Raw genomic sequence first — 72089 nt, forward strand, 5'->3', positions numbered from 1 at the left:
GGTCGGGATCGCGCGATGGTTTGTACCTACCAACCCTTCCCCTAGGAGTATGCGTTGAATGCTTTGTTTCTATTACTAATAAAACTTTTGCAACAAGTATATGAGTTCTTCATGACTAATGTTGAGTCCATGGTTTAGATGCACTTTTACCTTCCACCATCACTATCTTCTTAGTGTCGTGCAACTTTCGCCGGTGCACAAAACCCACCATTAGCCTCCCTCAAAACAGCCACCATACCTACCTACTATGGCTTTTTCAAAGTCATTCCGAGATATATTGCCATGCAACTACCACCATGACATGTGCCACCACGTCTACATTGCCATTGCATGATCGTAAGATAGCTAGCATGATGTTTCCATTAATGTCTATGCCATGCTAGATCATTGCCACGGTACACTACCGAAGGCATTCCATATAGAGTCATTGTTGCTCTAAGTTTTGAGTTGAAAGTGTGATGATCATCATTAATGGAGCATTGTCCCATGTGAGGAAATAAAAGAGGCCAAAGATGCCCACCAAAATAAAAAAATAAAAAAAAGAGGCCAAAGAGTCCACCAAAAAAATAAAAAATAAAAAATGAGAGAAAAAGAGAGAAGGGACAATGCTACCACTTTTCCACACTTGTGCATATTAAGCACCATGATCTTCATGATTGAGAGTCTCTCGTTTTGTCACCACCATATAGCTAGTGGGAAATTTTCATTATATAACTTGGCTCATATATTCCAATGATAGGCTTCCTCAAAATTGCCTTAGGTCTTCGTGAGCAAGCAAGTTGGATGCACACCCACTAGTTTTCTTTAAGAGCTTTCACATACTCGTAGCTCTAGTGCATCATTTGTATGGCAATCCCTACTCAATCACATTGATATCTATTTATGAGCATCTCCATAGCTCATTGATATGCCTAGTTAATGTGACTATCTTCTTCTTGTTTGTCTTGCAACCTCCACCACACTCTACACCACTTATAGTGCTAAAACCATGGCTCGCGCTCATGTATTGCGTGAGAGTTGAAAAGGTTTGAGAAAGTAAAGGTGTGAAACAATTACTTGGCCAATACCGGGGTTGTGCATGATTTAAATTCATTGTGCAATGATGATAGAGCATGGCCAGACTATATGCTTTTGTAGGGATAACTTTCTTTTGGCCTTGTTATTTTGAAAGTTCATGATTACCTTGCTAGTTTGCTTGAATTATTATTGTTTCCACGTCAATAGCAAACTATTGTTTTGAATCTAATGGACCTGAACATTCACGTCAGATAAGAGGAGTTACAAAGAACATCTATGCTAGGTAGCATGAAAGCATCAAAAATTCATTCTTTATCACTTCCCTACTCGAGGACGAGCAGGAGTTAAGCTTGGGGATGCTTGATACGTCTCAAACGTATCGATAATTTTTGATGGTTTCACGTTGTTATCTTGTCATCTTTGGATGTTTTATGTACCTTTTATATCTTTTTGGGACTAACTTATTAATTCAGTGCCAAGTGCCAATTCCTGTTTTTTCTGTGTTTTTGGCTCTTTTCAGATCTGATTTTGGAACGGAGTCCAAACGGAATAAAATCCCTGAAATGATTTTTTCCCGAATGGAAGAAGATCAGGAGGCCTGTGGGCCAAGCGAGGAGGGCTCCAGGGAGCCCACAAGCCCCCACTCGCCACCAGGGGGAGGCGGTGGTGGCAGGGCTTGTGGCCTCCCTGAGCGCGCCCTGACCTAGATCTTTGGCCTATATATTCCCTAAAATACAACAAAAAATCAGGGGATCCTCGAAAATACTTTTCCGCCGCCGCAAGCTTCCGTTTCCGCGAGATCTCATCTGGAGACCCTTCCCGGCGCCCTGCCGGAGGGGACTTTGGAGTTGGAGGGCTTCTTCATCATCATCATCGCCCCTCCAATGACTCGTGAGTAGTTCACTTCAGACCTACGGGTCCGTAGTTAGTAGCTAGATGGCTTCTTCTCTCTCTTGGATCTTCAATACAAAGTTCTCCATGATCTTCATGGAGATCTATCCGATGTAATCTTCTTTGGCGGTGTGTTTGTCGAGATCCGATGAATTGTGGATTTGTGATCAGATTATCTATGATATATATTTGAGTCTTTGCTGATTTCTTATATGCATGATTTGATATCCTTGTAAGTCTCTCCAAGTCTTGGGTTTTGTTTGGGCAACTAGATCTATGATTCTTGCAATGGGAGAAGTGCTTGGTTTTTGGTTCTTACCATGTGGTGACCTTTTCTAGTGACAGTAGGGGCAGCAAGGCACACATTGAGTAGTTGCCATCAAGGGTAACAAGATGGGCTCTGTCGTTGATATGAGATTGTCCATCTACATCATGTCATCTTGCTTAAGGTGTTACTCTGTTCTTTTGGACTTAATACACTAGATGCATGCTGGATAGCGGTCGACGTGTGGAGTAATAGTAGTAGATGCAGAAAGTATCGGTCTACTTGTTTTGGACGTGATGCCTATAGATATAATCATTGCCATAGATATCGTCACGACTTTGCACGGTTCTATCAATTGCTCGACAGTAATTTGTTCACCCGCCGTCTACTTGCTTTCATGATAGAAGCCACTAGTAAACACTACGGCCCCCGGGTCTATTCACATCTATCGTTTACACCTCCGCTTTTACTTTGCTTTGTTACTTTGTTGCTTTTAGTTCTCACTTGGCGAACAATCTATAAGGGATTGACAACCCCTTCATAGCGTTGGGAGCAGGTTCTTTGTGTTTGTGCAGGCTCTTGTGATACTCCTCCACTAGATCGATACCTTGGTTCTCAAACTGAGGGAAATAGTTACCATCGCTGCGCTACATCACCCTTTCCTCTTCGAGGGAACACCAACGCAAGGCTCCAAGGCCATTGGGGAAATCCTTTGCATATTTTCCTAGGAAGTCCCTTAAGGCGTAGCCGTAGCAGAAGGATTCCTGGTGCCATCGATACACCTATTTCTGGCGCCATTTGAAGGTCTTTTGTTGCAGTAGCACAACTGACATCAACATGCACGACATGATGCACAACCTAATATGATGCATGTCCATTTCAATTATGCAAGGCATGGCATGGCAGCTCACAACAATCAAACACTACACAATGAAACTCCACATACGAATTATTTAGTTCACTCCCGTTTAGGTACATGACAATATTAAATGTTGTTTAAACATGGCAAGAGGTGAGGCATGTGATTCTACACGTCATTCTAGTCTGTTTACACATATAGCTCATTTATGGGAGACACGGTAAATAGGTACGTGCAACACAAGATATTATGCCATGAATGCAACATGCATGCAATTTTTATGAGAACACTGGCAAGAAGGATATGAAGCATGTGTCGCCATGACGAAAGAAAGGAGACCATGGCGGCAAAACGGAAACAATGCCACGGCAATGTTTCGGTCCCGATAACTTGATGAGGTATCGGTGGCAACGAATTGTGAGCGTGTGCGTGTCATGCCAAAGAATGATGGGGTGATCCCGGTTACTGGGTTCCCATGTGTCGGGGGCACGACAAAAGAGGGACAACATGCAACAAGCAAGGCATCTACGAAGCGGACAACATCACCTCTCATACAACGATGCATTCATCCACGGGTATCGTCTCGCAGGTTATACCTTTGAAGCGTGAGTTCGGGGTGGACCGAGTCGTTTTGGTGTAGATGTACATGGGTTGTTGTGGACGTCGTGGAGGTAGTGGTACACGTGTCGAAGATGAACTTGATGAACCCGAGGTCTTCGGGGCGACGGTAGATGTACACGATTACATAGTCGAACATGACGGGTCATCGATGTCGTGGAACTTGGCGCTTGCAGACGAATCCAGGTCGCATGTGTCCTCAACAACATAGCACGGAGGCCTCGCAAAGCCTTGGGTGGTCGGGTCCGAAGCTACAGGGGATGGCCAAACAAGGCGTGCAAGGGCAAAATGCGGCCATGGCACGGAGGAGCTACGGGCGACGGCTCTCTACAGCGGAGCGGCGAGGCGAGCTCCGGCCTCTGGAGGTGGAGCAGGCGATGGGCATGGGGGTCAGGCGCCATGGGAGCTCCTGGCTCCTGTATGGCGGCACGAGCAGGGCGACGGGGCTGCACGAGGAGGAGGCTCGGTGGGCTCACAAGCAGGAGGAGGGAGGCAGCAATGCGGTGCGGCTCACAAGCAGGAGGAGGGAGGAAGCAACGCGGTGCAGGAGGCGAGGACCGGTGGGAGGGGAACAACACAGTGCAGCGGGGAGGAGGTCGTCGACACATCCGGGCAGGCTCCATGGACGGCGGCACGCGTGAGCGGCTCCGGCGTGGGGCCACGGTGGTTGCAGTGCTACGGGCGACGGAAGATGGTCATATGAGGAGCAGAGGAGGCTAGCGCTCGCGTCTCACTCTGGTGCATGTGTGTGTGTGCAAGAGGCGGCGTGGGTCGAGAAGAGGGTGAGGGGATCGAGAAGGGGATCGAGGATGTTGGTTGCATGGGTTTCTCGGCAGGTGGCGGCGTGGTCGGGAGGAGAGACAGGGATCGATCCAAGGTTCTCTGTGTCGATCTAGGGGCGGCTCGGCTGCGGGCCAGCGAGGAGGCCCAATTGGCCGGGTGGGCTCCATCTCTCTCACCGCTTTCCAATAGCAGGAAAAAAATACGAAGAAAGAAGAGAGAGAGAAAAAAAATGATAGAGAAGGAATTTGAGCATGGGGTTAATTTTGCAAGCGTTTTATGGTTAATTCCAATTGATGGAATATTCATTATAGCTCCCTAAAATATTGGGCAAATATGTTATAAAGAGAAATCATCGTATGAATTCCCTCAATTTAAATGGACCAAAGATCCATAAAATTTATTTATTTGAATTGAAGAAAATTTAATGACATCATGGCATGATGACATGATGAATGCAACAAACAAATAATTCACACAGCGACAACGGAATAAAAAAAGGGAATCTTCTGGAGCGTCGGTCTCGGGCTGTTACAACTCTCCTACACTAACAAGAGATCTCGCCCCGAGATCTAAGAAAGAAATGGGGAAAGGATGAGAAATAGAAAGAGGTAAAACTCAGTCGCTTCTTTGACAAATGAGTGAAACCAACGATCCTTGAAGGTTGCAAAGAGATGAAGAATGATATGAGAAACAAGCAAGAATTCACACAAAATTCCGGCAACACTTCGGTAGGAAATTGAGGACAAAATGTGATAAGATGGAAAGATCTTGACAAGATTCATAATAAACCCAACTAAATTGATAAGCAAGGAAAGAACATGAAGGAAGACTCAACACTCTGGGTAAATGAATAAGAAAGGAAAGAACACGATCTTGGCAAAACTAGATAATGGATAAAAGAGAGCAACACCACAACAACTCCGGAACAAGAGAATAGAAACTAGATCATTGGGAAGTTAGAATGAAGAAGAAAATGACAAGTACTACCATAGTTGAATTTGGCAAGCATCCTTGCAGGAAGAATTGAACGGAGATTTTGGAAAACCAACAACGGAAAGAACAAGCTTGTAGTGGACTTATGAAAACCATCTCAACAATGAGGTGACAACCAGCCACAGTTGGAAAACAATTGATTCATTGGGAGAAACAAGATATGAAAACTTCTTACACCAAGAGGAAACATTGCAAACTTGGATTAATGGCGACACCATAATAGCAACAATCCTTAGACAAAGATTTAGGTGAAGTCTAAACCAAGATAGCTCAATGAAGAAATCATGGGTTGAAATATCTCATGATTCAAGGAATTGGTGGGTTAAATTATCCCATTCTTGAAACAAATTCTCTTCGAGACTCCTCCACTAACAAGAATGCTATAACACCACCTCAATGGATAAAGGAGGGAGAATTGCACTTAGAATGCAAAACATAGGATATTTGAGCCTCTCCACCAAGAAGAACACTTCGAGAAAGAATTGAAACCTTGATGAATCACCATGAAGAACCACTTGGATAACACTGGGATGAAAGGATGATATAAAGAGTTGAATGTTGAAAAGAATAAGATTGAAGCCTTCTGAATATTTAGCTGAAGCTTCGCGAAGAGATAATGGAGAAAAACTTGGAACTCCGGAAGGAAATGAAGCACCTGGGATGAAGAATTTATTTCATGAACCACTCCGGGAGAAGAATTGAAATTACCTTGATGAAATAAGAATAAGAATTATGTTATGCATATCCTTCACCAAGTTAAATTGATGACAAGCATAGGATTTAGCATAGCACTTATTCTTCTCGAAAAGATTGGAGATAGAGAGAAAGAGCGCAAACTTGAAGAAGTCTTGAAAGAACCGCCGGTAAGAATTCACAAATGAATGGGAATACCATGAATGAATGAAGGTACATGAGAACGAAGAGATCATGATCCACCTGAAGAATTTAGAAATATGGGGATATTAGAAATGGATGGAATACATGGGAAGAAATGAATGGAATACATGAGAACAAAGAGATCTTGAGCCGCCTAACAGAAAACTTCGATGAGGCACCAGAATAATGGAGAGACGAACGAAGAGACAACAATTGAGAAGAATTTGAGAATGAAAGCTGTAAACTGAGAACGAAGAAATCTTCTGAAATGATAGCCTTCGGAGGATCAAGAAATGAAAACAACTCTGAAATGCACCGGTTAGACATGGAAGGAATTACTCATGATTGGAAACAATTGAGAAGATAACACGAAGCTGAGATGACAATCTTCAAAAGAATGGACAAGATTTAAGAGAAACACTCCTTCGGTCTTCTGAGCTGAGAATGATGGCAAGAAACAACACCATGAGTTACTCAGACACTCTGGAAAATAGAAGAAAGAAAGGTTGAGCCAATGATAAAAATAAATTTGAAATGATCTTGAAGAAGGAATATGACCGATGGAATCCATACTTACGTCACCTTTGAAAAGATTTAGAGATCTTCCAAAAAGATTATAAGAGCCACGTAAGATCCTGGAGAAGAACCTGTGGGTTATGGGCCCACTCAAAAGAAACCACCATTGGAACAATGGATTGGAAAGAGAGATATTGCACCGGCATAAAGAAAACTTGATGAGGTTGGGAACCTCGAAATAATTGAAACGGATTGAAAACAAGAAACTCCTGAGATATCTTCAACACTCCGGGTAGAAAAGAGAGAGATAAATAAACAAGAGAGACTTGGATGAGAATCACCAACATTGGACATAATTTAAAGGATGAAAAGGATATGATGAACACCTATAACTTGAATTGAATCCATGGGAGAGATAACAAGAATAAAGAAATATGAACACAAAACTCCTAAGAATCTTTAAAATGAATCACCGGGAACAAAGAAAAGAAAAGATAGAGGAAGCAATAATGAAATGAAATACACTTGGATGATAATTAAATCATGAAGAAAAAGGGGTGGGAGGGCGGGAAAAACAAAGAAAACTTGGGATAGACAAGACAACTCCAGAAAAAAATGAAAGGTTGATCTTGCAGACATTGAAAAGGATTGAATTGATTTGAAGAGAAGCACACCAATTGAAAATGAATTGACATGATGACTCTAGTTTGAAAAGAATTGAAAAGACAACTTGATTGAGCAACAGAATTAGCATTCCCATATAAATATCATAACACCACTTAGAAAAGATATGAAATCACCATTTGACATCGAAGCAACTCGAATTACCATATTCCAACCAAACAATGGACAAGGCTTGCAAATTAACCATAACAAACATATGACAGAGATTTCGCTCGATATTTTCGTGGATAGGATCGCACGGGCTCGATCGTACATTGGATTGTCATATTGAAATGACGCTCAAGTATGCTCCCTAGGCATAGCGAACTACAAGGCTTGTCGAAGCATACTTATGACATATATCGAGACTGTCCTCTGTAAAAACGACCGGGAACAAACAAATCAACTAAATGTCAAACCCCAACCTCACATCATGCATCTGTTGGAAGATTGTCCTATAGGTAACTGCTTGAATTCCCACCTAAGAACTCCCAAAAATTTCTGGTCATGCAATCGGGTCTACGGATATAAGGAGTAAAATCCATCACTCAACTCCTAGCAATAACACTAACCCGTCCAGTGTATCACATCCGTCAGCACATAACCAAAGATCTCGGAAACTCATCTATCTGTGACCCTCGAAAACACAACGATACTAAGTATGGCAGTACATCTGAACTCTCTCCACCAGTAGTGGGGATGCTAGACTCCTCTCGCCACTACTAGTATTGAAGCAATTTCTAAAATCCTCCGTCCTGAGATACTAAGAAATATGAATCATAATGATGTGCTCAAGAATCCGGTGGAGCTCAACTCCCCGGAAGAAATCAAGTCAGACAGGAGGCACCAAGACAGAACTCCGTCACATCGACATCATATAGATTCCAAAATACCCGCGTGATCCTAAAAAAAATGAGTGAGAAGAGGGGTAGAATTAAAATTATTACGTCAAGATTCCTCACCAGCGCATAGAAGAGGAGAAAAAAGAATCCTATTCTCCGATATATAACTAGACTCAAAGTAGTTTTTTAGACTGGACCCACATATCAATACTAGTCTTTTCTGCGCTCCCGGGATCAACTTCTCGGCCGGTCACCCATCCTAGAACTACTCCAAACCGAGCATGCTTAACCTAGGAGTTCTGTTCGAATGGGCTCCTAAAAAAGAAGGAATTCCTTATTGATATGAGTAGTCTATCATCCCCAATAAGCCACGCTATCACACCTTGTGTCGCGCTTTTTTGTTGGGTCAGCTACTGCTGTTGTACTTCCCATTGTTCTTGTAATTCCCCTCTTCTTGTTGCAGCTATAATGGGCTCAAGCATATGAGTTGCATCACTTAGTATTTTGTAGGCAACATCATTTCTACAAGCTTGGGAGGCCAACCATGTGAACTTCCTACACAATGAGTTGTGCTTGAGTGTATTGTTTGAAGGGAGTGCGAAATCCAGGAAATGAGAACTACTACCTATTTGTGTTGTTGCTCATTCTGACCATCGTTCTAGCAAGTAGCGTTGCGGTATAGCTTGTACATTGTGGTGGACCAGGACTCTAATGATGTGGGGACACATGATGCCATTCATTTCAAAACAATTACAGCTGAACTCAAATATCTCTTGTGCCATCTCAACATTTACTATAATTATCTTCGGGTCTTCATAGTAATTTGAAAATAGCTCAAATTTCATGCCTCCAATGACAAGAGAAGGAACTTGGTTAAGTACAAAGTATGTGGATGTAGTCACTTCCGCTTGAAACTTGCAAAACACACTTTGAGTGTAGAAACCAACTGCTTAGCATTCAATGTTCTACCGTGAGTAAAGCGGGGTTGTGGTTGTTGCACCAATGGAAGCTTGATTGTCCTCACGGTCTAGCATAGTCTCCTGCAGCATCTCATACTGTTGCACAAACCTCCACACCAAATCTTGAGGATTTACAAATGTCTTGAAGTAGGAATTGAGCCCTCTGGACTCCCAGTAGTGCTTGTAAAGGGGAAGGAGCACTTCCAGAAGAAAGCTGGAGCCCAGGTGTGACACGCGCACTACGTGTTGCAAAGATGTATGTTCTCAACCAATTCAAAGCAATGTATCATATGCTCCCAATTCTCCTCAAATTCATCAACCATCTCAGAATTCTTGATGCGCCTATAGAAAGTCTGCTCAAAAACCTCATCTATGCTCATTATTCTGCCCAGCTTCTCACTCGCTTTTCTCTGGGAATGCCATTTGTAGCATCTATGCACCGTGTTGGGCAAGACTTGAGATATGGCAGTTTCCATGGCCTTATCTTGGTCTGTCATAATGTTCAATGGGTGTTCACTGTTCATCGCAAGCAAAATGTTGTGAAAGTTTCAATCTGTTCATTTGGCAGCAATGCTCAACCGAGAAGCACTGTTTGCAAATGGTTGTTCACTCCAACAATCGGAGCAAATGGCATATTGTATCTATTTGTACAAAATGACGTATCAAAGAAAATATAATCTCTATACTTAGGGTACAATGCCCTTGTCCTCTCATCCACCCAAAATAGTCCTATAACAGAGTTTGTATCCTTATCAACAATTTTTTTCATAGTAGAATTGAGGGTTCTCAGCTACCTGCCTCTTAAAATACTCAACTGTCAAATCCATTTCTTGGAGATTTAGGTTTTAGCACAGCTTTGACCGGACATTTGAAACATCCCTCTTGGCATATGGTAGTATCTTGCGGTCTACGCCATGCACCCTTCCAAGCATCCCCATGCACGATGAAGTTGAGAAGTTTACATCATGCATGGTCATTATGAGATCCATATCTTCTTCAGGAATGTTGCGGTGTGAGCGATAGTACCGTACAAGCTCTAGTTGTGGCATTAGGGGGTGTGTATGCTCCGCAAAAAAATGTGATACAAGCCACTTGTTTCCCGTGATTCCAACTATCATGTTAGCTTTGCGGTCAAGTTGCAGCAGCCGATTCTTTTGATGCTTGTTTGTAACATCCATTTTGAACCAACTATCTTTGCTAGACGAGGGTACACCCATTGACAGACCTTCTGAAGCACTGCTACTCTCACCTTTGCTTCATGGCTTCCCTAAGTGGACACACTAAAAAACCCTCTTGATAAGTGTCGTAGGACCTTTCTTTTGGTTGTTTTTAGAAGCGCCTATGTGTATTCCAAATCCAGTCTTGAAGGCATATTCATTGTAGAATGTTCTAGCATCATCAACAAAGTCAAATTGCATGCCAACATAGGGTAAAAGTGGCTGCGATGAAATCTATTCATCCTCTTCATCACCATCATACATTGCAGAGGTTGAGTTGTGTCCAGCATGTGAATTCATTCATGCATTTGTTGCAAAGTCATGTTCCGCATAGCTTTGTTGAGCTGCAGTTCCATCATGAGCATCCTACGAAAAAGCATTAAAAGTACATCCATACATCACGGATTTTTGTAACAATATGCAAATGCTCCATAATATAATTATCTAATTATTTGTTACATGCCATTAACAGTTTGAAACATGCCATTATCAGTTTTTCAAATGTTTTTTAAATGACACTTATCCTGGAATCATTAAGAAGAAAAGAGTTGCTTGGTTAATTAGGGAAAACCGAGCGAAAACTAGATTGCCTAGTTAATTATGGAAAACTAGGCAAAAACTGTTACAATCGTTGAGCGTCACACATAAAAGAGCCCATGCACACCACTCCAAAGAGGGACTTGACGAGACAGCACGCACGCATCATCGTCACCACTCCTCCCCTAGAGGTGTCATCGCCATCCCTACACTCTGAGCAAACGACTCGACTCCATGATACATCCATTTTGCATCATGCTTTCATGTTGATATATATTGCTTTTTGGGCTGTTATTTCACTTCACGGTACCATACTTATGCCTTTTCTCTCTTATTTTGCAAGGTTTACATGAAGAGGGAGAATGCCGGCAGCTGGAATTCTGGCCTGAAATTGGAGCAAGTTTGAGATACCTATTCTGCGCAACTCCAAACGCCGTAAAAATCAACAAGGATTTTTTTCGTGATTTATAAAAAATACTACGCAGAAGAAGTGCTAGAGGGGCGCCAGCAGGTGGCCACAAGCCTGTTAGGCGCGGCCACCCCCCTGGCCGCGCCTAGGGGCTTGTGGGCACCTAGCTGGACCTTTGGCCCCCCTCTCCTGCTATATGAAGGGTTTCGTCCGGAAAAAATCAGCAGGAGGCTTTTTCGAGAATTTGCTGCCGCCACAAGGCAGAACTTGAGCAGAACCAATCTAGAGCTCTGGCAGGACGATCCTGCCAGGGAAACTTCCCTCTCGGAGGGGGAAATCGTCGCCATCGTCATCACCAACACTCCTCTCATCGGAGGGGACTCGTTGATACGTCTCCAACGTATCTATAATTTTTGATGGTTTCATGCTATTATCTTGTCCAACTTTGGATGTTTCGTATGCCTTTTATATCTTTTTTGGGACTAACTTATTAACTCAGTGCCAAGTGCTAGTTCCTATTTTTTCTGTGTTTTTGACCCTTTTCAAAGGAATATTTGAAACGGAGTCCAAACGGAATAAAATCCCCGAAAAGATTTTTTTCGAAACAGAAGAAGATCGGGAGACTTGACAACCAAGGCAGGGGGTCCCTAGGGACCCATCAAGCCCCCTAGCCCCGGCCACGGGGGAGGCCAGGCATCCCTGGCTTGTGGGCCCCCTGGACCTCCTCTGCCCTAGGTTTTGCGCATATATATTCCCTAAAATCCCAGAAAAAATCAAGAGATCATCGAAATTACTTTTCCGCCGCTGCAAGCTTCTGTCTCCGCAAGATCCCATCTAGGGCACGTTCTGGTGCCCTGCCGGAGGGGGATTCGGATACGGAGGGCTTCTTCATCAACACCATGACCTCTCCGATGATGCGTGAGTAGTTCACCATAGACCTACGGGTCCATAGCTAGTAGCTAGATGGCTTCTTCTCTCTCTTGGATCTTCAATACAAAGTTCTCCATGATTTTCATGGAGATCTATCTGATGTAATCTTCTTTTGCGGTGTGCTTGTCGAGATCCGATGAATTGTGGATTTATGATCAGATTATCTATGAATCTTATTTGAGTTTCTTCTAATCTCTCTTATGCATGATTTCATATCCTTGTAATTCTCTTCAAGTTGTGGGTTTTGTTTGGCCAACTAGATTTATGATTCTTTCAATGGGAGAAGTGCTTGGTTTTGGGTTCATACCGTGTGGTGACCTCACCCAGTGACAGAAGGGGTAGCGAGGCACGCATGGTGTTGTTACCATCAAGGGTAAAAAGATGGGGTTTTCATCATTGGTTTGAGATTATCCGTCTACATCATGTCATCTTGCTTAAGGCGTTACTCTGTTTGTCATGAACTCAATACACTAGATGCATGCTGGATAGCGGTCGATGTGTGGAGTAATAGTAGTAGATGCAGAAAGTATCGGTCTACTTGTCTCGGACGTGATGCTTATATGTATGATCATTGCCTTAGATATCGTCATGACTTTGCGCGGTTCTATCAATTGCTCGACAGTAATTTGTTGACCCACCATAATACTTGCTATTTTGAGAGAAGCCTCTAGTGAACACTATGGCCCCTGGGTCTACTCCACACCATATTTTCAGCCTTACACTTTTACTTCGTTGCACTTTCCGCCTTCAGATCTCACTTTGCAATCAATCTTGAAGGGATTGACAACCCCTTTATAGAGTTGGGTGCAAGCTCTTTGTGTTTGTGGAGGTACTCTGGACTTGACGAGATTCTCCTATGGATTGATACCTTGGTTCTCAAACTGAGGGAAATACTTACCGCTCATGTGTTGCATCGCCCTTTCCTCTTCAAGGGAAAAACCAACGCAAGCTCAAGAGATGATAGAAGGATTTCTGGCACCATTGTCGGGGAAGAACTTTTGTTGTCGTAGCAGAAGAATTTGTGGTGCCCTTTCCGGGGAGGATCAAGTCAGGAACTCATCCAAGTAAGTGTCGCAAACTCATCTCTTGCATTTACTTTTTTGCCTCTCGTTTTCCTCTCCCCCACTTCTGAAAAACAAAAATTTACAAAAAAATTATTTTCTTTTTTCGTTTGCCCTTTTCTCTCGCTTGTTTTCTGTTCGTCTGTGTGGGATAGTCTACCTCTCCTCATGGCTAGATCCACCACTTCGAACGATACTCCCGAGAGCGAAGTTCTCAATTTCAAACAAATTGAGGAAGAAAACTTAAAGGACGCTTGGTATAGGATTTGCAATGCTCAAAGTAGATCTACTCATAAGCAATCCACTACCATCCTGCTTCGCAGTTTTTATGTGGGTGTTTCTCCTTGGAATAGGTATATTCTTGACACCATCGTAGGTGGAAATTTCTTGGGTAGCCATACCGTTGATTCTAACAGAGCTGTAATAAATTTGGTAGGCTCACCCCCACTCATGGTTAATGGAACTACCTTAACTCTGGAACATGTGATGCGTAGGCTGGATGTCATTGAAAATAAAGTTGCTACAATCGAGCTTATTGAGAATTTGGATAAAAAGATCCACAATCAAATCAATCAGTACGGATCCAAGGTAGGAATAGTTTTCAAAAAAATTAAAGGAGAAGGAACCCACAGCTAACGAAAAACTAGGTCATGATTCCGCTAGGATTGGCAAACTAGAGGATGTTATAACCAACTTGGGTTCCGCTTTTGCCGCTGTGCAGAATACTCCAATTTTTGCCCACAATAAGGTCACCAAGTCTGTTTTTGTTCCCAAAAATAGTGGTGAATCATCTAGCAAGAAAGATGGAAACCTTAAGATGATAAGTGATCACGCTACTTATGGTTTGAGCACCAAAGACGACGATACGTGATTCTATCGCTTTTATGCCTAGCTGAGGGCGTTAAACAATAGCGCTTGTTCGAAGGCAACCCAATGAATTTATCTTTTTATTTCTGTTTTGTTGCGTCCACACCATCATAATTCTGTTGTGATTGTGTTTTTGTGTTTCTTTTTGTGTTTGAGCCAAGCAAAACCTTTATGACTAGTCTTGGTGATGGTTGTTTAATCCTGCTAGAAAAAGACAGAAACATTTCGCTCACGAGATGATTTTTCATTTTTATTCAGAAAGAGCTTTTGAGTTGATTCTTATTTCTGCTGGTTGATATGCCTTTTTCCCAGGCAGCCGTAAGTTTTCAGAATTTTTGAGGTACCAAAAGTATACAAAGTATACAGATTGCTACAGGCTGGTCTGTTTTTGACAGATTCTGTTTTTGTTGAGTTGGTTGCTTGTTTTGATGAAACTATGGATAGTATCGGGGGGTACTAGCCATGGAAAAGTGATAATACAGTATCGCAACACCAATATGAATAGAAATCAAGATTGCTACAGTACCTAAAGTGGTGGTAGTTTGTTTTCTTGTGCTAATGTTATCATGAGTTTCTGTTTAAGTTTTGTGTTGTGAAGTTTTCAAATTTTGGGTGATGTTCTCATGGAAAAAGAGATAAGGAGTGGAAAGAGCTCAACCTTGGGGATGCCCAAGGCATCCCCAGCCAAATTCAAGGACACCAAAAAGCCTAAGCTTGGGGATGCCCAGGGAAGGCATCCCCTGTTTCGTCTTCAATCCATCGGTAACATTACTTGGAGCTATATTTTTATTCACCACATGATATGTGTTTTGCTTGGTGTCTTGTATCTTAGGAGTCTTTTATTTTTGTTGTGTCACAATCATCCTTGTTGTACACCTTTAGAGAGAGACATGCATTCATCGTGATTTTGCTAGAATGCTCATCGTGCTTCACTTATATCTTTTGAGCTAGATAATTTTGCTCTATGTGCTTCACTTAGACCTTTTAGAGCACGGCGGTGCGTGAATTGGTAGTTCGCTTATGCTATGAAAGTAGTCCCAAAGGTGATAGGTACCCAAAGAGGATACAAAAACCTCCATCTTCATGTGCATTGACTAGAAAGAGAAGTCTTGATTCCTCTCAATTAGTTTTGAGACGTGGACTTGGTAATATTAAGAGCTATGTTTGTAGGGTGTTGTGAATCTAGAAATACTTGTGTTGAAGTTAGTGATTCCCATAGCATGCACGTATGGTGAACCGCTATGTTAGGAAGTCGGAGCATGATTGATCTATTGATTGTCATCCTTTGTGTTGAGGTCGGGATCGCGCGATGGTTAACACCTACCAACCCTTCCCCTAGGAGTATGCGTTTAGCACTTTGTTTCGATTACTAATAAAAACTTTTGCAATAAGTATGTGAGTTCTTCATGACTAATGTGAGTCCATGGTATAGATGCACTTTCACCTTCCACCATTGCTAGCCTCTCTAGTGTCGCGCAATTCTCGCCGGTACACAAACCCACCATATGCCATCCTCAAAACAGCCACCATACCTACCTACTATGGCATTTTCATAGCCATTCCGAGATATATTGCCATGCAATTCCCACCATTCCGTCTCATGAATTGTGTCGTCACTCTCATATTGTCATTGCATGATCGTAAGATAGCTAGCGAGATGTTTCAACGCCATACGCCAAGCTAGATCGTTGCACATCCCGGTACACTGCCGGAGGCATTTCCTATAGAGTCATCATCGTTCTAAGCTTTGAGCTGTGAGTAAAGAAAAGTGTGATGATCATCATTATTAGAGCATTGTCCCATGTGAAGAAATAAAAAAAGAGGCCAAAGAACCCAAATAAAAAAAGGAGGCCCAAGAGCCCAAATAAAAAAAGAGAGAAAAAGAGAGAAGGGACAATGCTACTATCTTTTTCCACACTTGTGCTTCATAATAGCACCATGTTCTTCATGATTGAGAGCCTCTCGTTTCGTCACCACCATATGCTAGTGGGAATCTTTATTATATAACTTGGCTTGTATATTCCAATGATGGGCTTCCTCAAAATTTCCCTAGGTCTTCGTGAGCAAGCAAGTTGGATGCACACCCACTAGTTCTCCTTTTGAGATTTCACATACTTATAGCTCTAGTGCATCCCTTGTATGGCAATCCCTACTCATTCACATTGATATCTATTAATGGGCATCTCCATTTCCCTTTGATACGCCGAGTCAATGTGACCATCTCCTCCTTTTTGTCTCACAACCACCACCACACTCTATTCCACCTATAGTGCTATATCCATGGCTCATGCTCATGTATCGCGTGATAGTTATAAAAAGTTTGAGAAAGTAAGAGTGCGAAAACAATTACTTGGCCAATATCGGGGTTGTGCATGATTTACATTAGTTGTGTGAGGATGATGGAGCATAGCCTGACTATATGATTATGTAGGGATAACTTTCTTTGGCCTTGTTATTTTGAAAGTTCATGATCACTTTGCTAGCATGCTTGAAGTATTATTGTTTTCATGTCAATAGCAAACTATTGTTTTGAATCTTACAGATCTGAACATTCATGTCACATGAAAGAAGTTGCAAAGAACAACTATGCTAGGTAGCATTCCACATCAAAAATTCAGTCTTTATCACTTCCCTACTCGAGGACGAGTAGGAGTCATGCTTGGGGATGCATGATACGTCTCCAACGTATCTATAATTTTTGATGGTTTCATGCTATTATCTTGTCAAACTTTGGATGTTTTGTATGCCTTTTATATCTTTTTGGGACTAACTTATTAACTCACTGTCAAGTACCAGTTCCTGTTTTTTCGTGTTTTTGACCCTTTTCAGAGGAAGATTTGAAACGGAGTCCAAACGGAATAAAATCCACAAAAAGATTTTTTTCGAAACAAAAGAAGATCGGGAGACTTGAGAACCAAGGCAGGGGGTCCAGAGGGACCCCACAAGCCCCCTATCCCCAGACAGGGGGGAGGCCGGGCCTCCCTGGCTTGTGGGCCCCCAGGACCTCCTCTGCCCTAGGTTTTGCGCCTATATATTCCCTAAAATCCCAGAAAAAATCAAGAGATCATCGAAATTACTTTTCCGCCGCCGCAAGGTTCTGTCTCCGCAAGATCCCATCTGGGGCACGTTCTGGTGCCCTGCCGGAGGGGGGATTCGGATACGGAGGGCTTCTTCATCAACATCATGACCTCTCCGATGATGCGTGAGTAGTTCACCATAGACCTACGGGTCCATAGCTAGTAGCTAGATGGCTTCTTCTCTCTCTTGGATCTTCAATACAAAGTTCTCCATGATCTTCATGGAGATCAATCCGATGTAATCTTCTTTTGCGGTGTGTTTGTCGAGATCCGATGAATTGTGGATTTATGATCAGATTATCTATGAATCTTATTTGAGTTTCTTCTGATCTCTCTTATGCATGATTTCATATCCTTGTAATTCTCTTCGAGTTGTGGGTTTTGTTTGGCCAACTAGATCTATGATTCTTGCAATGGGAGAAGTGCTTGGTTTTGGGTTCATACCATGCGGTGACCTCACCCAGTGATAGAAGGGGTAGCGAGGCACGCATCGTGTTGTTCCCATCAAGGGTAAAAAGATGGGGTTTTCATCATTGGTTTGAGATTATCCCTCTACATCATGTCATCTTGCTTAAGGCGTTACTCTGTTCGTCATGAACTCAATACACTAGATGCATGCTGGATAGCGGTCGATGTGTGGAGTAATAGTAGTAGATGCAGAAAGTATCGGTCTACTTGTCTCGGACGTGATGCCTATATGTATGATCATTGCCTTAGATATCGTCATGACTTTGCGCGGTTCTATCAATTGCGCGACAGTAATTTGTTCACCCACCGTAATACTTGTTATTTTGAGAGAACCCTCTAGTGAACACTATGGCCCCGGGGTCTACTCCACACCATATTTTCAGCCTTACACTTTTACTTCGTTGCACTTTCCGCCTTCAGATCTCACTTTGCAATCAATATTGAAGGGATTGACAACCCCTTTATAGCGTTGGCTGCAAGCTCTTTGTGTTTGTACAGGTACTCTTGACTTGACGAGATTCTCCTACTGGATTGATACCTTGGTTCTCAAACTGAGGGAAATACTTACTGCTCCTGTGCTACATCGCCCTTTCCTCTTCAAGGGAAAAACCAACACAAGCTCAAGAGACGACAGAAGGATTTCTGACACCATTGCCGGGGAAGAACTTTTGTTGCCGTAGCACTCGTCACAATCAACATCTTCATCAGCACCATCTCATCTCCAAACCCTAGTTCATCACTTGTAACCAATCTCCGTCTCGCGACTCCGATCGGTACTTCTAAGGTTCCTAGTAGTGTTAATTACTCTTTGTAGTTGATGCTAGTTGGATAACTTGGTGGAAGAGTTTATGTTTAGATCCTTGATGCTACTCATTACCTCTCTGGTCATGAATATGATTATGCTTTGTGAGTGGTTACTTTTGTTCCTGAGGACATGGGATAAGTCATGCTAATAGTAGTCATGTGAATTTGGTATTCGTTCGATATTTTGATGTGTTGTATGTTGTTTTTCCTCTAGTGGTGTCATGTGAACGTCGACTACATATCACTTCACCATTATTTGGGCCTAGAGGAAGGCATTGGGAAGTAGTAAGTAGATGATGGGTTGCTAGAGTGACACAAGCTTAAACCTTAGTTTATGTGTTGCTTCGTAAGGGGCTGATTTGGATCCACTAGTTTAATGCTATGGTTATACTTTGTCTTAATTCTTCTTTCGTAGTTGAGGATGCTTGCGAGAGGGGTTAATCATAAGTGGGATGCTTGTCCAAGTAAGGGCAGTACCCAAGCGCTGGTCCACCCACATATCAAACTATCAAAGTAACGAACGAGAATCATATGAACATGATGAAAACTAGCATGACAGAAATTCCCGTGTGTCCTCGGGAGCGTTTTTCCTCCTATAATACTTTGTCCAGGCCTGTCCGTTGCTACAAAAGGGATTGGGACACTTTGCTGCACCGTTGCTACTTTTGTTACTTGTTGCTTGCTACGAATCATCTCACCACACAACTACTTGTTACCGATAATTTCAGTGCGTGAAGATATTACCTTGTTGAAAACCACTTGTCAGATCCTTCTGCTCCTCGTTGGGTTCGACACTCTTACTTATCAAAAGAACTATGATTGATCCCCTATACTTCTGGGTCATCAAGACTCTTTTCTGGCGCCGTTTCCGGGGAGTGAAGCGCCTTTGCTAAGTGGAACTTGGTAAGGAAACATTCATATAGTGTGCTGAAATTTATTGTCACTTGTCACTATGGAAACTAATCCTTTGAGGGGTTGTTCGGGGTATCTTCACCTCGAACGGAAGAACAAAGAGTTGCTCCTCAACCTGATGCACCTACTGAAAATATCTGCTTTCAATTTCCTTCGGGTATGCTTGAGAAACTGCTGGCTAATCCTTTTACACGAGATGGAACATCACATCTAGACTTGCATCTAATCTATGTAGATGAAGTTTGTAGTTTATTTAAGCTTGAAGGTTTGCCCGAGGATGAGGTCAAGTAGAAGGTATTTCCTTTATCTTTGAAGGATAAGGCATTTACATAGTATAGGCTATGTGATGATACTGGATCATGGGACTACAATCGGTTGAAATTGGAATTTCATCAAAAGTTTTATCCTATGCATTTAGTACATCGTGATCGGAATTATATTTATAATTTTTGGCCTCGTGACACAAAAAGCATCGATCAAGCTTGGGGGAGGCTTAAATCAATGTTATATTCATGCCCCAACCATGAGCTCTCGAGAGAAATTATCATTCAGAACTTCTATGCTCGGCTTTCTCATGATGATCGCACCATGCTTGACACTTCTTGTACCGGTTCTTTTATGAAGAGAGATATTGACTTCAGATGGAATTTATTGGAGAGAATTAAATGCAACTCTGAAGATTGGGAGCTTGAAGAAGGTAAGGAGTCAGGTATGAATTTCAAGTTTGATTGCGTTAAATCCTTTGTTGAAACAAATACCTTTTGTGATTTTAGCGCTAAGTATGAACTTGACTCTGAGATAGTAGCTTCATTGTGTGAATCATTTGCTGCTCATATTGATCTCCCCAAAGAGAAGTGGTTTAAATATCATCCTCCCTTAGAAGTCAATGTAGTTAAACCCAATCCAGTTGAAGAGAAAGTCATTGCCTATAATGATCCTATTGTTCCCAGTGCTTACACTGAGAAACCACCTTTTCCTGTTAGGATAAAGGATCATTCTAAAGCTTCAACTGTGATACGTAGAGGCTACATTAGAACACCTATACCCCCTGAGAAAATTAGAGTTGAACCTAGCATTGCTATTATCAAAGATCTCCTGTTCGACGATGTTGAGGGACATAATATTCACTTCTGTGAAGATGCTGCTAGAATTGCTAAACCTCACGCTAGAGACAAACATAGGCATGTTTTTGGCATGCATGTCGTTTCTGTTAAGATAGGAGATCATTGCTACCATGGTTTATATGACGTGGGTGCTAGTGTTAGTGCAATACCTCGATCCTTATATGATGAAATGAAAGACGAGATTGTACCTGTTGAGATAGAGCCTATTGATGTCACTATTCAGCTTGCCAATAGAGATACTATCTGCCCTGTGGGAATTGTTAGGGATGTTGAAGTTTTGTGTGGTAAAACAAAGTATCCTACTGATTTCCTCGTTCTTGCTACCGCACAAGATAGCTTTTGTCCCATCATATTTGGCAGACCCTTCCTCAATATCGTCAATGCTCATATTGACTGTGAGAAGCAAACTGTCACTGTTGGCTTTGAAGGTGTGTCACATGAGTTCAGTTTCTCCAAGTTTGGTAGACAACCTCATGAAAAGGAGTTGCCTAGTAAGGATGAAACTATTGCCCTAGCTTCTATTGTCGTGCCTCCTACTGCTCCCTTAGAGCAATACTTGCTTGAGCATGAAAATGATATGCATATGGATGAAAGGGATGAGATAGATAGAGTTGTTTTAGAACAATATCTCATCCTTAAGAATAACTTGCCTGTTGAACTGCTTAGGGATCCACCCCCACCAAAAGGTGATCCTGTGTTCGAGCTTAAACAGTTGCCTGATACTCTTAAGTATGCTTATCTTGATGAAAAAGAGATATATCCTGTTATTATTAGTGCTAGCCTCTCAGAGCATGAAGAAAAGAAGTTACTAAAAACTCTGAGGAAGCACCGTGCTACTATTGGATATACTCTTGATGATCTTAAGGGCATTAGTCCCACTCTATGCCAGCACAATATTAAAACTGATCCTGATTCCAAACCAGTTGTTGATCACCAAAGGAGATTAAATCCTAAGATGGAAGAGGTAGTAAGAAAAGAAATACTAAAGCTCCTGGAAGCAGGTATTATCTATCATGTTGCTCATAGCGATTGGGTGAGTCCGGTGCATTGCGTCCCTAAGAAGGGAGGCATTACCGTTGTCCCTAATGATAAGGATGAATTGATCCCACAGAGGATTATTACTGGCTATAGGATGGTGATCGATTTTAGGAAATTGAATAAAGCCACTAGGAAAGATCATCACCCTTTACCTTTTATCGACCAAATGCTAGAAAGACTATCTAAACACACACACTTCTGCTTTCTAGACGGTTATTCTGGTTTCTCTCACATACCAGTTGCACAAGCTGATCAGGAGAAAACCACTTTCACCTGCCCTTTCGGTACCTTCGCTTATAGACGTATGCCTTTTGGCTTATGTAATGCACCTGCCACCTTCCAAAGATGTATGATGGCTATATTCTCTGACTTTTGTGAAAAGATTGTTGAGGTTTTCATGGATGACTTCTCCGTTTACGGGTCTTCCTTTGATGATTACCTCAGTAACCTTGATCGAGTCTTGCAGAGATGTAAAGACACCAATCTTGTCTTGAATTGGGAGAAGTGCCACTTTATGGTTAATGAAGGCATCGTCTTAGGACATAAAATTTCTGAAAGAGGTATTGAAGTCGATAAGGCTAAGGTTGATGCGATCGAGAAAATGCCATACCCCATAGATATCAAAGGTATAAGAAGTTTCCTTGGTCATGCTGGTTTCTATATACGGTTCATTAAAGACTTCTCTAAGATTTCTAGGCCTCTTACCAATCTCTTGCAAAAGGATATTCCTTTTGTTTTTGACGATGATTGTGAGGAAGCCTTCGAAATACTTAAGAAGGCTTTGATAACTGCGCCTATTGTTCAACCACCTGATTGGAACTTACCTTTTGAAATCATGTGTGATGCTAGTGATTATGTTGTTGGTGTTGTCCTAGGGAAAAGAGTTGATAAGAAGTTGAATGTTATTCACTATGCTAGTAAAACTCTAGACAGTGCCCAAAGAAACTATGCTACTACGGAGAAGGAATTTTTAGCAGTCGTGTTTGCATGTGAAAAGTTCAGGTCTTACATAGTTGATTCCAAAGTCACTATTCACACTGATCATGCTGCTATTAAGTACCTCATGGAGAAGAAGGACGCTAAACCTAGACTTATCAGATGGGTTCTCTTGCTACAAGAGTTTGATTTGCACATTGTTGACAGGAAGGGTGTTGATAACCCAGTAGCAGATAACTTGTCTAGGTTGGAGAATGTTCTTGATGACCCACAACCTATTGATGATAGCTTTCCTGATGAGCAACTGAATGTCATCAATACTTCACTAGTGCACCGTGGTATGCTGATTATGCAAACTATATCGTTGCTAAATATATACCACCTAGTTTCACATACCAGCAAAAGAAGAAATTCTTCTTTGACTTGAGATATTACTTCTGGGATGATCCTCACCTTTATAAGGAAGGAGTAGATGGTGTTATTAGACGTTGTGTACCTAAACATGAACAGGGACAAATCCTACAGAAGTGTCACTCCGAGGCCTACGGAGGACACCATGCGGGAGATAGAACTGCACACAAGGTATTGCAATCAGGTTTCTATTGGCCCACTCTCTTCAAGGATGCATGTAAGTTTGTTTTGTCTTGTGACGAATGTCAAAGAATAGGTAATATCGGTAAACGTCAGGAAATGCCTATGAACTATTCACTTGTCATTGAACCATTTGATGTTTGGGGCCTTGATTATATGGGACCTTTTCCAAAATCCAACGGGTATACTCATATCCTAGTTGCTGTTGATTACGTCACTAAGTGGGTAGAAGCTATCCCCACTAGTAGTGCTGATCATAACACGTCTATCAGGATGCTTAAAGAAGTTATTTTCCCTAGATTTGGAGTCCCTAGATATCTAATGACCGACGGTAGTTCACATTTCATTCATGGTGCTTTCCGTAAAACGCTTGCTAAGTACGATGTCAACCATAGAATTGCGTCTCCCTATCACCCTTAGTCCAGTGGTCAAGTAGAGCTAAGCAATAGAGAGATTAAACTAATTCTGCAAAAGACTGTCAATAGGTCTAGAAAGAATTGGTCTAAGAAGCTCGATGATGCACTGTGGACTTATAGAACTGCCTATAAGAATCCCATGGGCATGTCTCCGTACAAAATGGTGTACGGTAAAGCATGTCATTTACCTCTTGAGCTAGAGCATAAAGCTTATTGGGCAATCAAAGAGCTCAACTTTGATTTCAAGCTTGCTGGTGAGAAGAGGTTATTTGACATTAGCTCGCTTGATGAATGGAGAACTCAGGTATATGAGAATGCCAAGTTGTTCAAAGAAAAGGTTAAGAGGTGGCATGATAAGAGGATACAAAAGCGTGAGTTCAATGTAGGTGATTATGTCTTGCTATATAATTCTCGTTTAATATTTTTTGCAGGCAAGCTTCTCTCTAAATGGGAAGGTCCCTATATTGTTGAGGAAGTATATTGTTCCGGTGCTATCAAGATCCACAACACGGAAGGTAATTGTCCGAGAGTTGTAAATGGGCAGAGAATCAAGCATTATATGTCAGGTACTCCCATAAATGTTGAAAGCAATATCATCAATACCATAACTCCGTAAGAATATCTAAGGGATATTTATCAGCCTGTTTCAGACTCCAAAAACAAATAGGTATGTGATTCGGTAAGAAAACAGACTCCAAAACTTTTCCAGTAGGAATTTTTCTCCGTTTTGGAATATTTGAAAAAATAGAAAAATTGGAAGTAGTCCGGAAAGCGCGTGAGGAGGCGACAAGCCTGCCAGGCGCGGGCCCACCCCCTGGCCACGCCAGGGGGATTGTGGCCACCTCGTGTGCCTCCCGGACTCCGTTTTCGTGCGGAGTACTCCTTCTGGTCTGAAAAAAATCATTATATATTCTCCCGAAAGGTCTTACCCTCGTATAACGCAGATTTCCTCTGTTTTTGTTTCGAGCCTGTTTTATGCCGCAGATTTAGAGCAAGATGTCATCCCGGGAATCTGTGGGGGAGAACAATCTCCCTCAAGCCTATGGAGAAGTTAATGCTGATCTGAAAAGAATGGAAGCCAAGGAGAGGCTACCTAAAGAAACCAAGGGCAAAAATAAGGAGAGGAATCAGGCGTGGGATGAAGCACAATCTGCTTTCAACAAGGAAGAAGTTGAAGAAGTGGATTTTCTCCAATCCTACCTCCACCTATTGTCTCCATCCTTGATTGAACTCTTGAGGTTTTGTGAAACAACTCGTGCTCGCCATACTTATCTCACTCGTGAAGTTGTTTTGCTGGAGAAACATATCACAGATCTCCAAGGTATAAATCGAAGATTAATGGCCCTCTTGGAATCAAAGATTGCAACAACTCCACCACCATCAACTCCAAATACAACTAAGCATGGGTATGGGAAATCCCCTTGGCTTGTGCCAAGCTTGGGGGAGTTGCCCCTGTATCGTATCACCATCACATCTTTTGCCTTTACCTTTGTTTTAGTTTGTTCCTTTTCAGTTTTCTTTTTGTCTAGTAGAACAAAAGTCTTAGTGTTTTAGTCTTGAGTTTTGCTTTGTCACCCTCGATGTATTCGAGCTCGTGAGCCATATAATAAAGAGTGTCTTAGTTGAAGGACTTTGCCTCATGCCATGATCAAAAGAGTGAGAAAAGAACAAAGCCATGAAAGATCATGTAATGATCTTATGGGAAGTGATGGCTTCACATATAAAAAGAATGTTGATTGAAACTTGTTGAGGGTAGACAAACGTAGACCTTGGTCATTGTTGCAATTAATAGGAAGTGATACAGAAGGAGAGGTTCACATATAAATACATCATCTTTGACACCATCTATGATTGTAAACACTCACTAAACTATTGCATGCCTAGAAGTAGATGTTGGACAAGGAAGACAACATAATGAATTGTGTTTGCTTGGTTCCGAACAATGTTATATGATTAGAGATCCCTTAGCATGTGACGATTGCTTCCACCTCATATTAGCCAAAACTCCCGCACCAAGTAGAGATACTACTTGTGCATCCATAAACGTTCAACCCAGTTTTGGCATGAGAGTCCACCATACCTACCTATGGATTGAATAAGATCCCTCAAGTAAGTTGTCATCGGTGCAAGCAATAAAAATTGCTCCCTAATATGTATGATCTATTAGTGTGTGGAAAATAAGCTTTGTACGAACCTGTGATGAGGAAGACATAAAAGCGACAGACTGCATAATAAAGTTCTTTATCACAGGAGGCAATATAAAGTGATGTTCCTCCACACTAAGAGCATCCAAACCTCAAAAGCGCATGACAACCTCTGCTTCCCTCTGCGAAGGGCCTATCTTGTACCTTTACTTTTTGCCCTTGAAAGAGTCATGGTGATCTTCACCAATTCCTTATTTCGCCTTTTTCTTGGCTAACGTCATATGCTAGGGAAAGATCTATATTCATATGTCAACTTGGAGGTAAGAATTCATGAATTATTATTGTTGACATTACCCTTGAGGTAAGCAGTTGGGAGGCAAAACTATAAGCCCCTATCTTTCTCTGTGTTCAGCTGAAACTTTGATCTCATATGTACCACGTGAGTTGTAGCAATTGTAGAGAATGAAAAGATGATTGAGTATATGGATTTGCTTTACAAGCTCTTACTTGACTCTTTCTGATGTTGTGATAAATTGCAATTGCTTCAATGATTATGGGCTATCGGTTGTTACTTCTCGGTAAGGTTATTGATCCATACTTTACTTTGTGAAGGAATTGTCACTTTAGCATGAGAGATTATATGTTGGTATTGGCGTTCTCATCATGATCATGATGCCTGCATGTTTGTATCTTGTTTTGTCAACACCTCTCTCCCTAAACATGTGGACATATTTATTGAGCTAGGCTTTCGCTTGAGGACAAGCGAGGTCTAAGCTTGGGGGAGTTGATACGTCCATTTTGCATCATGCTTTCATGTTGATATTTATTGCTTTTTGGGCTGTTATTTCACTTCACGGTACCATACTTATGCCTTTTCTCTCTTATTTTGCAAGGTTTACATGAAGAGGGAGAATGCCGGCAGCTGGAATTCTGGCCTGAAATTGGAGCAAGTTTGAGATACCTATTCTGTGCAACTCCAAACGCCGTAAAAATCAACGAGGATTTTTTTCGGGATTTATAAAAAATACTGGGCCGAAGAAGTGCCAGAGGGGCGCCAGCAGGTGGCCACAAGCCTGCTAGACGCGGCCACCCCCCTGGCCGCACCTAGGGGGATTGTGGGCACCCAGCTGGCCCTCTGGCCCCCCTCTTCTGCTATAGAAGGATTTCGTCCAGAAAAAAATCACGAGGAGGCTTTTTCGAGGATTCGCTGCCGCCACGAGGCGGAACTTGAGCATAACCAATCTAGAGCTCCGATAGGACGATCCTGTCGGGGAAACTTCCCTCCCGGAGGGGGAAATCGTCGCCATCGTCATCACCAACACTCCTCTCATCGGAGGGACTCGTCACCATCAACATCTTCATCAGCACCATCTCATCTCCAAACCCTAGTTCATCACTTGTAACCAATCTCCGTCTCGCGACTCCGATTGGTACTTGTAAGGTTGCTAGTAGTGTTAATTACTCTTTGTAGTTGATGCTAGTTGGATTACTTGGTGGAAGAGTTTATGTTCAGATCCTTGATGCTACTCATTACCTCTCTGGTCATGAATATTATTATGCTTTGTGAGTAGTTACTTTTGTTCCTGAGGACATGGGATAAGTCATGCTAATAGTAGTCATGTGAATTTGGTATTCGTTCGATATTTTGATGTGTTGTGTGTTGTTTTTCCTCTAGTGGTGTTATGTGAACATCGACTACATAACACTTCACCTTTATTTGGGCCTAGAGGAAGGCATTGGGAAGTAGTAAGTAGATGATGGGTTGCTAGAGTGACAGAAGCTTAAACCCTAGTTTATGTGTTGCTTCGTAAGGGGCTGATTTGGATCCACTAGTTTAATGCTATGGTTAGACTTTGTCTTAATTCTTATTTCGTAGTTGCGTATGCTTGCGAGAGGGGTTAATCATAAGTGGGATGCTTGTCCAAGTAAGGGCAGTACCCAAGCATCGCTCCACCTATCAAACTATCAAAGTAACGAACGCGGATCATATGAACATGATGAAAACTAGCATGACAGAAATTCTCGTGTGACCTCGGGAGCGTTTTTCCTCCTATAATACTTTGTCCAGGCTTGTCCCTTGCTACAAAAGGGATTGGGCCACTTTGCTGCACCATTGCTACTTTTGTTACTTGTTGCTTGCTACGAATCATCTCACCACATAACTACTTGTTACCGATAATTTCAGTGCCTGCAGATATTACCTGCTGAAAACCACTTGTCAGATCCTTCTGCTCCTCGTTGGGTTCGACACTCTTACTTATCAAAAGGACTACGATTGATCCCCTATACTTGTGGGTCATCACTCCACCGTAGGCAATCATCAAATCAACCCACATTGAAGAGGACATGTGAAGCTGCATCAAGATCTATGCCAAAATCTCAACCACCTGCAGCAAGACGATGCAACTCCAACTTTGAAGAAGAACTTCGTAGAAAAAAACCAGGCACGGCTGGCACCACGGGAGATCGCCAAATGGGTTACCTGCAGCCAATCATCGTATACCACAGGTCCTCGCTGCCATATCTTCGACTCCATAACAACAAACAAACTGAGGCAAAACCATGGACACATCGAAGAAGAGCCGACTATTGCAACCATTGCCGCATCGCCCACATCACTCCCACCATCATCGTTCCCACAAAAGCTTGGATGCCACACCCGCCACCAACCTCCATCCACCTGTCCCACTCGTCGCCGCCTAGCTCCCAAAACAAAGCGCCCAAGAGGGAATACGACATCAAGGCGCCGCCATCATCCGGTCACAGATCAAGGTTTCACCGAGAGATGCCGAAATGGCAGATCCGTGTAGGAGGGGTGGGAGAACAAACCAACGACACCTTCATGAAGTTCAACGACGGCCAAAACCATCGCCATCGCTGGTCAGGGCACAAGTCTAAGACATGGTTTTCACTCAGCTCCACACCACCTCAAGCGCACATCATCCTGCATTGGCATCGGCAAGCCCACCAAACATCACCACCATCGAAGTTGCCCATCAACGAAGAAGCACCAAGAGCCGTCATAGCCAACCGCACCACACGGAGATCACCGATGGCCAGAGACCAGATCTGCATCACACGCCACCGAAGTGCACTTCCTCGTAGTCATGGCCTCCGATACGCGCACCCCAGGGGCGTGCACGCAATGCCAGACCGCGCGGACACACACCGGCCGCGCCCCTCGCGACCGAAGCCGCCACTCAAGCACCAAACAGGCCGCCCAACCCCTCCACCAGCAGACCTCCACCACGCCGTAGCAGGAGCATCGCGATCTCCCCGCACCCTTCCAATGCAGCCGAGCTCCCGAAGCAGAGACGTCGAGAACGTCCTCCTCAGATTTGTCCGGTGCTAGAGAGCACCGGGGCCGCCCCTTCGCGCCTCTGCCCTCCCCTGGTGCAGCATGCTTGCCGCTGGCCTCCCCTGGCGCAAAGCATCCAGCGCGCTTGCCACAACCCCTTCACGCCAAGCCAACCCGCCCGGCCCGCCGCTATCCCTTGGCGCCAACGCACCCCGTGCGCTCGCCGCGCACCTCAACCAGCGCCCGTGCAGTCGCGCCACATAGGACCGCCGCAAGCTTCCCGCGGTTCAGCCCCTCCCTTGAGGCCACCGGAGCCTCACCAGCGAGCGCCGAAGCCACGCCCGCCGGATCCACCAGATCCACGCCAGATCCTCCCGCGCGCCAAACGAATTGATGCCCCGCCGCCACCCTCCCTGGATCTCGACCGGGATTCGCCGGCGGGCTCCTCAGATGGCGGCGAAGTGCGGGGGAGGAGGGGGGTGTGGAGGTGGCGGCAGCGAAGGAGTTCCCCCCCGAGTCACCAGAGAGAGGTGACACGGGGTGGTGCGAGGTTTCATTCTCCCTCTTAGTTTTTCAAAAGTCACTTTCATTATTCGTTACTTAATTTCTAATTCAACATCCTAAAAATCATCTTCAATATGAAAACAATGGTTTCTGATTTTTTTTATTCGTCAGTAGTTCCAACAACAATCCCTCCTTCTATTGCAACCAATTGTCTTCATCGGTAAAACTGGAAACATCAAGTTAGCACACTGTTTAGGTCTCAATGGAGCATAAACTAAACTTTTTAACATCAAGTCACCACACTGTTTAGGCCTCAATGGAATCATCAAGTCCGGATACACATATTCCACATCTTAGTTTCTTGTGTCAATAGAGCATAAACTGAACTTTTTGACAGGAACTTTTTGAATTTTCAAGGCTGAATTTTCTGAACTTTTTTAACACACGCATCTCACACTGCTGTTTTTAAGGCTGAATTTTTTGTAGCGCCCTACTGTTTTTCTTTCTGAACAAAGACTGCCATGTTCAAGTCAAAAAAAAAAATCACAAGTATTGCATCATATTACAGCAGAAGGTTAATTTGCAAAGTGACATCGCAACCCAAGATCAAACTACCATGTTAAGTCAAACAACCAATCACAAGTACTACTTCATATTTACTCTACACCAGAAGGTTAATTTGCAGAGTGACATTGTAACAAAGATCAATTTGCAGAGGAACTCACCTAATTTGCAGAGGATCGATAGTAGAAGGTTAGTTTTCTGGGAAGAACACTGGTGGATTTCTGTAGCTACTCAAAGGAGGTACTACGTAGGTCGTTGGAGTTGGATACATCCACCTGGATGCAACGGATCCATCGAAGCTTCGAGCAAAAGTGGAAGCAAGCATGTCTCTCTAGATGTGTTGTGTCATGGATGGTCCAACCAATCGGGGGCGGCTCGGGTACTACAGAGGCGTTGCGGGCAAGGGAGATCTGGCGACGGAACGACGACGAAGGGTGGCAGACGGGAGGGGTGTGAGGGAGGGGGGAGGGGGGAGTCGTCGTAGGTCGTCGGTCGCCGTCCGAGATCCGCGGGGCTCAGGTGGGAACTGTCTATTTTGTTATTGTTGAATGCATCAAGTCGATCCTTGTAAAAGGCTATCGGTGCGCTGGTGCTCAGGTGAGGCGCTGTCACGACTTAATCGGACGGTGGGGACTGGTCCGATCGAACGGCTGGCGAGGCGGCTTACAGGTGGAACAAATAAGTCGGTTGATTTGTAGTGCCCACCATATTCAAAAATATCTTATATTTGTGAACCTGGAGTAGTTTTATCAGTTTAAGATCGGATTCTCTCGATTCTCACGCGGCTACGTACTGAATCCACACAGGTTTAACATATTTAGAAAACTTTCGAATAGATTTTAGTTGACATTCCAACATATAGAACAGTAGAAAGGCCAGAGCTGCCGACCTTCCACAGTGGTATGAACAAGCATATGCGTCTAAAAGAAAAATTATGTGTCATCGAAAATGCAATGCATGAGATTTTAGGAGACAAGCGTATTAAATCAGTGACACTTATTTGGACCGAAAAGAGTAATAGTCAATAATCACCAGCAAAAAGCAGAACAGAAACCATAGGACTACAGGGATCAGTAATCCAAATCCGGAGTTTGAACAAAACTGAAATTTCTTCCTCAGACCCACCAGGCCACCATCAGTAACAGAGCGATACAGGGAGCTAGAGTACTAGGAATCACCATGGGTTTGCATCTTTTATTGGTCAGATCGACCTGTTCGTATGATTCATCTGAATGGTTAGTTATCTTCGTTTCGACTAAGTACTACTGCTATTTTCTCATACTCAAGAACAGCACAGTCGGTATAGTCTCTCCCTAATCTCTCCCTAATAATAAAGCAAATTGGATTTCTGGTCGTCCGTCATTAAAATTACCCTTAAAATTGACTTAAATTACCCACTATGCCATCCATAAGTGAAAAAACGGCTCCGGTCTTTTCTGTCAAAGTCGTCGTTGCCTAAGGTTATTAAGCTACGAGAACTTAAACGGTCATCATCGTGTTCGCGGTATGATGGCCAGAGCGCTTGTTTTCGTAACCCAGGTTCGATCCCTGGTGGCCACAATTTTTGTCATCCCTATTATTTCCCTTGGTATAGCAGCAAACATGGATTAATGGATCAGCCCATGTTTTATTGTTTCAATTTTTTTCCTTTAAATTAATTCGTGATTTCCAGAAATTCAATTTTTTTAGTTTTAAAAAAGAAATGTTCATGAAATCATAGAACAATAATGCATAAAATGTCTATGAATTTAAAAAATGTTGAGAAAAACTAAAAAAATTACGAATACCCAAATTTGTTCTCCATTTACAAAAGAATTCATCGATTCAAAAAATGTTCACTGAATAAAAAACTGTCTATGCATTTCAGACAAAAGATAAGTATACATCAATCGACAAAACTTGATCGCATGAACACTGATTTTCTCTTTTTATAGCAGCAAACACGAGTTCATGGGCCAGCCCATGTTTTATTATTTAAATTTATTTTGTCCTTCTTTAAATTAATTTATGATTTTTCAAAATTCCAATTTTTTTGAGTTGTGAAAATAATTGTTCATGAAACTATAGAATGTTTGGGAATTGAAACATAGGTTCAAGAAACAATAAAATGTTCACGGCTAAAAAAATGGATGATTTTTAAAAACTGTTCACGTGTTATAAAATGATTCACAATTCAGCAAATATAAAATGTTCATGATTTTTAAAATGACCATTTATTCAAGACATATCAGTGAATTCGAAGGAAATCTCTATGAAGTAAAAAACAACGTTGAGAAAAACTGTACTTCAGAAAAAAGATAGTGAACAAAATTTCATCACATGAACACCACGACCATCATTAACATGGATGGGAAAAAAGATAAGTGACAACATGATGGATCACCATGTTAAGTAGAAAAAATAAAGGATGCTCATATGTCGAGGTATTGAGCCATACTTATTTGGCTATAACGTAATATTTTTGTTTCCCGTTGCAACGCACGGGCGTTTTTGCTAGTAATAATAAAGCAAATTAGGTTTCTGGTCGTCCGTCATATGTTTACCCTTGAAGTTGTGAATAATTACCTACCATGTCACCGGTAAGTGAGAAAAAATGATTCGTTTTCTTTACACAAGTCGCGACAGTTTTCTTCGTTTATTCAGCGGCGATCTCCAAATTTAACACTCGCATGATGGTTGCCGTAGTGGCTACGTGTCGTGGGTATAAGCCTGACAGTAGATATGTAGGGTACGAATGAGATGGGCAGAGTCCTAGCTACAGCGAGGTTGTATGAGTTCAGGCCCCTCTACGGTGGAGGTAATAGCCCTACGTCTCAGTGCTCTTGGAGCTGGTTACCGAGTGTAATATGGAGTACAATGTTTTTCTAACCCTTTCACCAGTGGGGGAGGGCGGCTTATATAGAGTGCGCTGCCCTCCACAACGGTTCTGATTCAAGGGTGGAGTAGTGGCGATTGAATGCATGCGTTACAGGTAACGTATGCTATAAATGCTAGTTAATGCACCCGGAAACGTACGGCAGTTTCCCTCCAGGGAGGTTACGACGAACCGAGTGTATCCAGTCGGTAGGTCCGGTGTCCTCCGAGTCTTAGTCTCCGACTGGATAATTCTGGGCCTGTTACCGACTGGATGATGGGGGCAGCTTAATACAGTCGGGCATACTTAAGGTCCCGTCCCTTGCGTGGGGTAGTCCTTGGGTAGGACCTGTAGGACAGGCCTATGACCCTACCCTAGGACTATGGCCCCATCATTAGTCCCCGAATGGATTGGGGTTGAAACGTCAAAGCAGTGCTCGATGCTCAGATCCGACTGGATTAGGTTCGGCTTAGGCGTTGCTTGCCTCTATCCATTCTATCTCTCTTGGCCGATGATCCGAGTGAATGTGCTCTGCAGAACGGACTGTCGAGAACCGAGTGCCTTCGCGGCATCTATTGACACGACCGGTCAAGTGACAGCGGCGGATTTTCCGGGATCTCAAATTTCAGGTTCCGCGCGCTTAGCGGGGGCGACGTCAGCGCGCTCGAGTAGCGCCTGACTCCTCGATCCTCGCGCCTTCAACTCTTCCGCCGATATCGCCGCGGCTGGTTGGGCGGATAAGATTTCGGGCCCGGTCGCCAGCGACCCAGTCGGTGTTCTATTTAACTCCGGCCGACGAGACCCTTCGGTTACGCTCGCCGAATCCTCTGCTCTCGCTTGTTCCGCCTTCCTCGCCACCTCTTGCGCTCATACACCTTTCTCTTCCCATCCTTCTCGGAAGCTCGCCATCTCCGCCATGACCAAGGGCCAGACCAGCAAGATGGAGGCAAGGAAGAAGAAGGGCAAGGCGGCGGCTGCTCAGCGGCGGCAGCGGCCATTGCCAGCGGGATGGATCCAGGGGGACTTTCTCCCCTCCACAGTGACGGAGGGGGACCTGTTGGAGCTGGTTGAGCACGGCCAGCTCGTGCATAAATCTTGGAGGTTGCCGGCGGACGACGAGATTGAGCCGGCGCCGCAGGAGGGGGAGCGCGTCTTGCTCCTCAGCCACATTCACCGAGGTTTCTCTCTGCCCCCGCACCCTTTCTTCAAGGGCATCATGAATCATTTTGGTGCTCAACTCCATCACTTCCCTCCAAATGCTATCGCCCACCTTTCTGCTTTCATTGTTCTGTGTGAATGCTTTATCGGTTGCCCCCTCATTGGGGTTTATTCAAACACATTTTTTCCGTCCGCTCCCAAACCATAAAACGTCTTAGTCAATCAGATGACAAGACGCATCTCCTCCAGCTTTGTGGGGGGTTAGGGTTTCAGAAGAAGAATCGGAGTATTTACCCTGCTCTACAGTTGAGTGAGTCGGTTAGGAACTGGCAGTCGACGTGGTTTTACTGCCAGGACATAGCCTGTCCGAACGCGTCGACTGGGCTGCCTCCATTCAGTCTAGATCGCCCTGCTCCTCCCAAGCAACTCGCTCTCTCGAAAGCGGAGAAGAGAGACATCCAGCCATTGGTTGAGGCGCTCGCGGATGTTGTCAGGAGGGGGGTCACTGGGATGGACTTGCTGGAAGTCTTCATTGGTCGGCGAATCCAGCCTCTGCAAGCCCGCCACCACGCCATGTGGCACTACGCAGGTCCTGAAGACTCCACTCGGACTAACGTGGAGGGCATTCTCGAGGAGAAGGTGACTTCTAAGGTGCTCCAAATCACGGGTCCGTGTGAGAATCCCAAGGGAGCCCGCCGAGTGGCGCCTTATGGTGCGGACAATCCTCCACCGAATCAGGTGAGCAGTATTATCCGAGTGCGTTGACCTGCTTTAATTTCAGCAACTCATTTGTATCTCCGCGTGATACTTGACGTTTCCAACTGCAGGCGTGGACCAACTAGTTCTCCCTCGTCTCGAGCGGGAAACTGGAGGAGGAAGATGAAGAAGGCAGCCAGGAGGGAAGCGTGGAGAGCGACGAATACATCTTCGACAGCGAAGAGTCTGAGGAGGAAAACAGCGAGGAAGAGGAAAAAGATGAAGAGCCAGACTCGCTGCCTCCGCGGCCAGAGCATCGGAATAAGCGCCGGCAAGAGTCCGCTGTCTCTTCAGTTCCCCCTGCGTCGCCGAGTGTCCCGCCTGCTTCCCCGGCTGCACCAAGTGTTCGAGGTATCAAAAGAGCCAGGGACGCAGCCACTGAACCTGCGGGCCAGTCGTCCAAGGCGCCCAAATCGAGCGGGTCCAAACCTCGGAAGGCCCTGCCGCGGATGAGGATGGCCATCCCCGTTACCTCCACGTAAGCGAATCTAGTTTTCGGTCCTTTCTGTTGATCGAGTGAACTCTTGTTTTACAAGTGGAATGGTCTTCACTCGACAGGGTTGCCACTTATGTAACCTCGCCGGCTCGCCAAGGGGACGACCCCATGGACGCGGACGATGTCGTTTCATCGCAGCCAGGTACGTTGTGGGAGAGTCGGGTATTTTACTCCTGTAGACTGCGCCATCTCTTTCTTCTTCTGAAGCACCGTGTTATTCGGCTTGTCAGGAGGGAGAGCTGACCCGACCGCGGAGCCCGTCGAAGAGCCTGTCCCTGAGGCTGCTTCTCCTGCCGCCGCCCCCGTCACCGACGCTCTACCAAACGAAGCGCCTCCGCCGACTGAACCGGCGCTGACGGGTGAGGAACCTACGGGGGCGAACCTTGGGATGAACCCGGATCTCCCCCCGATTCCCGGTTCGTCGCACGCCGAATTCAACATTCGGTGTGTCCCGGAGGAGCAGGTGGGGGCGGTCAAGGGGACCACGGTTCGGGCGGAGCTGATGGCCGGAGAGGCCAAGAGGGTTTATGACTCCGCTGCTGCTTTATATCAGCGGAGCTTGGAGCTGCGCGATGACATCCGAGTAAGAACCCTAGTAAGTACTTACTTTTCTTCTGTAACCCACTGGGTGTTGTCGTAGTCTGTTGTTTGCAATGGGTTCACTCCGAGTGAACCCAGTGGGTGTAGTCCCCGAGACTTCTGTCGAGTGCTTGCACCGACAGTTGTCTTTATACATTAGGTCTTTATTTTTGTCGTGTCCGTAGACAAGATTTCTGAATGCAAGTACTTACTGCAGTCGGAGCACTCTTGCGGAAGAGTTCCCTAGAGTAAACTGCACACAGGTGGAGTAGCTTTAGCCTCGGAGGCGTAGGTGAAAACGTGCACCTCAATAGGGCAGACCTGCTTGAGGTGCATGCCAGTGGGGTCACTCTTAGTGAACCCACTGGGTGTAGTCCCCGAGATCGCTGTCGACTGCTTGCGTCAGCAGGGGTCTGAAGAACGTAGTGTGTATTGAGAAAGCTGCTGATAACCCTTTGTTTCATTTTGTAGAAAACTTGTGAAATGGGAACTTCTTATGAAGCCCTCAGAGCGGAGAGGAATCAATATGCTGGTGAACTGGAAGCTGCAATGCTTGCCATGGCTGGTATGAAGGACGCTCTGGAGGCGCGAGAAAAGTCCTTGGAAGAAGCTCGGGAGGCAAACAGGGTATTGACGGCGGAGACGCAGATGATGAGGAAACATAGGACCGATCTGCATAATCAGATGGGCGCTCTGAACAGAAGGTGCATAGCTCAAGAGAAGTATGTCACCGACTGGGCTGAGCAAACGATGACTTGTCTGGCTGGTAAGTCTTATGCTTTGTTGAGTGGCTTTATCGTATGTCCGACATTCGGTTTTCATTGTCTGCTTGCTTGTTGGTGGCAGACTTTTGCGGAGACCCTGAAGCGGAAACGGCGGCTGTGGAACAGTCTGTTAAGGACAAAGTTCCACTCGGTGAGGACGCCAATCGGGATCTGCTTCGAGCCCAAATCCGCGCTAGTAAAGTAGGTCCTTTCATCGGTCGACTGAGAGAAGTCGTCGGCCGAATTAACAAGGAACTTTGGCCGGAAGACGAGTCGCGGGAGGAGATGGTGACCCTAACGAGCCGACTGGAGGAGGTGCCGAACCAAGTGCAATCGTGGAAGAAATCGGCAGCGCGGTGCGGTGCTGATGTTGCGCTGTCGTTGGTCCGAGTCCATTGCAAGGAGGTGCGGGAAGATAAGTTGAAAGCGTTGAAAGTCGCCAACACGAAGAAACTTCAATTCGAAGACTTCATGGAGACGTTCCTCGAGACTGCCACCCGCATTGCTGATGGAATTGACTTGGACACTTTTGTGGAGTCCTCTAGTCCTGACGCTGGCCCAGCTGACGCAAGATCGAACTTTATCCTCGGTATGCTGAGTGTTTGCCTGTAAGATATTCTTGCCACTTCTGTTGGCAGTCATACTTTTGGATCGGTGCGGGTAAGCTTGATCCGCACCGAGTCTGTTATCGTGTCTAGACTGTTGGAGTGACAACGAAAACACTTATTCTTTTGCTTGAATGCTGTTTGGAGTTGAACACTAAATGTGTACTCGTAAAATATTAGGACTTAGGTGATACGTGATCGCAGCTAAGTCCCCGAGTGTGACGCAAAGTGCACACTCGGAGGTAGTTAATACTTAGGCGACGCAGGGTCGCAGCTAAGTCCCCGAGTGTGACGCAAAATGCACACTCGGAGGAAGGTAATACTTAGGCGATGCTTGATCGCAGCTAAGTCTCCGAGTGTGTCGCAAAGTGCACACTCGGAGAAAGTTAATACTTAGGCGATGCGGGATCGCAGCTAAGACCCCGAGTGTGACGCAAAGTGCACACTCGGAGGAAGTTAGTACTTAGGCGATGCGGGATCGCAGCTAAGTCCCCGAGTGTGACGCAAAGTGCACACTCGGAGGAAGTTAATACTTAGGCGATGCGGGATCGCAGCTAAGTCCTCGAGTGTGACGCAAAGTGCACACTCGGAGGAAGTTAATACTTAGGCGATGCGGGATCGTAGCTAAGTCCTCGAGTGTGACGCAAAGTGCACACTCGGAGGAAGTTAGTATTTAGGCGATGCGGGATCGCAGCTAAGTCCCCGAGTGTGACGCAAAGTGCACACTCGGAGGAAGTTAATACTTAGGCGATGCGGGATCGCAGCTAAGTCCCCGAGTGTGACGCAAAGTGCACACTCGGAGGAAGTTAAAACTTAGGCGATGCAGGATCGCAGCTAAGTCCCCGAGTGTGACGCAAAGTGCACACTCGGAGGAAGTTAATACTTAGGCGATGCGGAATCGCAGCTAAGTCCTCGAGTGTGACGCAAAATGCACACTCGGAGGAAGTTAATACTTAGGCGATGCGGGATCGCAGCTAAGTCCCCGAGTGTGACGCAAAGTGCACACTCGGAGGAAGTTAATACTTAGGCGATGCGGGATCGCAGCTAAGTCCTCGAGTGTGACGCAAAGTGCACACTCGGAGGAAGTTAGTACTTAGGCGATGCGGGATCACAGCTAAGTCCCCGAGTGTGACGCAAAGTGCATACTCGGAGGAAGTTAATACTTAGGCGATGCGGGATCGCAGCTAAGTCCCCGAGTGTGACGCAAAGTGCACACTCGGAGGAAGTTAATACTTAGGCGATGCGGGATCGCAGCTAAGTCCCCGAGTGTGACGCAAAGTGCACACTCGGAGGAAGTTAAAACTTAGGTGATGCGGGATCGCAGCTAAGTCCCCGAGTGTGACGCAAAGTGCACACTCGGAGGAAGTTAGTACTTAGGCGATGCGGGATCGCAGCTAAGTCCCCGAGAGTGACGCAAAGTGCACACTCGGAGGAAGTTAATACTTAGGCGATGCGGGATCGCAGCTAAGTCCCCGAGTGTGACGCAAAGTTCACACTCGGAGGAAGTTAAAACTTAGGCGATGCGGGATCGCAGCTAAGTCCCCGAGTGTGACGCAAAGTGCACACTCGGAGGAAGTTAGTACTTAGGCGATGCGGGATCGCAGCTAGGAAGTTAGTACTTAGGCGATGCGGGATCGCAGCTAAGTCCCCGAGTGTGACGCAAAGTGCACACTCGGAGGAAGTTAATACTTAGGCGATGCAGGATCGCAGCTAAGTTTTTTTTTTGTGACCATAGTCTGCAACCACGGAAGAACTCTGAATCTGCAAAAGAAACTGAATCTGCTGTATATTATTTCTCCAAAACTTGTTCGTTACACTGCTTCAGTCGGCGATCATGTATAAAAACGCTTAAGGAGGTCTCCGTTCCACACGCGGGGTTCGTCGGTATCCTTCTGAATGTTGTAGAGTCTGTATGCTCAGTTGTTCAGCACCTTTGAAATGATGAAAGGACCTTCCCAGGCCGGAGCCAACTTGTGTGGTCTCTGCTGATCCACTCGGAGCACCAAATCGCCAGCCTGGAATGTGCGGCTTCTGACATGTCGTGCATGAAAACGTCATAGATCTTGCTGATAAATTGTTGAGCGAGTAAGTGCCATTTCGCGCTCCTCCTCTAGAAGATCGACTCCATCTTGCCTTGCTTGTTCTGCTTCGGCTTCGGAGAAGAGTTCGACTCGCGGGGCATTGTGAAGCAGGTCACTCGGAAGGACCGCTTCTGCTCCATAGACGAGGAAGAACGGTGATCGCCCCGTTGATCTGTTCGGAGTGGTGCGGAGACCCCAAAGTACTGAAGGTAACTCGGTTACCCACGCACCAGCAGCATGTCCTATCTCTCGCAAGAGTCGAGGCTTCAAACCTTGAAGGATAAGTCCATTTGCACGCTCAGCTTGTCCGTTGGATTGCGGATGTGCTACAGAAGCAAAGTCCACTCGGATACCTTGACTCGCGCAGAAACCTTTGAATCTATCTGAGTCGAAGTTTGTCCCATTGTCCGTGATTATGCTGTGAGGCACTCCAAATCTGGAGATGATGTCTCTGACAAACTTCACGGCTGTGGAGGCGTCGAGTTTCTTGATGGGTTTGGCTTCTATCCACTTTGTAAACTTGTCGACTGCCACCAACAGATGTGTGTAGCCTCCTTGGCCTGTCTTGAATGGTCCGACTGTGCCTAATCCCCAAACTGCAAACGGCCACACAAGTGGGATTGTCTTTAGTGCAGATGTTGGCTTGTGGGACTTGTTGGAGTAGAACTGACAGCCTTCGCATCGATCGACCATAGCTTTGGCCATTTCGTTAGCCTGCAGCCAGAAGAATCCAGCCCTGAATGCTTTGGCAACGATTGCTCTTGAAGAAGCATGATGGCCGCAGGTTCCCGAGTGGATATCCTCTAAGATCAACTGCCCTTCCTCTGGGGAAATGCAACGTTGGAGAACGCCTGAAACACTCTCCTTATACAATTGACCATCAATGACGGTAAACGCCTTCGACCTGCGGACTATTTGTCGGGCTTGGACTTCGTCTTCTGGAAGCTCTTGCCTTAGGATATATGCCATAATCGGCGCAGTCCACTCGGGGATAATTAACAGAATCTCTGTGACCAGATCAACCATAGCAGGCACATCGACTTCAGTCGGGTCTGTTGCGCTCTTGGGTTGCACTGGCTCTTCCGTGAAGGGATCCTCTTTGACTGAAGGAAGGTGGAGGTGCTCGAGGCAGACATCACTCGGGACGGGTCTCCGAGTGGATCCGAGCTTAGCCAATTCGTCCGCCGCTTGGTTCTTCAGCCTTGGAACATGATGAAGTTCTAGACCTTCAAACTTCTTCTCCAGCTTCCTGACTGCATTGCAGTAGGTTGTCATAGTGGGGTTCCTTACGTCCCACTCTTTCATCACTTGGTTGACCACCAAGTCTGAATCGCCGTAGACCATCAGACGACGGACGCCGAGTGAGATGGCCATGCGCAATCCGTAGAGAAGAGCTTCATACTCTGCCTCATTGTTAGAGGAATCAAAGTGTATCTGAAGCACATACTTGAGCTTGTCACCCTTTGGTGATACGATCACCACACCAGCGCCGGATCCATTCAACATCTTAGACCCATCGAAGAACATTGTCCAATGAGCCGAGTAGATGTGGGTCGGTTGCTGTTGTTCTACCCATTCTGCTATAAAGTCAGCCAGGGCTTGAGACTTAATAGCTTTCTTGGCCTCGAACTTGATGTCACAGTACAACATCTCCATCGCCCACTTCGCCACTCGGCCTGACGCGTCTCGATTGTGGAGAATTTCCGACAAAGGAGAATCAGAAACGACAGATACCGAGTGGTCTTGGAAATAATGGGCAACCTTCTTCGCAGTCAAATAGATCCCATAGATAAGATTTTGATAATGGGGATACCTCTGCTTGGAAGGGGTCAGGACCTCGGAGACATAGTACACTGGCCGCTGAACTTTGTATGCTTTGCCTTCTTCTTCTCGATCGACTGTAAGAACAGTACTGACGACTTGATTTGTAGCCGCGATATACAGAAGAAGGGGCTCTTTACTGAGCGGAGCAGTAAGAACCGGCTGGGTGGAAAGTAGGACTTTGTGGTCGTCGAACGCGACTTGGGCTTCGTCTGTCCACTCGAAAGTATCTGATTTCTTCATGAGTCGGTACAGAGGAAGTGCTTTTTCGCCGAGTCAACTGATGAACCTGCTCAAAGCTGCTAAGCAACCTGTGAGTCGTTGAACATCGTGTATTCTGACCGGCCTCTCCATTCGGACGATGGTCCCGATCTTTTCGGGGTTAACATCGATCCCTCGTTCGGAAACGAAGAAACCGAGTAACTTTCCGCTGGGAACGCCGAATGAACACTTGGCAGGATTTAGCTTGATATCGTACCTACGAAGGTTGGCGAATGTTTCTGCCAAGTCAGTCAGCAGGTCGGAACCTTTGCGGGACTTGACTACGATATCATCCATGTATGCCTCCACATTGCGACCGATCTGGTCGAGGAGGCATTTTTGAATCATGCGCATAAAGGTAGCTCCTGCATTCTTCAAACCGAAAGGCATGGTGATGTAACAGAAGCACCCAAACGGGGTGATGAAAGCTGTTTTCAACTCATCGGGACCATACAGACGGATCTAATGATAACTCGAGTAGGCATCAAGAAATGATAAACGCTCGCACCCCGCAGTCGAATCAACAATTTGATCTATGCGGGGGAGCGGAAAATGGTCTTTCGGGCAGACCTTATTGAGGTGCTTGTAGTCAATGCACATTCGGAGTGACTTGTCCTTCTTGGGCACCATGACTACATTGGCGAGCCACTTGGAGTGGTGAACCTCGCGAATGAATCTGGCAGCTAGCAGCTTAGCCACCTCTTCTCCGATTGCCTTCCTTTTGTGCGCGGCGGACCGGCGCAGGCGCTCTCGGACGAGCCGAGCAGCGGGATCCACATGCAGTCGGTGCTCAGCCAACTCCCTAGGTACACCCGGCATGTCAGATGGCTTCCATGCGAAGATGTCCCAGTTCTCACGGAGGAATTGGGTGAGCTCGGCTTCCTATTTGGGATCCAGGGTGGTGGAGATGTTCGTCGGGGCGGCAGACTCGTCCGTCGGGTGGATGCTAACCTTCTTAGTCTCCCCTGCCGACTGGAATGCGGACTCAGAAGCTGGCTTCTTCGAGCGCATTAAGTCACGGGGGTCGACTATCTTCTTGTACTCTTCGAGCTCGAGTACAGCCATCTGATGGTCAGCGATCCTCGACCCTTCCTGCAGACACTCCTCGGCTCGCTGGCGGTTGCCGGTGATGGTGATAACGCCTTTTGGACCGGGCATTTTCAACTTCAAATAGACATAGCACGGTCGTGCCATGAAACTCACATATGCCGGGCGGCCCAGAATTGCATGGTAAGCGCTCTAGAAGTCCACCACCTCGAATATGAGCTTCTCCTTGCGAAAGTTCTTGTCGGAGCCGAAGATGACCTCCAATGCGATCTGGCCGAGTGATTTGGCCTTCCGCCCTGGGACGACTCCGTGGAACTGCATATTGCTCTCGCTGAGTCTGGACATCGGAATGCCCATCCCCTTGAGAGTGTCAGCGTACATAATATTCAACCCGCTGCCGCCGTCCATTAGGACTTTGCTTAGTCGGACCCCTTCCACCACCGGGTCGACGACCAGAGCCTGCCTTCCTGGGGTGGGGACATGTGTTGGATGATCCGACTGATCGAAGGTAATCGCAGTCTGAGACCATTTGAGAAACTTAGGGGCAGTCGGAACGGCCATGTTGACTTCTCTGTTTACTAGCTTCAGTCGACTCTTGCTTTCGACGTCAACGAAGATCATGAGGGTTGCATGGACTTGGGGGAACGGATCCTCCTTGTCCTCCTCATCCTGTTCAGGATTCTGCTCACTCGGCTGTCCTTTGCTGAAACCCTGGATCAGGAGACGGCACTGCCGAGTGGTGTGCTTTGCGTATATGGGGTTACCTTCCTCATCCATCTTCGTATGGATTGGACAAGGCTGGTCCAGTATGGGATTGTTGAAAGGCTTTTTCTTGGGGGTGAACTGCGCTTTCCCTTTGCCCTTGAATTTGGCGCTGGTTACAGCTGCAGCTTCTGCTTGCGGCATGGGAGGAACCTTCGGTTTCTGCTTCCGAGTGTTACCTCCGTCGGTATCGCCGACTGTCTTGTGTTTACCGCTCCGGATGCGGTCCTCTTCTTCGCCATTTGCGTAGCGAGTTGCTATCTCCATCATCTTGCTCATGGAGATGTCGCCGGTTCGACCAAACTTCAAGTACAGCTCCCTGTACCGCACGCGTACCTTGAAGGCGCAGACTGCTTGATGCTCGGTGACGTTCTCTACCGTGTGGTAAAGAGTCGTCTATCGCTGGATGAAGTCGCGCAAGGGTTCATTCGGCTTCTGGACACAGTGCTGAAGCTCCACAAGACCTGCAGGGCGTTTGCACGTTCCTTCGAAGGTTCTGATGAACACTCGGGCTAGATCTGCCCAACTGCAAATGCTTGAGGGGGCCAACTGGTTCAGCCAAGCTCGGGTCGAGCCGTCCAGCATCAGAGGGAGGTGCTTCATAGCAACATGGTCGTCTCCTCCTCCGATCTGGACTGCCACTCGGTAGTCGTCTAGCCATGTTTCGGGCTTGGACTCTCCTGAGAATTTACCGATTCCCGCAGCCAATCGGAAGTTGGGCGGGATATCAGCCGAGCGGATGGCTCGACTAAAACATTAAGGGCCAGATACGATGGCCCTGCTTCCACTCGGACGGTCCATATCGCGGCCATCGCGGTGGGCTCAACCTCTGTCAACTCTTCGCTGGGCGATTCGTCCCCTTGCGTCGAGTCTTGGGTCATAGGTGTCGCCGACTGAACACCGATCATCATGATGACGGGACCCGTAGGGCCCACCTCGCGGAGGGGTGCGTGAGCGACGGCGATACTGATGAGATCCAGGGCTGTGAACCGATCTATGCGTGTTTGCATGGACGGAACTATTGTGGATCCGATTGTGTGACTGGGAGACTGCAGAATTCTACTGCTGCGCCGTGCGCAACAGGGCTCGGATTTGTTCGATTCCCCTTCCTGCCTCTGAATCAGTCGGCTGGAGGGAATCGGCAATCTGGGCAGCCGCGGCCAGGTTGAGGAGAGGTGTGCGGAACACCTCCACGTTGCTCCGCCGAGTGTGTCGGCTGGCAGAACGACGAGGTGGACGACGCGCACCGGATGCTTCGCCAACTTCACCTCGGTCGGCTTGACGAGGATCTTCATGGGAGTTGGCCATATGTACTTCTGCTGCAGGCCCACGACCCACGTACACGGTAGGAAGCTCAGTCGGAACCGAGTCCGAGCACTGGGAGTGTGGGGCGACAACAACAGACTCCAGGACTGCCACCTGAGAGGAGGCGAACTGGCGCGCTCGGGCATGCTGCACCCAACGTTGTAGACGCGGACTGCGAGATTGCCTGCTGCGGCGAGTGACGAAGGTGCAAGCCGGCAACGGAGCCGATTGTTGGAGAAGAAGAACGCCGCGAGCGCCGGCACGAAAGTGCGTGGTTCCGCGACGGGGAAGCGCCTTGACGTCAAGGGGTGCCTCCCGAAGCCATGCCGAATCGTCGACGACGAAGGAGAGAGCACCGAAGAGGATCTGGTGACCCATGCTCGAAACTCCACCGGACGACATGACGAAAGGAAGTAGTCGCAAACTCACCGGAAGTCGCTTAGACGCCTGCCCCACGGTGGGCGCCAACTGTCGTGGGTATAAGCCTGACAGTAGATATGTAGGGTACGAATGAGATGGGCAGAGTCCTAGCTACAGCGAGGTTGTATGAGTTCAGGCCCCTCTACGGTGGAGGTAATAGCCCTACGTCTCAGTGCTCTTGGAGCTGGTTACCGAGTGTAATATGGAGTACAATGTTTTTCTAACCCTTTCACCAGTGGGGGAGGGCGGCTTATATAGAGTGCGCTGCCCTCCACAACGGTTCTGATTCAAGGGTGGAGTAGTGGCGATTGAATGCATGCGTTACAGGTAACGTATGCTATAAATGCTAGTTAATGCACCCGGAAACGTACGGCAGTTTCCCTCCAGGGAGGTTACGACGAACCGAGTGTATCCAGTCGGTAGGTCCGGTGTCCTCCGAGTCTTAGTCTCCGACTGGATAATTCTGGGCCTGTTACCGACTGGATGATGGGGGCAGCTTAATACAGTCGGGCATACTTAAGGTCCCGTCCCTTGCGTGGGGTAGTCCTTGGGTAGGACCTGTAGGACAGGCCTATGACCCTACCCTAGGACTATGGCCCCATCACTACGGACTGAACATTCTATTGGAGAGACCCGGGTTCGAGCCTAGGTTGTCGCTTTTTTTGATTTTCCCTTTTTCCATCCCTTTTCCTTCCTATCTGTGGTCTATTACAAGCGATCACTCGGTTTTCGTCCAGGATCTTGCTTTTTTTTCCTTTTTCCTTTTTTTATCTTTTTTCTATCCTATCTATACCTATTCTTTTAGTCTTTAATCTATACCTACTAATAAAAAGAATAAGTATTTTCAATCCATCACGTATGTTTTAAAAAAAACCTTCTATTTTTGGACAACTAATCCGTAGCCCAATAAAAAGCTAAAAAGGAAACGTTTTTTGTACGTCGCTATCAAAATTATGGACCAAGCCACGTAAGCGAACCTGTAACCCAGTTACCTCCCTGTTGCGCTTTCTGGACCAGCCTTAGGCTTCTTTCAAAGTAGAAAAAATATTGCAACCAAGTTAGAATAAAACTCACGATCTGTTAGCCTGAACTAACAATAATTAGCTCTAAAGGTGTGGATATACAAGCCCTACACGTGATAATTAGAAAAAAAGAACCTATAAAGAAGGAGATGCATGTTGTGGTTCACTCTAATATATTGTGTGTACTGATTGGCCGGCTTGTTATAAGTGGGCATGTTTTCTAAGGCCCCATACATATATGTATAGGTATAAATTTTCATATATTGGGCGGGCCACAACAGAGATGACCCAACATAGCTCTACCACTGAACTAACGGTTTACAATCTATGTGATTTATTCCGAGGGTGTTATAGTGATGTGTATTCCTTCGATACAATTAAAGAATCTTCTAATATTTATGATTTTGCACATGTTTTTTTGGACAAACGTATCATATTGTTGCTCATGTGATATAATGATGGGTTTTCAAATAATTTGTTATTTAATCTTGTGTGTGTGAAGGAGGTGGAGAGGAAGGATTGTTTTCACCTGTTGCAACGCACGGTCATTTGTGCTAGTGGAGAATAAAGCATGATTGTAGCCCTAACAAGTAGCACCACCTGAGATTGAGACTGAAACCAGTATGATACAACGTTTTATTTCTTTGCCATCATATGATACAGCCTGTTAACTACTACTCCCTGCCGAAAAGTCTTACATTTGTGAACAAAGGGAGTATAAAAAATAATACAAGTTCTGGGTTTGTTCCAAGCCAATTAAACTTGTTTAAGTCTGACCAAGCCTATAGAAAATATATTAACATCTAGAACATCAAATTAGTCTCTTGAGATTCTTGTAGAAATATATTTTCCTACTCTTTGTATTTCGTGTTGTAGATCTTGACACATTTTTCTATAGAACTGGCCAACAAACCTAGAACTTCAATTAATTTGGAACAAGGGAGTGGTCTCTAGCATGTAGTATGGCTGATTGTAAGTTGTTAATGATTCCAATTCCACTATTCCAGAATGTCCTAGTGCAGATTTCAATGTGCTGATTACCAGTGAGCATGACTTTATTCTAAAGCAAGCACTGTTTCTAACCCTGCAAAATCCCCAATGCAAGACCTTGTATCATTGCACATACCACCATGCAAAGCTGATAATACTTCGAAATGCAGAAGCATCTGAATCTTGAAATGCAAACAGTGCTTATTTCCTGGTCATGCGGTAAAGATCATCACAAGCACGATATGCCATAACAAAAAAAGATGGACAACGGTAATTGATAAAATGGTAGAAGGATCATATAGATCTACCAACATTATTGAACTATAGTTCCAGATGAATATGACAACACTCTCCAGCCAAAATTATGATAGGAACAATCTGCGGGGCAGAAAGGGAAAAATGGAACTGATACAGATTACCGGTTTAAGAGATTAGGAAAATTGCTAACACAACACATGGATGAGATATAAGTAAATAGATGCTCTTCTTGCCAAGCTAATAAGCAAACGATGGTTCACCGGGCCGGAAGCTCCGGTAGATGGAGGCTATCACTGGGACAAGACCCAGCAGCGCGATCTGGACCTGCTCCGATGTGCTTGTCCTGACGGTGATCTGTCCGCTCAGCTTGTTGTTGAGCCCAAGGCGAACAGCCATCTTTGAACCCCTTCCAATCGAGAACTGGGACTGCAGATTAGCCCCCAGGGCAAGGTCGCGGCGCCACTTCATGAGGGACAGGCCCAAGGTTGACAAGGACTGGCCAATTGGATAATCTTTGTCTTTTAAGCGCGCTTCCAAATTTGCTCCATAGGCGGTATCCCCCTGAGCCCGCATTGCACCTGTGCTTGCCACTAGCGCCAGCCTCTTACCAACAGAGAGCTGGTCCTCGACCTTCAGCCCAGTGGCCACAATGTCACCCAAGAAAGTAACAGAGAATCCTCCAGTGGTTTTGTTCTTCTTGATACTCTTGAATTTGGTCTCACCACGGAGGATATAAGCAAGCTGCCGCCCAACAGTCTGGATGTCAAAACCAGCGAGGGAAGACGCGTCCTCTCCATGCTTTGCTGAGATGGAAGAATCCAAATGGATGCTAAATTCCTTCTTGTCCTTGGTAACCTGAACTGCCACAGTACCTGGGAATTTGTTAAGGAGAGCGAGCGACTCTTCGACACTTACTCCATCATAGCCACAGTCATGATCCCACCCATGCGCATCTAGAACAGGCCTTGCAAGGACAGTAGAGGTTGGTTCCAGAAAGCGGTAACGGTATGTTGGATTGTCACAATCAAATGAAGGAGGAAGCACCATGTCAGGTAAGGGAACTGAAACATTTTCTGGAGGAGGATCCTGATCATTTTCGCCTGCGATACTAGCATACCCATAAGCATCCATATCAGACTTGCCTCTCTTCTTCATCTCCTTTAACCTGCGGAGCTCATCCTTCCACTGTTTCTTCTGGAGAAGCTTGACCCTGTAATCGTACTCATCAAAATAAGCATTCTTCTGCTCTTTTGTGAGCCTTGCAAGCTGAGCTTTGGTCAAAGGCTTGAAGGGAGGAAGTTGATCATATTCCTCTTCATCTTCATCTTGTTCTATATCAGAATACTCATCCAAATCAATATCAGAATCTCCTTCGTTACCACCCTGGTCAGGGGAAAGTTTTGGGTGAGCCCTTGACTGCAACAGCGAGGATAGCAGGAAAGGAAGTGGCGGGGAGCGGAAGCGGAACCCAAAAAGCTTCCCAGGAGAAGGATCCTGAAGCTTCAAAAGCGAGTTGGCTTCTGATAATATCTTTGATGAGTAGCACAAGAGCAGCATCTGATGCCTCCAACTTTGGCCATTTGGAAGCACTTTCTGACCCTCACGATTCTTCCGACAAGAAGGATGGTTCTCAACAAGGGCTACTGGGTTCATCAGACGCATATCCCCTGCAGCCTGCCTGATGGATTGCTGGATAATGTGGGATCGCTGTGCCATCAATACCTCATATGTCATAGGGGCACCGTTGAGGCCTTCAGGAGGAGCAGAAGCAGCATGGGTGAGAGCAACAATGGCATTGAACCATATGGAAGAACCCAGAACAGAAGTAATGGTTTTTAGAAGAGGCAAATCATTAAGATCACGGCTCAGACTATCGAGACGGTCCACATATAGAACGATATCTGGGGGACATCTCTTGGTATATTTCTTGACGGATGAGAGAATTTTCCTGTTGGCTCCTTGGTCCATCACATTGGGCCGAAGACCTGGTGTATCAATGATCCGAATCTTGACACCATCCACATTACCAACAATTTCACGCACGCTGGTGGTGGCTGCACCAAAAGCATCAGTTTTGGACTTCACTTCGCCAAATATAGAATTTATAGTTGCACTTTTGCCAACTCCAATCTTCCCCAAGACAAGTATGTTGCAGGAGAAGCTCAAATCCTCTTTTCCCTCCGCTTCAAGCAGCAAGGCTTTCTTCCGTGCGTTCTCAAGGCTGAAAGCTCTGTTTGTCTGCCTTCCATGTCGGATACCCTCGGCAAGGCTCAGACGGTACAGCACTTGTGCTGCTACTGTCTCTTCAGGGGTCGCCCCCAATTTATAGACAAGGCGCAGAAACTTTACACGAATCAACTCAACCTTGTCATGCAATTTCTTCTCTTCCTCTGTCATCTCGTCATTAGGCTCAGCAGTCACTGCTAGCTCAGAGGGGCTGAAGAGGTTTGACCGGGCAGGTTGGCGGGGGGCAGTTGGCCTCAAAGATGGGGCTGATGAGCCCAGACCAGCAGGTCTATCCATGGAAAAGATTCTGGAACCATCTTGCGAAGAAACTGTGATGTTCCCATCCGGGGATGCACCAGTAGCAGCTTTCAGTAGGGCAGCTAAAGCAGCAGAATCGAACCCCTTCTCATCATCATCCTCATTATCGTCGTCATCATCATCATCCTCAGAATCATCAAGAACAATCTGCCCATCCATGCTATTAGTGTACTCCCTTGAGCTGCTCAAGCCAGACACAGGACTACCACTTGAGGATCCTTCACCAAGCTCCTTCATGATCTGCTTTGCAGCTTCAGAGTTCTCTATGATTGCAACTCGTGCAGGACTCCTGTCAAAGCTCACCTCATCATCGTCCTCATCACCCTCATTACCACTCCCATCTTCCTCATCAGCTGCAGCTAAAACAATCTCATCATCAACAGCCTCTACTTCATGGTCAGCAACATCTTCTGCACCATCATTCTCCTCACCACCTGTGTCTTCCTCATCAGCTGCATCTACAGTTTTCTGGTCATCAGCAGCTGCAACCATAACTATCTCATCATCACCAGCCTCTTCTTTGTGGCTAATCACCTCTGCAGCAGGTTCATTCTCATCGACATAATCATTGTTTTCCTTGACAGGTTCTGGAGCCAACTCCCGAGACAAGATAACATCATCGCCACCAGCAACAACACTCTCAACCTCTGTAGGCTTCTCAACACCAACATTTTCCACACTTCCACTAGCAACCACCTGGTCCTCTGCATTTTGTGCCTTCTCATTGCTTTCAGTAAGCGGAATGTCTGCGCTTGAAGGAGCAAGCTTCACCAAACTCTCCGAGCTAATGTCATTGATAACCTGGTATGGATCATTCGAATTCTTTATATCCCAAATCCACATTAATGTTAACATTACTAGCAAAGGAATTAGATAGAACATGCCCACTTACCTCAGGACTTGCATCGTTTTCTGGCTCAGGCTTTGCCGCCTCATCTTTCTCATTAGCCTGGTAATCCAAGCTACCATTGTCAATAACCTGGTTTGGATCATTTGATTTGTTTAAACCCCAATAGTGTCAACACTAGTAGTAGGTAGTAGCAACGAAATTATATTGGGCATGTCCACTTACCACTGGGCTTGCATCGTTCACCGGATCAGGCTTTGCAGCCTCGTCTTCCACATTAGCATGGTTCTGAACTGGGCTTGCATCATTCACCAGATCAGGCTTTGCAGCCTCCTCTTCCACATTGGCATGGTTCTCCACGGTACCGTTATCAACAACCTGGTTAATGGCATTTGAGTTGTTCACATCCTCTAATGGTGTCAACACAACTAGTAACAGAACTAGAACGAATATGTCCACTTACTACTGGACTTGCAGTGCTCTCAGGCTCGGGCTTCACCGCCTCGTCTTCAACATCAACACGGTTACCGCCGTCAGTAACCTGGATTGGGTCATTTGAATTGTTCATACAAAAATCCTACCAGTATCAATACCATCAACAAAAAAAAATTGATTGATGATGAAGAAGCCCACTTACCACTGGACTCGCATCACTTTCAGGCTCCTGCTTTGCAGGCTTGTCTTCCACATCAGCCTCATTCTCCAATGATGCTTCTTTAGCCTCTTCACCTCCCACCGCCACCATCTCAGCAGGCTCTTCAGCCTCACCACCCAAATTGCCATTGGCTTCAGCTGTAGGAGCCACCTTATCCTCCGGCTCCGCCGCCTCCATGCTCCTGGTGGAGGCCGTAACCGCCTTCTCGCTGTCAAACTCACCATCATCTTCGCCTCCAGTGGCCACCTCTGCAAGCTTCTCAGCCTCTGGTTTCTCCTCGGACAATTCAGCATCGACTGCCACGTTGCTCACTTCCTTCACCTCCAAAGTGGCACTTTCCTCTGGTTCGCCGGTCAATTCAGGCTTCTCCTCACCTACCGGCGCATCAGGGGATGGCAGGGAAGCAGCCCCCTCGCCCAATTCACCATTGTCGGATTCAGGCTTCACTGCAACAGGCGCCTGCACCAACAACGCAGCCTTCACATCTTCCACCGTCAATCCTCGGTCACCTTCCTCCTGCTCCTTGGCCGCAGCCGCCGCCTCCTCCTTCCCTTCTCCCTCCCCCTCGCTTGCATCTTTCCCATCTCGTACCGCTGGTTCCACCTCCCCACCGTCCTCCGCCTCCTCGGCCCCGCCGTTGTTGGCCTCCGAACCAGTAAAGCTACGGTCTTTCCCCTCAAATCTCACCTCCTCGCCCTCCCCTACTCCACCCACCTCCTCCGGCGCCGCCCCGGCACTCTTGGTCCCCTCCGCCGCCGCAACCTCGTCCGCATCAGCCGCCGGAGGCCGTTCGTCGGCCACGGGCGCGGCTCGGGCGTCGGTGGTCGCCATGCTGCCGCCTCTTGCTCCGCCCACAAGCAAAACAGCAGCAGAAGTCGTCGGATTCCGTCGTCGGAGGAGATGGAGGGGATGGGAGGGGAGAGGGGAGGAGAGGATAAGGTGAGGGTTTTAGGTTAGGCTACTCGATTTATCTCGTGAGTATATATAGCTCAATTCGATTTGGGTCTGGTTTGGCGTGTAATTCTGGGACGAGATGGCAGCCAGCCAGGGTCCAGGGGTGAGATGAGGAAGCAAGCAATGGGCAGATTTGGGGCGATGGTGATAAGGCGTTTATTTTTATGGACTTTTATTACTACTTAAAATACAGTTGCACTATTTCATCTCGTTGAGGGCTCGCGCGTGAGCCGTCCGTTCACGACAAACTACTAACAAAAAGATGTCATTTCATCTCGCGATGTACCTGAGATGTATGGTCACTAAGGATTCCCTCAGATCCACTGACTTCACGCTGCAGCATTAGCCCTTTACAGCCCTCTAATATTCATCCAAAACTTATCCAACGATGTATATGAGATAAGGCAAAAACTTTAGCATTTAACTGTCTAGAAAAGGGCGGGCACGAAATTTGGGATTCGCGAGCACGTCCGGAACACTCCCGCGCCGCCAACCAGTCGGAGAGGAGGGGCGGCCGCCGCTGGAGGAGAGGAGGGGCAGGCAGGGGCGGAGCTGCATGGAGCTACCCTGTTGCATGGGCAACAGGGTCAAGCAGCTTTTTACAAGTAGTTTAGCACTTGGATCAAGCATGTGTATAAGTGCATCAGGCTAAACTAGCAAGGGTGCAACAGGGTAGATGCAGATGTCGCTCCGTCCCTGGGGGCAGGTCGTGTCGTCGCTAGGGAAGAGGAGGGGCGGATCGCACCGTCGCTCGGGGAGAGGAGGGGTGGCCGCCGCTGGAGGAAGGGAAGTGCAGGTCACATCGTCGTTGGGGAGAGGAGGGGCGGCCGCCGCGGGAGGAGAGGAGGCGTCGTAGCTTTTTACGATCTCTTGACAACTTCACGAGTTAACGATGATATCTTTATGATGACTGATCTAGTATCTTTAAAGTTGTTAGATGGTATTTTGGACACATCTAATTACAGTATTTTGGGTGTTAGCCAGTCTTTTTTGGTCAAAGTGTACAAGTTAAATGGTCTTCTTTTGTGTACTTGATTGATTACTTAATATTGGCATTTTTTGTTGTAGCATTTGAATGTTATGTGCTACAACTTTTTAATGTCAAATGCTACTGGATTTGCAAATGCAATTGGAGTGTTCAATTTTGATTGCATAATATGCTACTATATTATCTGTTCATTTTTTGTTGTTATAGTTTGCTCATGAGTATTCTCGTCTCTTTATTTTTTTTGGTTACAATCCATTCAAATCAAACAGAATCAAAGTGCATTGACTCTACGTTGTTTGCTGTCAAATGTTGAAGTTTTTGCCTATGTTTCATATACATCGTTGGATATGTTTTGGATGGAAATTAGAGGGCTAAAGTTGCAGCGTGACTTCACCAAGTGAAGTCACTCGATCTTATTCCATTCCCTCGATGCATGTGTTGATGTCATCTCATTTTATTCCGTAGTATTTCTTTTCAAGAAGCTATAACTTTTGAACCGAGCGTGGAAACGAAGATCCGTTTTTACCGTTAGGTTTCTCGCGACAAGATCTTTAAAACTATATCACATATGGATATATTTCAATGATTTTTTAAAGCAATTTTTGTTCTAGTTGAGGCAATTTTAGTGTTAAATATAAGCAACTTTCATTGCATCATGTGTACTAATGAATTTACCTGGAAAGTATATTATAGACAACATAAAAACCACGTGGGACAAATTTTCGTTGTATTTAGGCAACTGAGTATCATCCATAGGCAATCATGTGAACTCATGACGTAACATGCATTAACTCCGGTATGATTTTTTTGAAAGCTATAACTTTTAAATCGTGTGTCGAAATTATGATCCATTTTTACTGCTGGGTTCCTCATGACGAACTCTTTAAAACAAGATCACATATAAATATGTTTTGCATGTTTTTTTCAAAGGAAACTTTGATGCTAGATTAGGCAACTTTAGTGTTAAAGAGGAGCAATTTTGATGGTAGATGAATGCCTTAGTGAATTCACCTACTGGGCTACTAATAGTTGTGTGCAGTAGTCTAATAGATGGTTAACATGGTTGCTAAGTTGCATACATCAAAAACTAAGTTGTAGATAGTTTAGTTGTCTACGGTGATGTGAAAGTTGTTTATCGTAGAGTAGAAAGTTTCCTAACATGGCTTCTAAGTTGTCTGCCTTAGAAACCAAGTTGCGTGTATTGCTACGAATTTCCCTACGTGTGATCCTCAATTGCCTAAAATACTATGGAATTTGTCCATCAAGGGACCTAAGTTACCTACAATGTCAAAAAGTTTTTGTGGGATCTAAGTTGTCTATCATGATTTTAATTTTTGAAACTATACAAGGATGGATGGTATGGGAGCCTTGTTCTTTCCTTTTCTGGGAAGTCTGTCTGCCTACGCTACTGAGCGTGCGGGTGTTGCTAGCCAAGTCACGTGTGTTGACTAGTTGCATAAGTGGGGACATGTGAGAAGCTGCATATGGGGTGATGCAAAGTTCCATAGGGGGTGGGTCACATAGTTGCCCGCAAACCTACACAAGTTTTTCATAATTTTTGGCACGAGTTGCTCGCAAAAATCTCCAGATATAATAATGGAAAACACCACATGGATTGCTTGTTCAATGCGCTGGAGTTGCACAAAAGCACCTTAAAATTTGATAATTTGTTTTGTATGATACTTGAGTGCAGAACAATCTTAAGGTTATTTTCCTTGTTTTGCCTCCAATAGCCCCATCAATGGTGAACTTAGAAAATAGTTGCCCGTAAATGTTGCCTCCAATAAACCCATTAATGGTGAACTAGTAGGCAACTTCATAGCGTTTTTAGCAACTTAGGAAAAAAAACAATGATAAGCAACTTCATAATACTTTTAGGCAACTACTTTGCAAAGTTAGACAACTAAGAGGTAATGGTAAGTAACTAATTACCAATAGCAGGTAATTGTACATTAATGGTAGACCAATTTCATAGTATTGTAGGTAACTAGGCATGATAGGCAACTAAACATCCACGATAGGAAACTGAGCAACCATGGTACGCAAATTATGATAATGTTAGTAAAATTCATTGATACACATAGTGCGATGAAGTTGCTTATATGTAGCACTAAAGGTGCCTCCTGTTTTGTGTGATTTTTTTCATTTTTACCCAAACCAACCTATCAGGCGGTCGTGCTAAGCAAAAAATGAAGTTGCTTTTATATAACACTAAGGTGCCTCCATCGTACCCAAAGTTGCCTCAAGAAAGTTTAATGAAACCTATTGATATGAGATCTAGTTTTGAAGAACTCGTCGCGAGAAACCCAAGTGTGAAAACAAAACTGAATTTCGACGCTTAAATCAAAAATTATAGTTTTCTAAAAAAATTGAACCCTTAAATAAATGCAAGTGGGGATAAGATTCTTTTTCTGGTGCACTGCAAAGGACGCGTTAGCTGCTCCTTCCATATTAGGAAGAGCGCTTGTTCCCACCAACATTCGCTCGGGCACCCACTAGCCACGTCCAATTTTTATTGGCTCCTTATTCCTTTTTCTATTTTGGGTTCTTGTTTGGGAATTTTCTTATAGAAAAGTCGTTCAAAGTGCATCAGATATTTATTTAAAAAAATGAAAAGATGATACAGACACAAGAAGGGCAACAAAGAAGCAAAACGACCTGAAAAAAATTACATCATAAACTACACATGTTAACTTCTTCATTCAATTTGATTGTTAGGCTTTCGTTTAAGCTTGAAAATTGATGAGGCGGTAAGGAATGGGACACGTACAAACACATATGTCGTAAAAGGTTTCAAAGACGACAATAGCCACTCTCCGTTAATAAAGACATATAGTAGCCACAGAAAGAGCATCAACTCATCAATTTATAACAAAAACATGACTAAAAATCACTCAAACACGATTTCTAGAGAAAACTTAATTTTTTCATGGAAAACTGACTACAACCTCGCCATTGCCGAGACCGGTGGCCCACCGGGCACTTCAATTGGCCCGCGAGGACCGCAATTCACATCCAATGAGGGTGATGCAACATGCCTTCAAGCTTTGATTCGCTCCCCTCGGCCTTGAACTGGAGCTCATCTCCTAGATGTGTGACTTCCACACCCTAGTAGCTCTCTCGAGAGTTTCTTAGCTTAATTGCCCACATCACCATGTCCCACCTTCAAATCATAGCACCTCGTCGCACCCTCTACATATACCACTCTCACGTGCAAGCCCGTCATCATTCGCCATGAAACGAGCATAAGTGACCATGTCGTTGTCGTCTGTCTTGTAGGCTTTGCTCAACGTCCTCCTCAAACAACTACTAAGGGAAGGGAAGATGAGGGGGATGCCCGACGGCTATGGTTTTGGGAGCCGCAGGTATCGCCCCAGTAGGGCCTTTCATGGCTGAAAAATATTATCAAATATCTTGTAGAGTCTTGTCTTTCGGGGTTATGTGGTATCGTTGCATGACTTTTGCCTAATTTTTGTAACTTTTGCATGGGATCGTGTAAGTGTAATTGAAAGGTTATATTTTTGGAAGTAATAGCTCGCAATTACAATAAAATAAGTTAAGGGTGTCACTTAAGACTGGCTACTCCCCTAACATAGGATGGAAGGGCAACAAAGTGATGAAGTTCCATGCATGAACATAGGAAAAAAAATCTTGTTGTTGTGTCTATCTATTTTATTTTTTGTATATCATCCGGATAAAAAATAGACTGTGTACTAAAATAGCCTATGTGTATAAAAATTATGTTCTGGCACCATATATTTAAGAAAATCATTTATAACACTATGCTCCTTAGTTTTAAAGAGCCCACATTCAGTTGAGGTCTCAAATTAAAATTGAGTCATCCGTTTTTGGCTAGGTCATCAATTTCTAGCTCTCCCATTCAATTCTTTTATACAGTAAATTATGCTTCCTAATTTTTAACACCTCACAATGAATTGGTGTATTCAATTTAGAATAGGGTCAACAATTTCTCAAGCTCTCCCATTTTAATTCTTTTAATTCACTAAGTTCTCTAATTTTGAAATTCTTTCATTCAATTGAAGTATTCAGTTTGGGATTTGGTTTACGATTTTAACTAGGACAACAATTTCTCAAATCAATAAATAGCAACCGTTCTATAAAAACATAACAATCACGTGCATCCTCCCATTACCTAGAAAAAAGAATCATCACCATGTGATATTATAGCACCAATATAGCACATGCAGCCACCGACACAAAATCTTTTGCACATAAATATAGATTGGTTAATGGATCACATATTCACATCATGAAAGGCCCACCAAGTCACCGCATTATAAATAAAATTAGAACATACTCTATCAACTCCCCTACGCGCCAAACTAAATATTCCATATATTCCAAAATATAAGGGGTATTAGTTTTTTCGAAAGTCAAATTTCTTCAATTTTGACCAAGATCGGAGCAAAAATATCGACATCCACAATATTAAACAAAAAAGTATGGAAATTCATTTCATCATGAATTTAATCATAGCAATTTGATATTATGGGTTTCTATATATTTCTCTACAAATTTGATCAAAGTTACAAGATTTGACTTTTCAAAAAGTAATACATCTTGCATTTTGAAACTGGGTGTTTTTAAAGAAAACTAACAACACCAACAATGCCGAAAAACATGTCCAGCCCTTCTAGTATATAACTAAATTGCAAAGCAATGAGAAATCTATGATATATGCACTACAAGATGTCACGTGAACTATGTTTTTTAAGTGCACATGGGTCTCCCCTCCATTGTCATCTATAGATAACATCAGTACTACCTCTTAAAAAGGCAATGAACAATAATTAGATTATAAACTGAATATATGGCCATTCACTTGTTTTCATTTTGTGTTATGACCATTATCTATGCTCCCTTCATTTAGAAATATAGGGCGTCCAAGTTTTTTAAGATTTAAGGTTGGCCAGAGATTGGTCCAACAATGTCGTTTTTATTATAAAAATGATATCATTGGATTGTATTGAAAAGCACTTCCTAATTGTAACACTTTTTTGGAAAAATCTTTCGATCTTTTTTGGAAGGGAATCTTTCGATCTATTAATAATATTTCATGGCATCACAAAGAATACTAGAAGTAACAAAAAGTACAACCAGATCCATGGATCACGTGGTGACGACTATAAGCATTCAAACGAGCCAAAGTTGTGTCGTCATCACCACTCCCTCATTGGAGCCGAATAAACCTTATCGTTTTAGACAATCGGGAAGTCTTCGTGTTAAGATTTCCCACAAGAGTGGCGCACCCACACAACAATCATCGCCAATGATGGGAAGCGTAAATCGGAAGGGTCATAGTTGTAAACATATGGATGAAAATGATGGCATACCGAATCCCTACGGATGTGTCATAGACGAACGTAGACTAAATCCAAGTTGATCCATCGAAGACCAATGACGATAGAATTCCATGAGATCTGCCACAGACACGCTTGCACGTTCCCTTCGTCAATGCTAGAGACGACATCATGACAAGGATGGGATGTGGGAGACATTATTATTATTATGAGACGTCATCGTCGTCGTTGCCTCGCAGCCCCGCAAAAATACTAAAACACCTAAAAACAAGAATGGGATCCCTCCCGCTGACGAGTGGCCAGGGTCCTCCGCACCTCCATGGCCGAAGGTATGTCGGAGGCGGGACGAACGGAGTGGTGGCGTCAACTGAAGGTGGAAACCTTAATCACCTATTGTGTCGCCTCATGGGTAGGCAGGGAACGGTTCTCCGAATGGTATTTTTTTATGTATGCACTAATTGATCTATAGTTAGACAAATTTTCAGTTGAAGTCAAAAATTTAAAAACATGTATATCTTATATTTGCTGAGAGAGAGAATATTTTTAGCACCCATTCATTTTAAATTTGTGAGTAACGAAAAAAATGTGATAATATACATGATATTCAAAACACTTATATTCAATGCCCCAATAAAATACATGGCAGAACTTGTGTTTGGTACAAAAACACAATACCTAATTGGGACACATATATATTACATAACTATAAATACGAATGAAGTTGATGATAAAATGTCTTACGTATTTCCCACTACATTAGTTATTCGTGATTTCTTTTGTTATCATTGTAAAATCGGGTGCTCCTGTGCAGCCTTAGTGCCACTACATATACTATGCTTTTGTTAATTTTCTCCACATGGAAGATGCCTTTCCGTTGGATCAAGCAAAGCGTCCAAGGAACTAGGTATCCAATGCAAGCAAAAAAGGAGAGCCTCAAAAGTTGTTTCCGGCAAGGTCAAGAAGCATCGAACGAATGAATACGTTGATTGCGCATTATCATTCGTCCGCTGGATCTTTTAAGTAGTACTTTCTCTGTATATTAATATAAAAACATTTAAATTATTATTTTAATAATCTAAACGTTTTTACGGATGAAGTACCGATTAATTGTCCTTACGTTGCAATTGAAGCATACATATATATATAATGGTTCCAGTAATGTCTAACATATACTTCTCCTCTTGTACACTGTCTATTTTTCTTGCCGTTAAATTACTTCTTCCTCCTCCTTTCATAATAGTATACAACTGTGCACCTCCCCAACCCAAGGGGACACATTTGTCAATGGCACATTGGCTCCCAATCCCCTCTCCCACCCCATCCGCACACACTTACAATTTTAAATATATAATCATGCACTTGCATCATATTATTACCCATTGTCCTTGTTTTAGCAAGGTGTACCTGCAGTTTTCGAGTGCAGAATGTAGACTTATCCCACTCCCTTTCATAAGAAGAAACGTATTCATCTCCTCCTCTCTCAACATCATATTCTGTCTCTCCCTGCCTTCCACCCTCTCCCTCACTCTCCCATAGCATTATTGTAAATTTTAAAAATGCATTTTTTCATATTTCTGGTTACGTATTTCCTCCCTCTACCAATCAAGTGTAGTATTCAAGGAGAAGTCAACATTATGTCGATGTGGGATGTAATAGTTGTGCATGAAGGACAAAATAGTTTAATGGGACTATTTCATTTAATGGGACTATTTTAGGGAATGGACTACTTGATGGGACTACATTAAGAAGGCCTTCGACTCGGTTAGATGGGACTACTTGATGGACATGCTCTCTTATCATGGCTTTTCGCCTCGCTTCACGGATTGGATCTCGGCCTTGCTTTCCTCGGCCTCCTCCCGGGTTCTTCTCAATGGAATTGCGGGCGACCCATTTAAGCATGGTAGATGCCTTCGTCACGGAGACCCGCTCTCCCCTCTGCTTTTTGTGCTAGCCGTTGATCCACTACATCATATCCTGAACAACGCCACGACTCAAGGGTGTCTTCGCCGAATCGGAGGTCAACATGCGAGAAACCTAGCTTCTCTCTACGTCGACGATGCAACTGTTTTTTGTGCCCCCATCAAGGTAGATGTTCAATTCCTCACCCCTATGCTTGCTTCATTCGGAGACGCCATCGACTTGGTCACAAACTGTGGAAAGAGCCTGGTTGCACCCATTCGATGTCAAAACATTGACCTAAATGATATTCTGCTATCCTCCCCCGCTTGCCACTCATTATTCCCCATCTGTTACCTCGGCCTTCCCCTAGCAATCAGAAGACTACGGAGAGTCCATTTACAAACTTGGAAGACAAAGTGGCTGGGAAGCTTGCTCCTTAGAGAGGGCGGCATGTTGCTATTGCGGGGAGATTCACACTTGTCAAAGCGGTTCTTACGATGGTGGCAATTTTTCATCTAACACCACTTGGCCTCCCAATGGCTGTGTTGAGGAAGATTGACTACTTGAGGCGCACCTATCTCTGGGAAGGGACAAGTAAGGTGTCGGGTGGAAAGTACAAAATTAATTGGGATCTAGTCTACAAGCCCAAGGAGTATGGAGGCCTAGGTATCCTTAACCTAAAGAAGTTTGGCTTGGCGTTGCACTTAAGATGGATATGATTTGAATGGGATGACCCCCCCTAGAGCTTGGTATGGGTTGGGCACACATTGTATTAATGATGACCAGAATCTCTTCGCGGTAGCCACTAAGGTGACAATTGGTGATGGTACAATGACAACATTTTGGGAATCATCATGGCTGGAAGGGATGCAGCCCAAAACATTCCACCAAAAATTTATGAGATTTCTCGCAGGAAAGGATTCACGGTGGCCAAGGACTTGAGGGATAATGTTTGGGTTAACCATATTAACAACCAACAGGGGATGACTCTTGTTCACATCCAGCAATTCGCCAAGCTTTGGGAAATGATAGTTAATGTTAACATCCAGCCCAGAGTTATTCAATCGTTTGGAAGCTCTTCAATGCAGGTAGCTACACTCCTTCACCGGCCTACATAGCCCAATTTGTTGACTTGTAAGTTCAAATTTGCAAGACATGGTTTAGAAGGTGCGGCGGCCGCCCAAGTGCATTTTTTGCTTGGTTGGTGTGTCAAGATAGAGTTCGGACGATTAGAGGATGTCCCAAATGTGATCTATTTCCTCTTTGCAAGCAAGTGCAATAATAAGCGAACCACCTCCTCTTCAAGTGCCGCTTTGGATACGAGTTTGGAAGGAGGTCATCTCTTGGCTAGACATTCAGGCTGACACAACAATTTGGCATAGTTTCGTCACACTCAAGGATTGGTCGAAAGGAATCATCAACCATGCGCAGCAGAGGAAGGCTCTTTCCTCCCTGGTCCACCTTGTTGGATGGGAAATTTGGAAAGGAAGAAATGCACTGATCCTTACGAACAAGGCGGCGGCGGTGGCGGTGATTGTTCAAACTATCAAGGAAGAAGTAACGTTTTGGGTCTTTGCGGGTGCCAAACACTTGAGTCATGTAATGCCGCGAGAGTAATTTTATAGAGTCGCCACGTAGGTGGTATATGTAATTCAAACTCCTCTTATTAATCAATGAAAATGGCAAAAATATTTTGCCTTGTTTCAAAAAAAAAGTTTAATGCAAGTATATTAGCACGCTGTTGGTTGGTGAAATTACACGTGAAGAAAACAATGACCAAACATTACTGGAGGATGGTCCAAAGACGACACATCATGAGAGACCCTTTAACGAAACTGTGTGCAATCCATTAATCGCAAACGGTATAGTTCAAGCTTCGCCTCCAATAACACGAATTGTGTGTGATGGCGGATCCACCAAATACAATTCATAAAATAGATGCACGTGCGACACGTAGCATACAGTTGGTTCTTAGGAATTGTTTGCGATTAGCCAATATAACACAAACGGTTAACAAAATACATATGTGTGCGAAGTATGACATACAATTTACTTGAATAAACCGTTTGCGCTGATCCATCAGAATGCAAACGAGTTAGCATAAGAAGGTGTGTGTGTTTCCCAGCAAACAATGCATTCATTAGAATTGTGTGGGAAGACCAATAATAACCCAAACGATTCATCCTGACAAGCTATGTGTATTGTGTGCAGACGGTTGTTGCTGAATAATTTTATGAGATGTGATTTGCTCTATTTGCACAACATCTATATGCTCTGTCTATAGAACACCAGCATTTGTTGCATACCAACTTGAACATTCAATTACATAAGTGACTACACAACACATGTACATTCCTTAATATAAATTTACAAGAAGTAGACGATTACCAAATCATTTTGTTCTTTTGACAACGGTTGTTGCAACTACTCTGCTTGTGGCTATCCCTTGTCGTGTGCATGAAGGAGGCACCTCCTCATGTCAACGATCCTCCTATGCATGTCATAGCTTTTGTACGCGTGTTTGGCCGCATACTTGATGTATTCTTCATCGAGTTCGTTCACCCATGACTTGTGTGAGATAGACTTGTATTTGTTGCACTAAGCCTTCATGTCTTTGCAGTAGGGGTCGATGATGGCCGCGGCGACGTCAACCAGGGAGTCCGTCTGGTTCTTCTTCTCGCAACCTAGACCCTCTACTGACCTTGGATGTTGACAAGCTTCTTGCAAGACAAGCCCGAGGTCTTGAGCACCTTTAGATTGTTGGTGGTGCCCATCGTCATGAACCTGTAGTTGGGGCTCTTGACAAACCTGGCGAAACACTCGCAAGGCCTAGTGGCCAGACAGTAGTGGTAGACGAGCACGTGATGGCGCACGCACAACTAGGGGACGACCACCTTCTGATCATGCCCTGTACAACCGCCGGTGTACTCAAGGTCATAGCCGACCACTTTGTACTTGTCATCCTCAGCAAGTAGCTGACCCAACATGTTGATGGAGTTCTCCACCACGACCGGGTCATTGGTCTACACCACCGAGAGGTCCGTCTTCCTGATGTGGGTGTTCACTTTGAGAATAATGGAGAACTGCTGCTCGATGTCGACAGTCGCCATTAGATCCGTGTGGGAAGGTTCAAGCGATGAAGAGATGTGCATCCTCTCTCTATTATTTGTCGTTGTGGGTGTGCTTCTTGTGTTGTGTGGCGCGACCAAAGGTGGAAGAGATGAAGGTAAATGGTCGTGGGAATAAATGAGTGGGCTCCGGACGTCCTAGAATTTTGGCACATCTGCATGGCATTTTTTGCGGCGCTTAACTGCATGATGGCGCACGTATAACTACATGATGGCACCGGGTGCGGCGCAACCGCATGCATATGGTGCCCTAAACGTACGTCATCGTTCACGCGTGGAGGAACGACGACCGAGTGCACGCGCATGAACGCGAGAAGAGCACGCCGCAGCCACCTCAACCGCCTCATGCGTACAAGAATTCGCGATGGTGCATATAGAACGGTTGTTTGCTATGTAATAAAACGCAAATGTTTTTATTATTATTAACCATTTGTGTACTTGTCATTTCTTCCTCCTCTGCCCCGTCTTATCACCTCGTTGCTGCCCAAGGATTCCAGTGCAAGCTTCGAGGTCACGCAGGCATTTCTTTTGGCCTACCCATTCCCGCACAACTACGTAAGTTCCCGCGCAAACTTCTCGTCTGACTCGCTGAAATCCCCCAAATCCCTAGATGCTTGGTCACCTGCTTTACACCTGACGGTCAACTACTTCACATCTCAATCATCCCCTCCCCGACTATAGCATCTCTAGTTTACTTGTACTAATCGCCAATGCACCTGTCTGTTGTTGTCGCTCCGCCAATCCGCCAAAGGACAACTCCAACTAGGAGGCTGCACCATGCACGACGTAGTCCCCGTAAGCGTGTAGTGCGCGTGGTGTCCTTGTTGGGTGTGCACATGCCACCCACCACACGTTCCGCCACCTTTGCCCGAAGGCAACTACTGTCGGTGACAGCAGTGGCCGCTACCCCATCACCGGCCATCCTTGTCGCCACGCCACCAGCGACCGCCTTGGCCTCCACTACACCACCGTCCACCTTGGCAGTCACCCCACCGTCAGCCGTCAGGGACATTGATATGTCTCCAAGGTATCAATAATTTATGAAGTATTCATGCCATATTCACCTATTTTTACAATATTTTTATATGCCTTTGACACACTTTTTGTGATTTATTTAGAACTAACTCGGACTAGCGCTGTTTTGAGAACAATTATCGTGGTGTTGTTTTTGTGCAGAAAATGAACGTTCTTGGAATTGCCCGAAACTTTTTGATGATTTTTTCTGGAACATATGAGCAACATTGAAGTGAAGAACCACCACAGGAGAGCCACATGTGGGCCACAAGCCAACAGGGCGCACCCTTCCGGCTTGTGGGGCCCATTTGGCTCCGTTTAGTGTGATTCCAACGCCCAAAAATCCTATATATACAGAAATCCTCAGAAATAAACATTTTCCACTGTAACTCTATGTATCAATGAAAAACCCATCTGGAGCCTTTCCAATACCCCGCCGAAGAGGGGAACTCATCTGCGATGACCATCTTCATCATCCCGGTGGAGGCCATGACGAGCAGGGAGTAGTTAACCCTCGGGGCTGAGGGTATGTATCGATAGCTATGTGTTTAATATCTCTATCGTGTTCTTGAGATGGAACGATCTTGATGTATCATGAGTTCTGTTAATATAGTTAGATCATATGGTGTTCTTCCCTTGCCATCTTGTTGTGATGAATTGAATCTCTTCCCTTTGAGATCTCGTTATATTTGATTGAATATTGAATTTCAAAACACTTGATGTATGTCTTGCATGTGGATACCCATGGTCACAATGGAATATTCTATTGATTCACTTGATAAATGTTATGGCATCAGCTTGCAGATTACGTGACCTTGGGGATCTATGCATAGGAGTTGATTGCATGTTTTCATCCTACTTTCTTCGATAGAAATCTTGGGGTACTCTTTTAAGTCATTTGTGTTGGATCGAATATGATGAATTTGAAATTGTTTGATGCATGTCAAATAATTAACCCAAGGATACTTGTGGTAACATTGGAGTATCTAGGTGACATTAGGGTTGATTGATATGTATCATCGGTGTTATTTTAGTACGAACTCTAGGGTTGTTTGTGACACCTATAGGAATAGCCCAGTAGATCAATTAGAAAGAATAACTTTGAGGCGGTTTGCTGCCTACAACAACTTCTTATTATGTTCTCCTCTAATAGGAACTTTGGAGTGTTTCTTTGTTGCATGTTGAGGGATGACTATATGATTCTACTATGTTAGCATTTTTGAGAGATTGCACTAGTGAAGGTATTAACCCTAGGCCTTATTTCCAAGCATTTATATAATGTTTTGCTCGTCGTTTCACACTTGCTACCTTGCTGTTTTTTGTATTTTCAGATTACAAAACCTATATCTATCATCCATGTTGCACTTGTATCACCATCTCTTCACCGAACTAGTGCACCTATACAATTTACCATTGTATTGGGAGTGTTGGGGACACAAAAGATTTCTTGTATTTGATTGCAGGGTTGTTTGAGTGAGACAATCTTTATCCTACACCTCCCATAGATTGATAAACAAGGTCATTCACTTGAAGGAAATTTGTTGTTGTCCTACAAAACTTTGCACTTGGAGGCCCAACAACGCCTACAAGAATAAAGTTGCATAGTAGACATCAAGCTCTTTTCTGGAGCCGTTGCTGGTAAGGTGAGTGCTTGAAGGTATATCTTTAGATCTTGTAACTAAATATTTTAGTTTCTTGTTTTCAATAGTTTGGTTTTATAAAAGAAAACTACAAAAAATGGAATTTAGGTTGCCTCATTTTCTTCATCATTATAATGTATTTGGTGAAAATGATGGTTCAAACAATTGTGCTCAATTGTGGGAGGAAGAATTTATAAAAAATACTTAATGGTAATTACTTGAATGATGAGCATGATAGTTATATTGTTAGTATGAACTCTCTGAATATCCATGATGCTAATGATATGGAAAGCCACAAGCTTGGGGATGCTATTTTTGATGAATATGATATTTTTAGACCCCTAGTTTTGATGGGCATATTTATTATGATGAAAGCATGCCTCCTATTTATGAAGATTATATTGATGAAAGTGGGTTTGGAAGAGTGTCAATGCTAGGTACTGATGATCCCACTATTTTGGAGGATGTTGAATCTTTTCATAATAATAAATGTGGATTTGGAGAGGTCGTGACTTTATTTAGTGATGAGTCCACTATTTTGGAAGAGGCTTCAATTGCCTATGACAACAAAGTTGCTATCTATGATGATTATGGTGATGACATGTATGCTATAGAGAGTAATAATAACCATGAAACTTGTCATCATGATTTTAATTTTCAATTGGATTATGCCAATCAAGTATCACATGATAGTTATTTTTTTGAGTTTTCTCCCACCACTATTATGAACGATAAGAAGTTTGCTTGTGTCGGTAGTAATGAACATTGTATGCTTGTGCATCATGAAAATAATGATTTCTGTGATAGTTATATCGTTGAATTCCTTCATGATTCTACTAACAATTATTATGAGGGAGGAACATATGCTTGTAGTAATGACAATAATATAAAGTTTCCACCCTATGTGTTGAAAATCTTGAAGATATGCTTGTTTTGCCTTCCTATGCTAATTGAGTCTTGCTCCCATAAATTGTTTGCTCACAAAATCCCTATGAATAGGAATTGTATTAGACATAAATGTGCTTGTCATGTGATTCATGATGCTATTTTATATGTTTCAATTACTATTCTTATGTGAGCATCATTGAAATCATCATGCCTAGCTAAAAGGCATTAAAGAAAAGCGCTTGTTCGGAAACAACCCAATATATATCCTTCCCGTTTTTGTGTGTTCACATGATTAAGCTACTGTATTAATCATGTTTTGTGTCTTTAATTTCAACAAGGTGCCAAGTAAACCCTTTGAGATAGTGTGGATACTTGCTTGTTTGATTCTCTACAAAACAGAAACTTTTATGTCCAGTGCAGAATTTCTCCGATTTTACTAGAGCGTCAATTTTTTTTGAACATTTTACACAGTTTTGTATTCAAATTCTCCGTGTTTTCCTAATTTTCAGAATTTTTAGAGTTAAGGAAGTATGGTGTTCATTCACATCTTCATAGACTATTCTGTTTTTGAGAGATTCTGTTTTGCATGCATAGTTTGCTTTTTTTAATGTTTCCATAGCTTATATTGAGTGATATAAATTATGGGAATAATAGAATACAATAGGTGTTATATGAGAACAGTTATTAATCTTGTCTTTACAATACCTAAGTGAATGATCTATGTTTATTACACTAACCCCTCTCATAAAGTTCCGCTAAGTTTTGTGTGATTGAAGTTTTCAAGTTTTGGGTGAGATACCTATATGATGAGAATAATGAGCAGCAAGAACCTAAGATTGGGGATTCCCAAGCCACCCCAAGTTAATATCCAAGGAAGACTCAAGCGTCTCAGCTTGGGGATGCCCAGAACGCATCCCCTCTTTCGTCTCCAACATTATCGGTATATCTTACTTGGAGCTATGTTTTTATTCGTCATACGATATGTGTTTTGCTTGGAGTGTCATTTTATTTTGTTTTTATGTGTTAGATGTTATTTATAATCTTGTTTTTCAATAAAAATATTCAAGAATTGCCTTTAGAATGCTTGAATTGCACGTGTGATGTGTCTTGTACAAAAATAGAAACTTTTGTTGTAGTATTTGAATTATCTGATTTTATTGGAACATGGAAAGTTTCTAACAAAATTACATAGTACTTTCATAGAAACTATTTATCATGTCCTAAATTTGAAGAATTGTTGGAGATACAGAAGTACACTTTTTAAATAAATTTCTATAGACTGTTCTGTTTGAAAGATTGGTGTCATAGTTTTGTTATCTACTTATCCTAGAGTTTTCATGGCTTATATTGGTAGACATAAATTGTGGAAATGATAGTGTACAGTACCTAATATACGAAAATATAATGCAACTTGTCTTGGTAGTACATGAAGTGTCGATTTATTCTTATGTCTAGTAACCTATCTCACGAGTTCTTTTCAAGTTTTGTGCGGGTGAAGTTTTTGAGACTTAGGTTAAACCATGATACGAGAGGATTGAACGAGATAGAAAAACTCAATATCAGGGTTGACCAAGGCACCACAAATAAATATTATAAGAAGTATCGAGCATCTAAGCTTGGGGATGCTAGATGTTGGGGGGATAACCCCGGGGTAGGCTCATCTAGCCTACTCCTTTGCCTTCTACCATGAAGGAACAACATGAATCATTCTACAACCCAAGTCCTCCTGGTAGGCTAGGAAGCACCTGTCGGATGGGGGCGAGACGACCAAATCTCTCTGGCCGGCCAGGACGTTCCCGTTGGCTAGAGGCGAGACGGCTACCTCCCTCTGGCCGTCTAGGCCCAGCCGGCCGGCTAGAGGCAAGGCAGCCGTACCCAGGCCGGCTAGTCAAGCGACTAGCCGGCTAGGGAGCTCAAGTCACATCAGACCGTAGGTCATGACGAGACCCTACGGTTAAAGGTGGCTACGCGTCAGCCAAGGTAATGGATTGGGGTGCACGGTAGGTACAGCATCGGCGGCCATGCCACTGACCTACTCCGGCTCCGATCCATCATCCCGCACAGTGTCAGCCCGTCAAACTCCCACTCCATTACTGCACTCGGCGTGGGAACAATGGAGATGGACGTACTGGCGGCCCATGATGAATCTCTCAAGACGACGCCGGACATACTACACGTGTCCTGCGTCAACCTTACGCGAGAGCCTCACTGGCTAGCCGACGGGTCCCACAACCAGACGGGACTTTGCAGCTGGCGGGCCCCTCCAGCGACAAGACAAGACCCCCGTGGCCCCCGTGGCCAGCCGACGAGGCTGCCAGCCAGGTCCCACTTCTGTACTTTTATCCTTATTGTAGGTCGGTGGGTTCGTCTATAAAACCCCCCGGATCCCCTCCATGTAGAGGGTCGGTCAACTCCACACACACACACCATACAGGAGAGGTAGACGCGAGCCGGTTGCTCCTTCTTCCTCCTCCGTAGAACAGCTCCAGGAGCACATTGTAGTCTCATTGATACATTATACACTCTGGCAGGATTAGGGGTGTTATCTCTACGGAGAGCCCTGAACCTGGGTACATCGTGTGTTCCATGCTTGTACCAACCACGACCCGAGCGCCCTCTGGTGTCACTTCGGTTCCCACCATATTTAGCCTACCCATGGCTTATGTTGTGAGTAAACACCGACATTTGGCGCCCACCGTGGGCCCGTCCGTGGCATCGGCTGGGTTTACGTGCTGGGCTGGCCCTTGCGCTTACACCGCCGAATGCATCGCGTCCGGACCGATCAGCATGCCGGTGGAGCCTGCTCTTGAGGAGGCTTCTCCGATGTTGATCGACGTCCCAGTCCGTCATGCGGATTCTGATGGGGAGTCTGAGGACGAGTCACTCCCCAACGTTGTCATTTCTGCTGTTGCGAACCTCAACAATTATCTTTAGCGACTTGTGCCTCGATGATGGCCCTCGCTACCCTGGCGAGGACATCGACGTCGACACGTTGTGCGCCAGCTTCAGTAGGCTCTCCCTCGCAGAGACACCTGCATTCGACGAGTACCCCAGCGACGTGCTCGTCTTCAATGGTCCACCGTCATCTGTGGGGTGCCTTACCCCGTATCACATCACCGTCGTCTCCAACGTCATGGAGGTGATGGTGATTGGTGCCGGCACTAGCAAGGCTCACGGCAAAGCGTCAACCGACGCTGGTGATCCCGCTGCGGTATCAGCCGACACGCTTCATGCTGCCCTTACCGGCTTGAATACGCCCATCGCCACCTCCGCAAACCCCACTGGCGCACATGCCTCGCTGGAGGAGGCTCGCATGCAGATCTTGGAGGAGGGCATTGCCATCACCGCGGCTAAACGCCGGATGGAGGCCGCGCAGCGCGAGTATAACTCCGCTTACGGCCTCACTCCGATTTCTGCGGCTCCTAGCCGGCTTGGCGCGGTTCGTGGCTGCGGCCGGGTCATTGCCGAAATCCTAGGCGGCAAGCAACCCATCTACAAGACCCCTGCGGCCAACTTACGGGCTGCTCAGGCGGCCATGACAGAAATGCCATATTTGGAGGGCGAGGAGCACGTCCTTCAGGAGAAGCGGGTCAAGGATCTCCTGGATGCTGCAAATGAGCAGTAGACACTGCTTGACCCTTGACAGGCACAGTCGGAGTCTCTGGGACACAATCCCGGAGCGCGCCGTAACCCCAACGGTCGTCATCAAGCCGAGGGACCTTCCTCGCATCGCACTTCCGGTCGGAAGGGCGAGGGTAGCCAAGACAGGCGTTCTCAGCGCCAGAGCGAGCCGACTTCAAGCCGGCGTCACATAGATGATGAGAGTGAATCGGTGTATGAGGTTCCTCGTCCGGGGAGGGCCCATGCTACCAGCTCACAAGACACACTTCCGATCTCGGCTTGGATCGGCCCTCGCGTCCCACACAGCGACAACGATGCTCGCAAGCGCCTCAACGCCCTGGCGCAGTCAGCTCTCCTGGAAGAGGACGGCCCCATCGGTCCGGCGTGCTTCGGCCCCCGGATCCGAGGGGAGCCATTTCCCCGAGGCTTCACTCTCCCTCGCAACACCCCCAAGTACAATGGCACAACCAAGCCAGAAGACTGGCTGATCGACTACACCACTACTGTTGGCATTGCTCGGGGCAACAAGTGCGTAGCCGTCCGCTACGTGCCACTCATGCTGGTCGGCTCGACTAGAACATGGCTTAACAGCCTTCCAGACGGCAGCGTCAACTCCTGGGTTGACTTCGAGGAGGCGTTTGTCCGCAACTTCACTGGCACCTACAAGCGCCCTGGCCGGCCTCACGAGCTGGCCATGTGCGTCGAGAGGCCTGACGAACCCCTTCGCGACTAGGTCATGCGTTGGACTGAGCTACGCAACTCCTGCGAGGGAGTGCATGAGGTACATGCCATCTAGTACTTCATTGACGGCTGCCGAGACGACACTCTCCTCAAGCACAAGCTCATGTGCTCCGAGCCCACCTCCCTGGCGGTGCTCATGGCCAAGGCGGACAAGTACGCCACGGCCGACTCCGCGATGCGGGTCAAGGTGACCGCCTCAGACAAAGTTGTCCCTACGCACTACTCCCAAGCCGGCTGGCGACAATCGAGGCGGCCAAAACAACAACAAGCGCAAGGCGGATCAACTTGATTCGCACTCCAACAACAAGCTGGTAGCTAACATGGAGGGAGATGCGCTGGCTACTCAAGCCGGCTCTCAACGTAGGCGGACTGGCAAGAACTACTGGTAGCCCAAGGTCTCCTTCGAGCAAATGCTTGACGCGCCCTACAAGATGCACACTGGGGCGAAGCCCGCTATCCATACCCTTTGATAGTGTAGCTTTGCACGACGA

At 45.1% G+C, this 72089-nt stretch overlaps 1 protein-coding gene across 2 annotated transcripts; it reads right to left on the bottom strand.

Moving 5' to 3' along the window:
- Positions 1-47374: 47374 nt before the first annotated feature.
- LOC123425604 (translocase of chloroplast 101, chloroplastic) lies at positions 47375-52425 on the bottom strand. Of its 2 annotated transcripts, none has more exons than XM_045109307.1 (5): positions 51387-52425; positions 51213-51290; positions 50975-51127; positions 50795-50851; positions 47375-50703 (listed from the first exon to the last, which is right to left on the bottom strand). In XM_045109307.1, exons 1-5 carry the CDS (start codon positions 52233-52235, stop codon positions 47596-47598), a joined length of 4245 nt encoding a protein of 1414 aa, XP_044965242.1. In that variant the 5' UTR covers positions 52236-52425; the 3' UTR covers positions 47375-47595. The 2 variants fall into 2 exon arrangements, with proteins under 2 accessions (XP_044965242.1, XP_044965234.1); XM_045109299.1 differs by having other exon boundaries at positions 50795-50881; positions 51387-52424.
- Positions 52426-72089: the final 19664 nt, after the last annotated feature.

Source organism: Hordeum vulgare, chromosome 1H (genome assembly GCF_904849725.1).
Source record: "Hordeum vulgare subsp. vulgare chromosome 1H, MorexV3_pseudomolecules_assembly, whole genome shotgun sequence".
In the NCBI taxonomy this organism is placed as follows: domain Eukaryota; kingdom Viridiplantae; phylum Streptophyta; class Magnoliopsida; order Poales; family Poaceae; genus Hordeum; species Hordeum vulgare.

What these genes read in the sequence shown, in the direction of transcription:
- LOC123425604 (XM_045109299.1), bottom strand. Translation starts at nt 52,235, where the DNA reads ATGGCGACCACCGACGCCCGAGCCGCGCCCGTGGCCGACGAACGGCCT. An exon ending in AAAGTGATGCGAGTCCAGTG is followed by an intron (nt 51,291 to 51,386) that starts GTAAGTGGGCTT and finishes GACCCAATCCAG; the next exon opens with GTTACTGACGGCGGTAACCG. An exon ending in AAAACGATGCAAGTCCTGAG is followed by an intron (nt 50,704 to 50,794) that starts GTAAGTGGGCAT and finishes GATCCATACCAG; the next exon opens with GTTATCAATGACATTAGCTC.